Here is a 72,089-nt window from a genome sequence, read left to right as displayed (position 1 = left end):
CTATGGGCCAAAGTTTGCTGATTCCTGCTCTTGATTATTATAGGGATTCTCCTAGTGATATTTAGGAGTAACTGAGAGATAGAAACATCAAGAACTGCTTATTCAAGCAATCTTTTTTACAGAGGTATCATATGTTCCAAGTAGAAAATCTAGCTATGTAAAAGCAAATAAAATAGATATTTTTGGGCTTCCCTGGTGGCGCAGTGGTTGGGAGTCCGCCTGCCAATGCAGGGGACACGGGTTCGTGCCCTGGTCCGGGAGGATCCCACAAGCCGCGGAGCGGCTGGGCCCGTGAGCCATGGCCGCTGAGCCTGCGCATCCGGAGCCTGTGCTCCGCAACGGGAGAGGCCACAACAGTGAGAGGACCGCGTACCACACACACACACAAAAAGATAGTTTTAATCTAACCACTCAGAAAATAAAATATGGCTCAAATTCCAGTCTCTTTTTCTCTATTTTTTAAATAATTGTTATGCATATTGCTTTAGAAGATATCATCCTCACGTAAGAAAAAAAATAGTAAATATTTTCTCCTGTCTTTTAATTTTATACAAATATTATTAATATTAGATGTAAGGCAGTTAAATGCTGGTAGATGTTTATCATCCAGCTCTCTGAAGGATCAAACCAGCCTAGATTTGCACCGTTTTCAGATTTCCTTGGTAAGCACGCACACCATGGTTGATTTCAAGTTACCATCACTTCAACAACTGGCTTCTAAAATTCCTGAAGTCTTAACAGTCTAAACTCATAAGCCAGTATAAGCCCATCTGGAGAGAATCACTGAGAGTATTCTCTGTGTATACCATAAGTTATTCACCGATCCCCTATTTTTGGAGATGTAGACTATTTCCACTTTTTGTTGTTAGTAATAATGATGCAATAAACGTAGGTAAGTCTTTGTCCAGGTTGTTGTTTTCCCTCAGACAGTTTTCTATAACTGGAGTTTCTGGGTCAAACCTATGCAGCATTTAAGGTTTTAAAATGTATTTTTAAAATTCTCATGTAAAAATATCTCTGTAGTAACAAATGAGAATGTTAGTTTTACTGAAATCCTTACCACAAGTGGGTATTCGAAATAATTATTCACCAATGTGATTAGCTTCAAAGGTCATCATATTTTTAACTTTTCATTTATTGATTTTAAAGATTAAATTTTCAATGTCTATTGGCTAATTATATTCTTTGGTGTAAATTTGGCTCAAGTTCTTTGCCATTTCTTTTCCTGGCAGGTTATTTACCTTTATGTTATTGATATTTGAGACATTATTAACTGGGATAGCAATTCTCTTGCCATATATGTTGCAAATGTTGTTTTCCATCTTAGGCATTTTTCTTTTAATTTAAAGATTTTGATTTACAGAAGTTTTACATTTATATGTAGTTGATACGCTCTGTTTTTTCCTTTTGATTTCTGCCTTTGATGTCATACTTAGAAAAGTATTCTTCATTCCCAAGAGTATAAATATATTTATATTTTATAATATATATTGTAGACATATTTATCAATAATTTTCTAGTGCATTTTGTTTCACTTTTTTAGAGTTAAATATGTAATTCTCCTAGAATTTACTTGGTAAGTGAGGTGGAGATCTGATTTTTTTTTTCCAAATTGGTCTCATAAAGTGGACAATTAGGGGTCAGATAACACTAGGCTTTTAATCTTTTAACATTCCCTTTTCAATGTGTTTGAATGTACCATAACTGCAACCTGTTTGCTTCCTCAGGATCCTGTGCTTTTAAAGAAGAATGAGTTCTAATTCATTACTTGTCAGGTAGACTAAACCCTTTGCCAAAGCAACACCTTCTCAGTGAAGAGAATACTTTAGCCAAGCTAAAGCACGGGTGACACACACCAGGGCAACCTGGCTGAAAGGTAGCTGTCACTGGGAAGGTCTCTTCAAGCATGCGCCCTCTGTGAAAAGTTGTCCTTGCCAATTAAGAGAAAAAAGGGAGAGATACCCTCATTTTTGCTATGATACATAAAAAGTATAATACTTTTAGTTTTCAGGTAAATATTTGCTTTTGTGGCCAATATTTTAACCAAATATTTGTGGTTTTTTAAAAGATTTTAGAAGTTTTTAACACAAATATTTGCAAGTTTTTTGGGTGGTGTTTTGTTCTGTATGGTATGTTTAAAAAGATAAGAAATTGTTTGGGGTTCAGTGTAGAGGCAAAGACCTAATTTTAGTGTAAAGTGGTGCCCCCAGAGAGCCTGCACAAATAAGATGACTCAGCAGTAGGCCTGATGGCATGCATCTGTGCCATTCAGGTAGCTTCACTATTTAGATGTTGTTCTTAAACTAGGTGCCTGAAAATGTGCCTCAGGGGGCTTAATATTCTTAACCTTAAACCTAGTCATTTTATTTCTGGGAATCTAGCCTAAAGGGAAAAAATCCTTAATGTGGAAAATGCCAAGGGGGAGGAGGGGTTGGGGGAGGATGGATTGGGAGTTTGGGATTAGCAGATGCAAACTGTGATATATAAGATGGATAAACAACAATGTCTTACAATATAGCACAGGGAACTATATTCAGTATCCTGTGATAAACCATAATGGAAAAGAATATGAAAAAGAATATGTATATATATATATATGTGTATAACTGAGTCCCTTTGCTGTACAGCAGAAATTAATACAACATTGTAAATCAACTATACTTCAATGCAATTTTTTAAAATGAAAAAAAAAAGTGGACAATTAATCATTTACAGAGTATTTGAGAATATCTCTTTAATTATAGATTAATTTCTTATATACTTTAAAGTACTGTCTTTGCTGTGCATTGGAGTATTTATTTTTTTGCTCTTTCGTTGTATGAGTTCATGGTAACTATAGCTAACAACACTGTATTATATATTTGAAAGGTGCTAAGACAGTAGATCTTAAAGTTTTGTCACACAAAAAAATTGTAACTATGTGAGGTGATGGATGTTAACTAAACTTATTGTGGTAATCATTTCACAATATATAACACATATATCAAATCATGTTGGACACCTTAAACTTTACACAATGTTATATGTCAATTATATCTCAATAAAACTGGGGAAAAAAGTATTCTTTGTCCCTTCAGGAATATAACACACAATGTTGTGCTAGGAAGTTCTTTTCATTAAAGGTTGTATGAGGTGGTAAAATATCAGATATATATTAGAATAGCTATCATAAACAGTTTATCATAAAATGGGAAAAATATGAATATGAATGTTATACCTCAGCCCAGTGAAACCAATTTTAATTAACCCTCCCTATTCTGACATTGACCTCTGTCCCCCACTCTTAAGAAAGTGGTACTTTTTTTTCTCTTGTGATTTCTTAATGTTAGTCTAGAATTTTAAGTAAGACATTTCTAAATCCCTGAACATTTACAGGAACAAATCATGAGGGTTGAATTCTGTAACTCTTGTAACTCTTAGTGAAACACTACTTTTAAAATTTATGAATGTTTAAGTGGAAGTTTTAAAAATTTAACCAACAATATTTAATATCAGGTGTAAAGAGCAACATACTACAATAGAATTAGAGGTCCCTATTGCCTACAATCTTCTATTTTAAAAAGTCATTGTGACCCGGTGCAGACTACAGCTACCTGACAAAGGAACAATGACAAGAGATGAGAAAGACCAACATCTGGCTTTCTTCATCTATTTACATGTAGATAGTGGTACCACCTAATGAAAGAAGGACAAGACAGACAAACTTCAGTAGTAACCCAAATTTTGCTTGTTAGTTGCAGAACTTTGAGTAAGTTATTCAATCTCTCAATGCCTTGATTTCTTCCTCTATATAATGGGAATAATAATATCTTGAGGTCACAGTGAGAATATGTTACTCTACGTGAAAAAGTGTCTAGCAAAATGCATGTTATATAAAAATCACTCCATAAATGTTACTTCTTTTCCCTTTCACATCCTCAAACATAACTGCATGTTGCTAGTGGTCTTTGGGGTAAAGACTAAGATAATAGTCTTATTATCAGAAGCATGACAGGGAAGAGTTTATGCCTGCTTCCCTGAAAATTTCACCTAATATCCTACCACTGCGGAAATTTGCTCAGCCTCTCCTGGGTTGTTTGTATCCCCCCATATATTGTCTGTGCACTTACTAGGAGGTTTGTCACAATTCATTTCTTTGGTTTTTTTTAAATTTACACACTAAAATCAACCCTTTGTGGTATATAATTCTACAGGTCTTGACAGATATATCAAGTTGTAGCCACCACCGCAATCATGATACAAAAGGGTTCTTCTACCCCATTTGCTCCCTAGCACTGCCCCTTTGTAGTCAGCCCCACCTCTCACCCTTATCTTTAGAAACCACGGATCTGCTCTCTATCCCTATAGTTCTATTTTTTCCAAAATATCATATAGATCGAATCATACATTACCTAAAATTTAGGTCTAGCTTCTCTTCTAACAAAATTATTTGAGATTTATCAATGCCATTGTGTGTATCAATAACTTATTTCTCTTTATTGGCCACGTAGTATTCCACTGTATGTATGTATCTTCGTTTATCCATTCATCAGCTGAAGGACATTTAAGTTGTTTCCAGTTTTTAGCAATTATTAATAAAGTTGCTATAAGCATATCAATACAGGTTTGTAAGGCCATAAGTTTTCATTCCTTATGGGTAAATACCTAGAAGTGGCATTGCCGCATCATAAGGTAAGTGTATGTATGTTTTATGTGATAAGAAACTACTAAGTTATTTTCCAAAATTACTATGCCACTTTTGCATTCATACCAGCGTTATATGAGAGCTCTCATTGCTCTGATTCTTTGCCAGTACTTTGTATTATATATTGTCAGGTTTCTCTTTTTTTGTTGTTTTTACCATTCTAATAGGTGTTTAGTGGTAGCTAAATGTAGTTTTAATTTTCATTTCCCTAGTACAAAGTCGAGATTTTTTTAGATGTGCTTATTTGCCAGCCATCTATATGTATTTTGGGGGCAAGTTTTCAAATCTTTTGCCCATTTTTATTGGGTTAAGTTTTAAGAATTTTTAAAAATATATTTTGGATACAAGTTTCTTATGAGATACATATTTAGCAAATACAGACATTCCCAATCTCTAGTGTGCATTTTTATTTTCTTAACATGGTCCTTGGTAGAGCAACAATTTAAAACTTGATAAAGTCCAATTTATTAATTTTGATCTTCTGGCTCAGGCTTTTGGCATCTACCTAAGAATTTTTGTCTAATTCAAAGTCACAAAGATTTTCTTATGCTTTATTCCAGAAATTTGAGAGTTTTATATTTTATATTTAGATCTATGATCTATTTTGAGTTAATTTTTGCATAAAGTGTGAGGTATGGGTGGAGCTTCACTTTTTTCGAATATGGACATCCAATTGCTTCAGCACCATTTATTGAAAAGACTATCCTATTTCCATGGAATTGTCTTTACACCTTTGTCAAAAATGAGTTGATTTGAGACCTTGTTTATTTTCTGATGTGGGCATTTAATTCTATAAATTATGCTCTAAAAACTTTAGCTGTATTCCACAAATTTTTCTATGTTACATTTTCATTTTCATTCACTTCAAAATATATTTAAATTTTGCTTTGATCTTTAAGTTACTTTAATGTATGCTGTTTAATTTTGAAACATTTGGGTATTTTTTGATATCTTTCTGTTAATTGATTTCTAGTTTAATTCAGCTATGGTTAAAAAAACACAATCTGTATGATTTATATTCTTTTAAGTATATTAAAATTTGTTTTATGACCTGAAATATAGTTTATATTGATGAATGTTCCATGTACAATTGAAATGAATGTCAACTTTTCTGTTGTTGCTGGAGTGTTCTATATGTCAATTAGGTCAAATTGGTTAATATTGTTCAGGGCTCCTATATTCTTACTCATTTTTAGTCTTTTAAAATCAGTTACTAAGAAAGAAGTCTTGAAGTCTTCAACAACAATTGTGTATTTGTTTCCTTTTCCTTTTTTGATATATCAGTTTTTCTTCATGCATTTTGAAGGTCTGCTGTGAGGCGTGTACACCTTTAGGATTTTATGTGTTCTTGGATAACTTACCTCTTTATTATTTATGTAATGTCCTTCATTTATCCCAAATAATATTTCTTGACTTGAAGTCTATTTTATTTGAAATTAATTAGCAACTACACCTTTCTTTTGATTAGAGTTTACATGATATATTTTTTGAAACTCTTATTTTAACCAATCTGTGTCTTTATAATCAAAGTAGTTTCTTGCATATAGAAGATCCATTGGATTTTCCTTTTTAAACCAGTCTGATAGTCTCTGTCTTTTAGTTGGTGTGTTTAGACTATGAACATTTATGTAATTATTGATATGGTTGGATTAAAAACCACCACCTTGTTATCTGTTTTCTATTTGTTTTATATGGTCATTCATTTTGCATCCTTTTCTACCTTCTTTTGTTTAATTGGGCATTTTTATATGGTTCTATGTTATTTTCATGATTAATTTACTATTTATAATGCTAAAAATGTCTAAAAGTTGCTCTAGGATTTAAAAATTACATATTTAATTAATTTAATTAGAATCTACTTTCAAATATTATAATGCTTCACATGTAGTATATGGATCTTACAACAGTATATTCCCAATTCCTCCTTCCTAATCTTTGTACTATTATTATTATCATATATTTTGCTTTTATATATGCTATAAACACAAACTTCATTGCTATTTTTGTTTTAGACATTCACTTAACTTTTAGAGAAATTAAAAGTAATTAAAATGAACTTATTACTTTCATTTAGTCCATTTCTGGCACTCTTCATTTCTTCGTGTAAATCCAAATTTCTGCCTGCTAATAAATTCCTTTTGACTGAAGAAATTCTTATTAACCTTTCTTGTAGTATAGGTATGCTGAAAATTAATTTCCTAAGCTTTTGTTTTCCTGAGAAAGTCTTTATTTCTGATTGATTTATTTATTTATTTTAAAATATTTATTTATATTTATTTTTGGCTGTGTTGGGTCTTCGTTTCTGTGCGTGGGCTTTCTCCAGTTGCGGTGAGCGGGGGCCACTCTTCATCGCGGTGCGCGGGCCTCTCACTGTCGCGGCCTCTCCTGTTGCAGAGCACAGGCTCCAGTCGCACAGGCTCAGTAGTTCTGGCTCACGGGCTTAGTTGCTCCGCGGCATGTGGGATCTTCCCAGACCAGGACTTGAACCTGTGTCCCCTGCATTGGCAGGTGGATTCTTAGCCACTGCGCCACCAGGGAAGCCCTGATTTATTTTTTATTCTGCTTTTATTTTCTCTGAGTATAGAATTCTAGATTGATAGCTTTTTTTTTTTTTTTTTTTTCCTTTCAGCACTTCAAAGATGTTACTCTACTGTTCGGTGACTTGCATAGTTTCTGACAAGAAGTCTGTTTGCTGTAACTCTTATCTTTAATTCCTCTGCATTTAATGTCTCTTTTTCCTCCTCCCCACCCCCCCAGTTATCTTCAAATTTTTCTTTGTTATTGCTTTCAGAAATTTAAACATGAAATGCCTAGGTGTATCTATATATTTTTAATCTGGCTTGATGTTCTTTGATATTTTTTATCTGTGGTTTATTTTCTGCCAAATCAATTTTGGAAAATTCTCTTTTTGTTTTTTGTCTTTCATTTTGGGTCATCTCTATTGCTTTATCCTGAAGTTCACTGATTCTTTCCTTGGCTACATGAGTTTCCTAATGAGCCCATTGAAGGAATTCTTTATCTCTGTCACTGTGTTTTTTATTTCTAGTGTTTCTATTTGACTCTTATAGTTTCCACCTATCTGCTGAAATTCTCTTTTGATCTTTTCATTTTGGCCACTTTTGTCATTATTGCCTTCAACATGTTAATCAAAGTTATTTTAAATTCCCTGTCTTATAGCTTCAGACGTTATATCATATCTGAACCATGTTCTGTCCATTTCTTTCTGTCTTGGTAATGTGTTTCCCCCCCTCACTTTTTCATATGCAAGGATTTTCATAAGTTTTGTTAAAAGCTTGATATATATATTTTTTTAATTAATTAATTTATTTATTGGCTGTGTTGGGTCTTCGTTGCTGCGCGTGGGCTTTCTCTAGTTGCGGCGAGCGGGGACCACTCTTCATCGCGGTTCGCGGGCCTCTCACTATCACGGTCTCTCTTGTTGCAGAGCACAGGCTCCGGACGCGCAGGCTCAGCGGCCACGGCTCACGGGCCCAGCCGCTCCGCGGCACGTGGGATCTTCCCGGACAGGGGCTCGAACCCGCGTCCCCTGCATCGGTAGGCGGACTCTCAACCACTGAGCCACCAAGGAAGCCCAAAAGCTTGATATCTTGTATAGAGCAGTAAAGACTGAAGTGAAGTGAAATAAATAGTTTTGAGGGGTTTTATTCCTGCTAGAGAGGGGCACACTTTTTTTTTTCTGTGAGGCTTTTTGTGTGGCAGTTTGAGTCAATGTAATTAGGAATTGAGATGGTTTGGGAGTTTGGTGTTGCTTTGATCACCCTCAGTGTAATAGTCTTCATATTCCTCTACTGATAACTTTGAATTTAGGGTGGGGACTGGTTTCTCAGAGATTTTCTGACTTTCTACTCTATCCTCAGCTTTGGGTTTTTTCTTTGTGCTGTGCTTCAGAGAGGCTCTCTTTCCATGATCTTGCAACTATCCCAGGGGTAATCCACTGTGACTGGTACTTAAAGGTTGTTAACCTGATGGTGGGGGGTAAGGCAGGGCTTCTCCGTTGTGATAATTAAGCTGCAGTCTTAGGTAGGCACTGATTCCCTGGGGTTTGGGCTAGGAGCTGTGGGCAGGGAATATGATTTTCTCAGTGCTCCTCCCCTGCCCCCAACAGTATTTCTGTCCCGGCACATAATCCTGTCCCTTTTACAGGGGAAGAGCATAATTTTATGTTTATCTCCTTTGACTACAATGGGTTTTTTCCTGTGTTCTAAGGGTGACAGTGTTTTTGTGTTTCCCCCAGCAGTGTAAGCCTTTTGTTTCATAATAGAGGTGAGGGAAAGGGTATGGGCAGGCTTCTGTGCCCCTCTCATAGTGGCTGCTGCTCTCTCTCTCAGACTTGCACAAGGGATGGTTTGGGGAATGCCTGAAATCTTTTTTTGTGAATGCCCAGGGAGGACCATAGAGAAGAGCCTAAAAGTTGGTGCAAACTGTCCCTATATCTGTGATTCCAACGAGCTGCACAGTCTCTCACCAACCACACTCAGTCTCTACCAATTCATTAACAATTCCTAATGAAATCTTCCTACTAGTGTCTGGCTGAGTCTTCCTCAGGTGAAGTACTCAGTTCCTGTCTTTCCCTAAAGGAAATCTGTATCTCCCTGGGTTTGGGGCTAGTGTTTCGCCATGTGACTTCAGCTCCTTGATGGCTTCCAAAAAAGTTGTGAACTTGAAGTCTGTCCAGGTTTTTTTGTGATGTTTTTGTTTTTAAGAGCATGGGTGATGCTCTTTCGAACTCTCTACCTCCTAAGCAAAAACTGGAAATAGCTAGTTTTTAATTTTCTTTTTCTTTTTCTCAGGGAAAAAATTTTAGTTTAGGCTATGAATATTTTAGAATTCTACTCCTATCTTTTCTAGGAGTGTTATGTTCCTTCATCTCTTACAGCTATATTTTTTTTTCTGTAGGTGGAAATATATGTTTCCATTAATTGGCATTTTCTAGCACTTTGCCCTTATAAAGTACTTTAGGAGCATTTAAGTACTTTTCTGTCTAACAATCATGTGGGGCAAATGAGCAGCATCAGCCCATATTTAGGTGAGGGAATTAAAACATAGAGATATGTAGTCATTTATCTAAGATCAGAGCAAAGCCATCTTAAAATGTCAAAAGTTAATATGTTAGTTATTTTAGGCACCTGCTTTGACATTTCACTGGGGCAAAACTGCCAGAACATTCTTCTCCAGAACGATAGGGAAAAATCAAGCCTCATTAGAATAGTTACAATAGTAAATTTTTATGTACTTTGAACGTTCAATTTAAACTCAGCCTAGTTAAATGACCTTTGTGATTTCCAAAGAACTTTGCCAAGTCTTTATTACACTATTGTCCTGAGTATAGGGTAGGCTGTAGTGGAGAAAAAACAGCTTTAATTCCCTTTTCACTTTAGATCCTAGTAGGAATGGGTCAACAGATAAAGAATGTCAATGCTGTTAGCATGGAAGGAATATATTTCAGTGCTGGGCCATAAACTAACTTCTTCATTTTAATTGGGGGAGTCTCTTGCACCCAAGCATTCCCCTCTCTATAATCAGGGTACTAGTGTTCTCACTTCCCTTTTGTGAACTGCCCTGTAGTTACCAACTCTTGGTCTTACTTTGAGTGTCTATGTCTCCTATTTATTAGTGTCCGCTAATGGCATATTCAGACTAATCAGGTCCACAACAGAAAGATGAATATTGGATCTTAGAGCTTGATAAAAACAGAAGTAGGAAATCATATTTTTCAGCAACCCAAGATCAACCACTGTTTTTTCTTACATTTTTTTTTACAAAGCTTTTGGTTTTAAACAAAAGAAAAATAAAGGCTAAATCACAGAGCTGAGTCTTCACTCCCTTTTTATTAAACTTTTATTGTCTATGCTACAAATCAGTCAATAATGACTGCTGAGTGTATAAATCTGAGCAAAATACACAGTAGGGAAATACAACATCAATGGTCATGAGCAGGGGGGTAAGAGTGACAGAAGTAAATGAATCTGAGCTCAGGTTTTGGAAGCCATGCCAAGCTCTCACTTTCTTATGGCAACCTGAAAGCAAACTGCCTGTCAGAGCAAGGAGGGCAAGAGGGTTATCACAGGACCCTTCCATATGGAACAATCTTTCCTTCAAACAGTGAAATGTGTTTGAGTTGACACAAAGAGGAAAATATCAAAGTGCAAAGAAATGAATATAATTTTTCCATAAAAGTTAATGCTCAGTGGAATGTTAGTACATCCAGGACTTAGACTCTGACTGCATCCTGATTTTGATGAAAGTTGCAGGAAATCGTTTGCTACAGATTTAAGTGCCCCATGCTCACAAGCTGACTGCTGTTTACCTATCAAACATCCTTATTCTGTTCACTAAAGGCTAACATTTGCTGCAAAGCTTACAAATCTAAAATAATGCTTAGGCATTATTTTACAAATGGGTCAAACACCATGAATAAAATAATGGGTCAAAAGACCTAATCTTTTATGAGAAAATATCAACCTATCAGACAAATGAAATAATTAGAACAACCCAACCTGAATTTTAATGACAAATTTTGAGGTGGTGATAAAAAAGGGAGTGGGAGAGGAAGATATAAATGTACTAAAGAGAAGCAATAAAAGAAAGATGAGTAAATTCCAGGTAAGATGGAATGAGCACACTCAGTCCATCTCTCCCACTGAATACAACTATAAAACGGGAACTGAATGCATGGAGCTTACATTTGAGGTCCCTGAGGAGTAAATAGCAGCAGGCTAATCAGAGAAGAACACAGATTTGAAGTACCACTGAACCAGTTGTACTGAGCCATCTATTCCTCTCCAGTATCCCTCAGCCTGAACTAAATGTAGTTTAAACCAGGAGTGAATGTCAGGAGCAAACAGTGAGGTTGAGGAGAAACTCTCTAGCTCTGGTTGGAAGAGTGAAAAAGGAAACTCCCAATGCTCAGAGAGAATGTTGAAATCCTCTGGGTTTTTTGTGGTTATTTTTTCTCTCCTCTTTTCTCCATTCTCGCGTGCACCAGACCCAAAACAACCCACTAAAGCAGTGGTAATGACCAGTAATGACCAGTAATTGCACATCCATATGCAAAAAATAAACCTCAACTTAAACTTCACATCTTATTCAAGAATTACTTTAAAATGGATCACAGATCTAAATGTAAAACAGAAACTATAAATTTCCAAAAGAAAATCTTCCTGATTTGGGTTACGCAAAGAGATCTTTGACATGACACAATCCATAGGAAAAAATCCATTAATTTAAAAACTTTTGATCTTTGAATATCAATGTTAAGAGAATGAAATAGCATGCTAGACTGGGAGAAAATACTTGCGAATCACAGACCTGACAAAGCACTTATACACAGAATCTATAAAGAACTCTCAAAGCAATGAATAAGAAAAAAAAAATACTAAAAAATACGCAAAAGACTTGAACAGAGCCTTTACTCATGAGGCTATAAGGATGGCAAAAAAGCACATGAAAAAAATGTTTCTCATTAGTCACTAGGGAAATGAAAACAAAGTCATGATGAGATACATCTGCACAGTTATCAGAATGGCTAAAATTAAAAATAGTGACCCTGTGATGCAACAGAGTTTTCCTCCACTGCTGCCAGGAGTGCAAAATGATATAGTCACTGTGGAAATGGTTTGGCAGTTTAAACACGCTCTTAACCTGCAATCCAGCAGTTCCATTTCTGGATATTTACCCTAGAAAAATGAACATGTATGTTCTTAAGACTACCTGTTCTTGAATGTTTATAGTAGCTGTTTTCATAATTGCCCAAATCTGGAGCCAACCCAATGTCCTTCAATGGTTGAATAGATAAGCTGTGGTATACTCACATAATAGAATACTACTCGGCAATGAAGAAGAACAAACTTTTGATAGATGTAGTAACTTAGATGAATCTCAAAGCATTATTCTACAGAAGTCAGTTTCAAATGTTCTGTAGTGTGTGATTATATTTATATGGCATTTTCAATAAGATAAAACTGTAGGCATGGAGATTATATCAGTGGTTGCTAGAGAGTGGGGTGAGGGAAGAGGTGACTATAAAGAAATAGCAAAGGAGTGATGGGGGAACGAGGAACTATTCTGTATCCTGATCATAGGGGCGGTGGCATGAATCTATACATGTATTAAAATTCATAAAACTGTATACCTTAAAAAATATCCATTTTAGTCTGGTAATTTATAAAATAATTTTTTCAAAAAGAGATACAAAATTGAACCAGAACAGAATTCTTATCTTCAACTTCATTTTAAAATGTTGGTTTAAGTCCAGGAACCAGAGGCATGTAGTGACTGCAGAGTAATCTCATCCTATCACTGAATCCTGCCACCAGAGTCAGGGTGCCCTGGACCCTCTGGAAGCAGAGTTAAGTGACAGACTGTCAATTCGTTGAATGATTTGACAGCTGTGAATGGACAATCTGTATAATCCTAGTTGACCAGAAATATTTTTCTGTCAATTATTCAAATTGGTTATTCACACTGCCAAATTCCCCAGGGAGTTGCCAACCCATCACATTTCTAAGTATTTTGCAGACTGATTATTGGCCATGAGTCAATTTGTTCCAACATTATTGCTTTCTTTTTTTCTGCCTTCTGAAATCTATGCTTTTCTTGGTCTCCTGACCCAGGTACATGTCCTAAAACTGGAAATCTCCATTTTATGTCAGTTCCATATCATCCCTTATTTCTTTAACTTTCATTTCTCTCCTGAGACCTCCTCATAGTTCCTTCTTTTTGGGTGGGTAAATATACATGAAGACGGCTGGATATCTGGCATTGGGCTAAGCCAGAAGAGGATTGCAGTCTGTTTTCTGTTCAATTTCTCCCTCCTTCACCCCATCACAAAGGTTCAGGGAAGCCCATTCATGGCCAGCATGCTCCAACAACTCTTTCCCTTACCCCTAGCTCTGTAAGGGAAGCTGGGGTCATGCAGACCACCACGTACTGCCCAGTTTGTACCCCTCATTGCTTTCTCCTAACTACCAATAATATGTCTGTCAGTAAGAACTGCCTACAACAAACAAACAACAAAATTTATTGCATGTATTTTAGAGAGCAGCACCACCCTTGTCTCTATCTTGATAGTTGTGCCAGGATTTCTGCACAAAGCCTTCTAGGCTTATGGATTCAGATTCTGATTTAGCTGACGTTGTAAATGTCTTTTATATACCAACTGCTTTCACATACATGAGCTCACTTAATCTCCAAGAATTCTCATCGTCTTGAAAGCATTTATGAAGCACTAATTTGTATTATATGCTGTGTTAAACTCAGGACAATGGCCATTTCAGAGTCTCCTAGGTCTTGCAGCATAGTAGCACACGCATATTGATGTAAGAACACACATTTTTCATAGTATTACCTAAGTGTTTCTATTATGTGTATTTAAGAGAGAACATCTTCATATGTGGACCTCACCACATTAAACATGGAAATGTAACGTGCTCACCTTGGAAAACAGTACAAGTTACAACCCCTTCTTAATCATTGCAAGTGAGGAAGGATGCATAGTAATGTAATATTTGGTGGGTATATGGTGCTTTTCATCCTCAAATATAAGCTAATTAATGATGACAGTGGGTACAGTATTTATTTGTATCATGAGCAAATCTGTCACAATACAGAAGCTTTGGACAAGTTAACTACCATAGCCTTTGACTGAGCAAAGCTTGAGCATCCTGCTGGGTGATCGTGTTACATCTTTGAGTCTTTTTTCCCTTGTCATGGTAAAGCATAACAAAAGCTAAGCAGAGGCAGTTAGAGGAGAGAGTCATCATCGCTTATTCTTTTACTTAGACAGTGCCAAAGTCAGTTTTGAAGCATTATCTCAAAGTTGCTTTCAACTCAATCTGGGTGTTTCTCTTCAGCTAGAATATCACCCCCTACACTGGAATCTTTATTACATCACACTAATCTAATTTAAATGCATTTTTACTGTACTTGGTTTAATGAATGTTAGAATGTGTCACTAGGAAATTGCACCATTAATTTGATAAATAGGACTTGAAGGTATAATTTTTTCCAGCATTGCAGACTAATGAAGCTAAAATACATATATAATAAGAAGTGTAAATAATAAATTATTCTTAGGAGCAAAAAAATTAATTAGATCTTACCACAAATTGCATCTCAATGTCAATTTTTCTTTTTTTTTAAACTACTGACTTTCAAACTACTTGGAACACCATTGTAAACCCTGTAAAGTTTCTCCAGTGATTACCTTCCATCCTGGGAATCTGTTTTAAGAAACTGCTATTGTTCAACAAATCCTTTTAAGATGTCAGTACAGATCCCCTGCTGTCATTTCTACTGGGCATTAAAAGTATCTACATGAATTAATCTTCATCTTTAAGTTGCACAGTTTTATTTATTCATAAAGACTCCTAAAAATCCTTTCAGATAGTATGCTGTGGAGATAGAAAAGAACCAGGAGACCTCACATGCAAATTTACCTCCAAAGGTGACAAAACTCCATTTCCAGTGATTAGGCAAAGTTCCTCCTGCAGCCCTACTTTTCACCAGGAAGTGTGTGTCATCCCTGGGCTAAAGGATGTGATAACAGAGAGTGATGGCTCACACCCCAATTACTGTTCAGATGTAAGAACCAGGTAGTAGATAAGCTGGAAATTAGCTAGGTAATATGCACACTAAAGCCAGAGACCAGATAACGCTCCAAATGATATTCTATTCCTTGGGTGGACAAAAAGGAATTCTGGTTATGACTGGCATAAGTGAGTTTGGTTCAGATTCAGCATAAAAGCAGTGGCTTTAGTGCTTGTACGTATTAATCAGTAATTCCTAGAATTCTGATTAATGAAATCTTTGCTGAAGACGTTAGCTACATGATGTCTGTCTACTTAGAAACATGAATACTAAAGCCAAAATGTAAGGCAATACAAAGTCCATTTGGAGACTTTAGTCCTTATTTTTAGTATCTATATTAATTTGAAAAACAAAGTATCCATCATGCACAATAACTATGTTTTATTTTTTATCAGATATGAGGATTTTTTTAGCTTCATTGTCAAGATGAGACTAAATTTTTCCTTATAGAAAGGAAAAGGGGAAAATAACTTGGGATTAGAATTAACTGTGTGGGTTCCACCCACTCTCTCTTTGTCCCCAGCTGGAGGTCTGCACAGAGACAATTTAATCATGGCCTCTTCCCTGGCCTGATGCAGGACTCTGAGCCAAACCTATCCTTGGCTTTCCTTTCTATTCCTAGTGTGTAGTTTAACAAACAATGTTTCTATTCCTTGTTATTTGATCTGAAGCCAAAATTCTGACGTGGCGTCAGTTTTGCTGCCAGATAATGCATTAAACCTTACTAAGGGGTAAACATAATGATCTTCATTAAACGCTTTAAATGAACCCACCTCCTGCTTCTTCAGGTTGAGAGAAGCATTGACAGGGAATGTTGTAGAAGCATCTTGGAGCTATTTTCTTCTTGTAACAGGGGGAGGGAGAGACGAGTGGCAGCTTTCAGGGGGCTAAAGAAAGTTAGGTAAACATAAAAGGTTTTTTAAGATTTCCTTTCCTAATGGCAAAGTTTTAGAACAATAAATCACAATTCAGTCAATACCATTAGTTTTGGGGCATTATATACCCTCACTAAAGTGCATAAACAATTATATTTATTGAAGGTAATGTACTGTATAGTGCATTATAACGACACTCATTAACATATGTAATCATCATTTGAATGGGCTTTACTACAATGTAAGCTGATAATGGCACGATTACACACTGGGTTATTAACTTTTCAGTCTTAAGACAATGAAAGGTGATGCAAGAAACCAAAAGCACATATGCATGGCCCTCATTTGTGAGTTATTCATTTCCATACCAGATCCTAAACTCAAGGTACCAATGCTCAGGAGCTGTCTCTTTTTTGCCTGTTGTCTTAACAGAATACTAGATTCAAGGTAGTGTTTTGAAGGTGGGTGTAATAAGTGCCAGGAACTATCTCAGACCCAGTTATGAAGATAATTCTGTGGGTGACCCTATTTCTATCTTATAGTGTGACTTGTACTGTTCATGCTCGTTCCACACTAGACTGACAATATCACACCTCTAAGAAAAATGGAAACGTCCTCCAAACTTTTCCTTTGAAAATTTCACCTAAGAGATATTTAGTTGGGCTTCCCTGGTGGCACAGTGGTTGAGAATTCACCTGCTAATGCAGGGGACACGGGTTCAATCCCTGGTCTGGGAAGATCCCACATGCCGCAGAGCAACTAAGCCCCGTGCGCTACAACTACTGAGCGTGTGCTCAAGAGCCCGCGAGCCACAACTACTGAGCGCATGTGCTACAGCTACTGAAGCCTGCACACCTAGAGCCCGTGATCCAAAAGAGAAGCCACCACAGTGAGAAGCCCGCACACCGCAACAAAGAGTAGCCCCAGCTCGCCGCAAGTAGAGTAACCCCACACACAGTAACGAAGACCCAACGCAGCCAAAAATAAATAAATAAAATAAATAAATTTTAAAAAGAGATGTTTGGCTAATGATGGAGAAACACTGGAAAAACCCAGACTGAGGGATATTCTGCAAAACTGGCAAAGTCATAAAAGATGAAGGAAGAGTAGGGAACTGTTCTAGATTAAAAGAGGCTAAAGAGACATGATAACTAAATGTAATGCCTGATCCTAGATTGGATCCTGGACCAGAATTTTTTCTCTCTTTTCCTGTAAAGATATTTTATTAGGACAATTGGAAAAATTTGAATAAGGTCTATAGATTAGATAATAGCATTTTGTCAATGTTAATTTCTTGATTTTGATATTTTTACTGTAATGTAAGAAGATGTTCTTGTTCTTCATGCTCATAAAACTATTTAGGAGTGAAGGCCCTTTATGTTTGCAACTTACTCTCAAATGAATAAAAAAAATCTGTATATACTTAATGATAGCAATAATAATATATATAGAGAGAATCATAAAATAAATACAGTAAAAAGTTAATGTAATTTGAAGGATAGTCATGAATTCTTTGCTCTGGTCTTACAACATTCTCTCAGTCTGAAATTATTTCAGTGAAAGTCCCAGATTTGAGAAGACAGTTCTTATGATATCTATTTCCTGTATTTGAGAGTCAGGAATGACAAAATTTGTGCTATGCAAGGTGAAAGGCATTGTACTCTAATCACCTAAAGAGAGATAGCAGTAGCCACTGAAAATTCCTGCTTAACCATGATTTCACAGCCTTGAATGATTGATTTACATCTCTGCATAAGCCCTAAGGAAAGCACTGATGTTTGCCTCCCAAACAAACCTCTGCTTTCTCACTTTTAAGTAGCACCCAAACTTGAACCAATGGACCATGCAGACTAGGCAAAAATTTACCAACCATACTTACTACACGGAGAATGAAGAAACAGCAACTTAGTAAATTACCCAAGACACTAAAGGAAGCACAAAGAAAATTAATCTCAAAAGTTTCTGGCATTAGTCCTCTTGTGTCCCTTTAGACACAACCCTATGAAAGCAGTAATATTAATGTATCTTAAAATTTGCTTTAGAATATATTTTCTTTGGTTGTCTGATTTTGACAGACACTTTCACAGAAATTGGGGACTTCTATAGCTAAGAGCTACCCATTTCAAAGTACAGTTATAGAGGCAGAATGGACTGTCTTCAAGAACTGCAGAGCAAAATTAATAACTCTCCACAAATAAGAGGAAATGCATACTACATATGCATTTATATGTGGAGGACTAGACCTAAAGACTACATCTACTGGGTTAATGTTTTTATTAAAACGTATTAGTGTTGGCACAATAATCTTTCCTCATTATAAACACTGAGCCCTTTTATTTGCTACGGGGTATAGCTTTAAGAAAGTTCCAGTTGACTGACAGCTGCCTGTCAACTGCTAACTCTGGAGAGATCCAGGAACTCAGCTTGTAAAGCTCCAGGGAATTCTAGGGAGCTCCAAGATGGTTAATGGCTGTCCATTAGCGTGAGGCCCAGCGGAGCCCTAGAATCTGTTAAGTGGGAAGTTCTTGCTGTAGAAGGTCATATAATTCCCTATTGCCATCTGAGAGAACTGGGAAAATTCAACTTGAAGCAAAGACTGGGGTGCTATAAGTTTATGTACTAAGGGAAATCATTTCATGCAGTTTGGTATTAACGTACACCATGTTTTATTTATACTCTATACTGGATGAGAAATTGAATACTATGCTCTTTTCTGGCAATGGAAACCTGCCTTATTTTCCTGAACTGGGCACGGCATCAATACAGCAGCTTGCAGCCTTTTTGACTATGTATTACAGAGTGGCTTCTGTGCATTTTATATTAAATCTGATATGCACTGTGAGTTTATATGCCACACACACTACATTTTTCTATATTACGTCCTGCAATCTATCATATTAAGTGAAAGGGGTGATGGAGTGGGCCTCAGGTAATGTAAAGAAGATTGCTAACAGCTTGCATGCTGCGCTGAGAGTAGGTACGTATTTCTGCAGTGTGCTCTGTGTATATACACCGAGTGAACACACAGCAAACTGACCGTGTAGAGAGTTCAACATCCCTGGCAATGGAATTAACCACCTCTAGACTACTAAAATTACCTACCAGTCCCAAACTACATGCCTGCCCCATTAACAGAGCCCAGCAAAGTTTCATGTGAGCCAAATGGTCCTTCCCAGAAGTGGGAATAAAAACGAGGGCTGGTCCATTAAAAGGAAATCACCCCCTCCACCTCACTCCAAATAGTGAAGCCAGGTTAACAATGGCCTCAGCACAGGGAACGTGGAGGAGCATTTAGCAATCACAGCCTCTAAGCTGTTAATACATGTCTCATATTCTTCAGTCTGGTATGTGAAAGGGACCTGGAAGTCCTATCTCTAAACCTCACGTAAAATAACACAAAAGCAACGATTAACAATTGTTGAAGGAAGAAGTGTTGCCTATCCTTTTTGAAATAAAAGTACATTTTATTTTCCCATGATGTTATCTGCTCGTGTATCAGAATTCCTAAATCTGGGAATACTAAGAATTGTGTTCCCTGCTTCATCACTGCCTCTCAATTTGGTCTTCTGGAACTTTCTAGATGGGGAGCTAAATACATGTAAACTGGTATAACTGGTATAAATACATGTAAACTGGTCTGTCATTTTAGCATAACTTTTATGGATTATTAGGAACTCTGATGGCAAATTTTTATTTTTCTGTGAAAATTTCTTCGCTCTGCTCACCTATTGATTTAAAGGTAAATGTTTTCTTGTTACCTGGGACCTAGGTATTGTGAGTGCCCATCAAGTCTTTGACCTTGTGTTTAGCCACTGTGAGCTCCCCTCGTCTTCACTGTCTGAGATCCTGTAGTTACTTTAATCTGTAGCGACTCATCTTGGAATTACACTTAAAAAAGAAAAGAACTCCACTATTAGACACTCATGACTGACCACGCAATAGCCCTGCCTTCTTATTGTTGCTGCAAAATCTTTTTCTAAAGAGCAGTGAAAGTGGGCACAAGAATGAAGAATCTTTTCTATCAAAATTAGTGAAAAAGAACCATCATTTAAGGTGCTGTATAATCACTCATTATTCTATTCTTCCAGCACTGATAAACTTCATGTGGTGAGGGGATTGTAGCTTTTGTAGAGACACTCGGCCTTGAGTATCAGGCTTTACAATACATCGCTGATGCAATATTATCAGGTGACACCAATTCATCCCACAGCATTTTACAGCTTAACAGAAGGTTTTGATTTCCTGGTGGAGTCTTAATTGATTCTGAATTCTTTAGCATTCAACCTTCCTTGTGATGATTGTTATAAGACTTAATACAGGAAATATTAAGTTTAGACAAAGAAGGCCCAGAAGGGACACTTTTGTGGACTGTCAAAGATATATTTCACTATTAAGTGGAAGTGCTGAGCTAGCTGAGGAACCCTGGGTTTAAGCTTTAGGCCACCTTATGTATTTCTCCAGCTGTCCCAGAGGTGGAGGTTGGGGGTATCCATATGATCCATGATTTCAACTGCTAGGTGATATACAGAGTGACACTGAAAAGCTAAGGAAAATGAGCAAGAGTTACTTCCAGCTTTCTTCCATCAAATGGAAGGCTGCCAAAATTCAAAACTCGAAGGATGCAAGGGAGCAGTAAATATAGCATCAGGAAAATGACTCTACCAGGGGAACTCCTGGGCTGTTCATGGAGGACTGCCTAGAACCTGCTTTACCTCAAAATTTGCTCTATGTTTCTTTCCTGCTATATTTAGAAGCCTGTGGCAAATCTTCCCTCATAACTTTTAGAAGAATCACGTCTAATCAGAGAAACCATGAGGATGTGATATTAATAAAATAACACCAATGATGGCAAAAGTTTGCTTTCATAGATGGGAGGAACTCCTTGGGTTGCTCATAATATCTAGGGTGTCACCTTGTGCCTTTCCCCAGATTTTAAGGATGCTGTGTGCCCTGCCTCCTTCTCTTGATCAGGCGCTTCTTCATTGCTCCTCACCAAAGCAAGTGGGTAGGTGGAAAGGTGCAACCCCAATCACCTGAAGGACAAAATTACCTAAACTGAACATTCTTTCATTTATCAAAATAAATGTACCTACTAAGTGCCCCACACTCTAACACGTTTCCAGAAAATATTGATGGGGAAGACTTTCCTCCCACTTCTGAAGTGATGAAGTTATGTCATGAGGCCATGTTACCACAACCAAGCATTACTCAGCTAGACTGTCTTCCATGTGGACTCTACAAACCAAACCACAAGGTTTACTTTATTGTCATTTTTCATTCCCCACACTACATGCATATGCAAGATTTCTCAGTATGCCACCTTATACCAATTTATATAAAAAATGTACATAATCATTCCGCAGCTGTCAGTAGCGCCTGGAAAAGCCCAAGAGTTCAGTATGAAAGGTGCTATTAGGTTGGGAAAAACACCACAGCTGCCACAGATGGCTCATTTTCACAATAGACCTGAGGTTTAAAAAAAAAAAAAAAACACTAGTTGTTTTGCCTGCAGCATAAACAAGGAATATTCTCCTCGAGCAAGTGGAACTAGCTTTGCAGAGATGAGGCACCAATCTGTCTTGCAAAATTCTGACATTAAAAAGAAACACATATAGCTACATAGACAATTGCTCACATGACAAAGGTGCAAGTCTGGGGTAGTTGCATCCAAAGTTTTACTTTATAATATTGTTTTTTATGGTGGTGTCAGTAGTGACTTAAAAGTTAATCATAATTTTATTGTAAAAATAAACATGCTCATTTTTAAAAATTTGGAACATGAAGAAAAATCCACCTATAATTTCACCATCCATATACCACAAGACCTCTTTGGTATATTTCCTTCAAATTTTTTTCCTGTAGATATATATATATGTGTATATATATATATATATATACACACACACATATATATATGGAGAGAGAGAGAGAGATACAGAAACACACATGTATATATGTGTATATAAACACACATGTATTCTGTGAATATATATAAAATATACATATATTATATAAATTATAGACATAGGCATATTATCTATATATATGTATTATAAACATATCACATTTTACATATTTGAGCAATATATTTATATGTATGCACAATTTCAGAACTTTTTTTTATTACTTAATACTATAATTTTAGAGGACCTTCAAGATGGCAGAGGAGTAAGACATGGAGATCACCTTTCTCCCCACAAATACATCAAAAATACATCTAAATGTGGAACAACTCCTACAGAACACCTACTGAATGCTGGCAGAAGACCTCAGACTTCCCCAAAGGCAAGAAACTCCCCACGTACCTGGGTAGGGCAAAAGAGAAAAGATAAAACACAGATAAAAGAATAGGGACGGGGGCTTCCCTGGTGGCGCAGTGGTTGAGAGTCTGCCTGCTAATTCAGGGGACACAGGTTCGTGCCCCGGTCCGGGAAGATCCCACATGTTGCGGAGCGGCTGGGCTCGTGAGCCATGGCCGCTGAGCCTGCGCGTCCGGAGCCTGTGCTCCGCAATGGGAGCACAACAGTGAGAGGCCCACGTACCGCAAAAAAATAAAGAAAGAAAGAAAGAATAGGGATGAGACCTGCACCTCTTGGAGGGAGCTGTGAAGAAGGAAAGGTTTCCACACACTAGAAGCCCCTTCACTGGTGGAGACAGGGGTGGTGGGGGGGAAGCTTCAGAACCACGGAGGAGAGCACAGCAACAGGGGTGTAGAGGGCAAAGCGGAGAGATTCCCTCAGAGGATCGGTGCCGACCAGTACTCACCAGCCTGAGAGGCTTGTCTGCTCACCCACCGGGGCGGGTGGGGGCTGGGAGCTGAGGCTCCAGCTTCGGAGGTCAGATCCCAGGGAGAGGACTGGTGTTGGCTGTGTGAACACAGCCTGAAGGGGGCTAGTGCGCCAGAGCTAGCCAGGAGGGACTCTGGGAAAATGTTTGGAACTGCCTAAGAGTCAAGAGACCACTGTTTCAGGGTGCACGAGGAGAGGGGATTCAGAGCACTGCCTAAACAAGCTCCAGAGACGGGTGCGAGCTATAGCTGTCAGCGCAAACACCAGAGACAGGCACGAAATGCTAAGGCTGCTGCTGCGGCCACCAAGAAGCCTGTGTGCAAGCACAGGTCACTATTCACACCTCCCCTCCTGGGAGCCTGTGCAGCCCGCCACTGGCAGGGTCCCGTGATCCAGGGACAACTTCCCTGGGAGAACATGCGACGTGCCTCAGGCTGCTGCAACGTCACGCTGGCCTCTGCCACCACAGGCTCACCCCGCATTTCATACCCCTCCCTCCCCCTGGCCTGAGTGGGCCAGAGCCCCCGAATCAGCCACTCCTTTAACCCCATACTGTCTGGGTGAAGAACAGACACCAGAGGGCGATCTACATGCAGAGGCGGGCCAAATCCAAAGCTGAACCCCCAGGAGCTGTCCAAGCAACGGAGAGAAAGAGAAATCTCTCCGTGCAGCCCCAGGAGCAGTGGATTAAATCTCCACAATCAACTTGATGTACCCTGCATCTGTGGAATACATGAATAGACAACAAATCATCCCAAAACTGAGGTGGTGGACTTTGGGAGCAACTGCAGATTTGGGGTTTGCTTTCTGCATCTAATTTGTTTATAGTTTTAGGTTTATCTTAGTTTAGTATTTAGAGCTTATTATCATTGGTAGAGTTACATATTGATTTGGTTGCTCTCTTCCTTTTATATATGTATATATATATATATATTTCCTTTATCTCTTTTTGTGAGTGTGTATGTGCATGCTTCTTTGTGTGAATCTCTCTGTATAGGTTTGCTTTTACCATTTGTCCTACGGTTCTGTCTGACCATTTTTTTTAGTATAGTTTTTAGCACTAGTTATCACTGGTGGATTTGTTTATTGGTTTGGTTGTGCCCTTTTTTAAAAAATTACTTTTTTATTTTAATATTATTTTCTAATTTTGTATTTTAATTATTTTATTTTATTTGTCTTTCTTTCTTTTTCTTCTTCGCCTTTTTCTTCTGAGTCGTGTGGCTGACAGGGTTTTGGTACTCTGGCCAGGTGTCATGCCTGAGCCTCTGAGGTGGGATAGCCAAGTTCAGGACATTGGTCCACAAGAGACCCCCACGGCCCCTCATAATATCAATCAGCGAGAGCTCTCCCAGAGTCCTCCATCTCAGTGCTAAGACCCAGCTCCACTCAATGACCAGCAAGCACCAGTGCTGGACACCCCATGCCAAACAACTAGCAAGAAGGAAAACAACCCCTCCCATTAGCAGAGAGGCTGCCTAAAAATCAAAATAAGTTCACAGACACACCAAAACACACCATCGGACGTGTCCTGCCCAACAGAAAGACAAGATCTAACCTCATCCACCAGAACACAGGCACCAGTCCCCTTTACCAGGAAGCCTACACAACCCACTGAACCAACCTTACCCCCTGGGGGCATATACCAAAAACAACAGGAGATACAAACCTGCAGCCTGGGAAAAGGAGACCGAAACACAGTAAGTTAAGCAAAATGAGAAGACAAAGAAACACACAGCAGATGAAGGAGCAAGGTAAAAACTCACCAGACCAAACAAATGAAAAGGAAATAGGCAGTCTACCTGAAAAAGAATTCAGAGTAATGACAGTAAAGATATCTAAAATCTTGGAAAGAGAATGGAGAAAATACAAGAAACATTTAACAAGAACCTAGAAGAACTAAAGTGCAAACAATGATGAACAACACAATAAATGAAGTTAAAAATTCTCTAGAAGGAATCAATAGCAGAATAAGTGAGGCAGAAGAACAGATAAGTGACCCGAAAGATAAAAGAGTGGAAATAACTACTGCAGAGCAGAATAAAGAAATAAGAATGAAAAGAATTGAGGACAGTCTCAGAGACCTCTGGGCTAACATTAAACACACCAACATTAGAGTTATAGGGATCCCAGAAGAAGAAGAGAAAAAGAAAGGGACTGAGAAAATATTTGAAGAGATTATAGTTGAAAACTTTCCTAATATGGGAAAGGAAATAGTCAAGTCCAGGAAGCACAGAGAGTTCCATACAGGATAAATCCAGGGAGAAACATGCAGAGACACATATTAATCAAACTATCAAAAATTAAACAAAAAGAAAAAATATTAAAAGCAGCAAGAGAAAAGCAACAAATAACATACAAGAGAATCCCTATAAGGTTAACAGCTGATCTTTCAGCAGAAACTCTGCAAGCCAGAAGGGTGTGGCAGGACATATTTAAAGTGATAAAAGAGAAAAACCTACAACCAAGATTACTCTATCCAGCAAGGATCTCATTCAGATTCAGTGGAGAAATTAAAACCTTTACAGACAAACAGAACTAAGAGAATTCAGCACCACAAAACCAGCTTTAATACAAATGTTAAAGGAACTTTTCTAAGCAAGAAACACAAGAGAATGAAAAGACCTAAAATAACAAACCTCAAACAATTAATAAAATGGTAATAGGAACATACATATCGATAATTACCTTAAATGTAAATGGATTAAATGCTCCAACCAAAAGACACAGACTGGCTGAATGGATACAAAAACAAGACTGTATATATGCTGTCTACAAGAGACCAACGTCAGACTGGGGGACACATACGGACTGAAATTTAGAAGATGGAAAAAGATATTCCATGCAAATGGAAATCAAAAGAAAGCTGGAGTAGCAATTCTCGTATCAGACAGAATAGACTTTAAAATAAAGACTATTACAAGAGACAAAGAAGGACCTTACATAATGATCAAGGGATCAATCCAAGAAGATATAACAATTGTAAATATTTATGCTCCCAACATAGGAGCACCTCAATACATAAGGCAAATGCTAACAGCCATAAAAGGGGAAATCGACAATAACATGGTCATAGTAGGGGAATTTTACACCCCACTTTCATCAATGGACAGATCAGCCAAAGTGAAAATAAATAAGGAAGCACAAGATTTAAATGACACATTAAACAAGATGGACTTAACATATTTATATGACATTCCATCCAAAAACAACAGAATACACTTTCTTCTCAAGTGCTCATGGAACATTCTCCAGGATAGATCATATCTTGGGTCACAAATCAAGCCTTGGTAAATTTAAGAAAACTGAAATCATATCAAGTACCTTTTCTGACCACAATACTATGAGACTACATATCAATTACAGGAAAAAAACTCTAAAAAATACAAACACATGGAGGCTAAACAATACACTACTAAATAACCAAGAGATCACTGAAGAAATCAAAGAGGAAATCAAAAAATACCTTGAAACAAATGACAATGAAAACACAATGACCCAAAACCAATAGGATCCAGCAAAAGCAGTTGTAGAGGGAAGTTTAGAGCAACACAATCCCACCTCAAGAAACAAGAAACATCTCAAATAAACAATCTAACCTTACACCTAAAGCAATTAAAGAAAGAAGAACAAAAAAACCCCCAAAGTTAGCAGAAGGAAAGAAATCATAAAGATCAGAAATAAATGAAAAAGAAATGAAGGAAACAATAGCACTGATCAATAAAATGAAAAGCTGTTTCTTTGAGAAGGTAAACAAAATTGATAAACCATTAGCCAGACTCATCAAGAAAAAAGAGAGAAGACTCAAATCAATAGAATTAGAAATGAAAAAGGAGAAGTAACAACCGACACTGCATAAATACAAAGGATCAAGAGGGATTATGAGAAGCAACTGTATGCCAATAAAATGGACAACCTGGAAGAAATGGACAAATTCTTAGAAAAGCACAAGCTTCCAAGAGTGAATCAGAAAGAAATAGAAAATATAAACAGACCAATCATAAGCACTGAAATTGAGACTGTGATTAAAAATCTTCCAACAAACAGAAGCCCAGGACCAGACGGCTTCACAGGTGAATTCTATCAAACATTTAAAGAGCTAACACCTATCCTTCTCAAACTCTTCCAAAATACACCAGAGGGAGGAACACTCCCAAACTCATTCTATGAGGCCACAATCACCCTGATACGAAAACCAAACAAAGATGGCACAAAAAAAGAAAACTACAGGCCAATATCACTGATGAACATAGATGCCAAAATCCTCAACAAAATAGTAGCAAACAGAATCCAACAGCACATTAAAAGGATCATACACCATGATCAGGTGGGGGTTATCCCAGGAATGCAAGGATTCTTCAATATATGCAAAGTAATCAATGTGATAAACCATATTAACAAACTGAAGGGGAAAAACCATATGATCATCTCAACAGATGCAGAAAAAGCTTTTGACAAAATTCAACACCCATTTATGATAAAAACCCTCCAGAAATAGGCATAGAGGGAATTTACCTCAACATAATAAAGGCCATATATGACAAAACCACACCCAACATCGTTCTTAATGGAGAAAAACTGAAACCATTTTCACTAAGATCAGGAACAAGACAAGATTGCTCACTCTCACCACTATTATTCAACATAGTTTTGGAAGCTTTAGCCATGGCAATCAGAGAAGAAAAAGAAATAAATGGAATCCAAATAGGAAAAGAAGAAGTAAAGCTGTCACTGTTTGCAGATGACAGGAGACTATACATAGAGAATCCTAAAGATGCTACCAGAAAGCTACTAGAGCTAATCAATGCATTTGGTAGAGTAGGAGGATATAAAATTAATGCACAGAAATCTCTTGCATTCCTATACACTAATGATGAAAAATCTGAAAGAGAAATTAAGGAAACACTCCCATTTATGATTGCAACAAAAAGAATAAAATACCTAGGAATAAACCTACCTAAGGAGACAAAAGACCTGTACTCAGCAAACTATAAGACATGGATGAAAGAAATTAAAGATGATATAACCAGATGGAGACACATACCATGTTCTTGGATTGGAAGAATCAATATTGTGAAAATGACTATATCACCCAAAGCAATCTACAGATTCAATGCAATCCCTATCAAATTACCAATGGCATTTTTTACAGAAGTAGAATAAAAAATCTTAAAATTTGTATGGAGATACAAAAGACCCCGAATATCCAATGCAATCTTGAGGCAAAGAAACGGAGCTGGAGGAATCAGACTCCCTGACTTCAGACTATACTACAAAGCTACAGTAATCAAGACAATATCATACTGGCACAAAAACAGAAATACAGATCAGTGGAACAAGATAGAAAGCCCAGACATAAACCCATGCACCTATGGTCAACTAATCTATGACAAAGGAGGCAAGAATATACAATGGAGAAAAGACAGTCTCTTCAGTAAGTGGTGCTGGGAAAACTGGACAGCTACATGTAAAAGAATGAAATTAGAACACTCCCTAACACCATACAGAAAGATAAATTCAAAATGGATTAAAGACCTAAGTGTAATGCCAGACACTATAAAACTCTTAGAGGAAAACACAAGCAGAACACTCTATGACAAAAATCACAGCAAGATCCTTTTTGACCCACCTCCTAGAGAAAGGGAAATAAAAACAAAAATAAACAAATGGGACCTGATGAAACTTAAAAGCTCTTGCACAGCAAAAGAAACCATAAACAAGACGAAAAGACAACCCTCAGAATGGGAGAGAATATTTGCAAACAAAGAAACTGACAAAGGATTAAAATCCAAAATATACAAGCAGCTCATGCAGCTCAATATCAAAAAAACAACCCAATCCAAAAATGGGCAGAAGACCTAAATAGACATTTCTCCGAAGAAGATATACAGACTGTCAACAAGCACATGAAAGGATGCTCAACATCACCAATCATTAGAGAAATGCAAATCAAAACTACAATGAGGTATCACCTCACACTGGTCAGAATGGCCATCATCAAAAAGTTTACAAAGTATAAATGCTGGAGAGGGTGTGGAGAAAAGGGAACCCTTTTGCACTGTTGGTGGCAATGCAAATTGATACAGCCACTATGGAGAACAGCATGCAGGTTCCTTAAAAAACTAAAAATAGAACTACCATACGACCCAGCAATCCCATTACTGGGCATATAACTGGAGAAAACCATAATTCAAAAAGAGTCATGTACCACTATGTTCATTGCAGCACTATTTACAATAGCCAGGACATGGAAGCAACATAAGTGTCCATCGACAGATGAATGGATAAAGATGTGGCACATATATACAATGGAATATTAGCCATAAAAAGAAACGAAATTGAGTTATTTGTAGTGTGGTGGATGGACCTAGAGTCTGTCACACAGAGTGAAGTAAGTCAGAAAGAGAGAAACAAATACTGTATGCTAACACATATATATGGAATCTAAAAAAAAAAATAAAAGTTCTGAAGAACCTAGGGACAGGACAGGAATAAAGATGCAGACGTAGAGAATGGACTTGAGGACACGGGGAAAGGGAAGGGTAAGCTGGGACGAAGTGCCTTAAGGAGTAGCATGGACACATATACACTACCAAATGTAAAATAGGTAGCTAGTGGGAGGCAGCTGCATAGCACAGGGAGATCAGCTCCATGCTTTGTGACCACCTAGAGGGGTGGGATAAGGAGGGGGGGAGGGAGACACAAGAGGGAGGGGATATGAGGATATATGTATAGCTGATTCACTTTGTGATACAGCAGAAACTAACACACCATTGTAAAGCCATTATACTCCAATAAAGATGTTAAAAAAAACTATAACAGGAACAATTTCCCACGTCATTAATTGTACTCAATGTACATTTTTAATGACTGTGTACTATTCCATTGTGTGTACAAACCATAACTTGTTCAACAAGTCATCCACTATTAGAAATCTAAAAAAAAAATTTGCCAGTTCTTTTTCCATAAACGATATTCCATTAACTATCCTTATGTTTAAATCTCCATCTGTGTCTCTCTAAATACTTGAATCAAAGAATGATCCAGTATTAAAACATTTTTTAAGATTCTTAATAGGTATTGCCAAATACTTTACCCCAAACAAGCTTTGTTCACCAAGGATAGATGTACCTGGTTCAATTATCAAGGCCTAATGTACCGGGCCAATTTGGTACGAAGGATATGGCCGTAATTTCGCATAACTTCATGAGGTGTGTCTAGTGTACTAGAAGTAAACCAAAATTAAACAGTTTTGCAGCTGACAGTGATAACTCTCCACTGCTCACCCACATCTTAGATGGAGTGTTTTAATCACAACCTCAACCTCTCAAAAATGGTGTTAATATTTTACATTGCATTTTTAATCACTATCTTTCATTTAGAGATATCTCTCCACTAATTACCTCTTAGTGTTATAATTTTCTGAATCTCCTCACCGTCAAGACCTTTCACAAGAGCAAACAGTTTTATTAGAAGAAAGACTTGGGAAATTTCCTTGTTCATACTAATGCACACAGCATTCTGGACCCACCTGAGGAATTGTTAATGTCTTTCAGGAGACAGTATATTCTCTCAGCCCTCATCCACCCATCCTAACATCCCCCTTCAGCTACAAAGCAATCTGAAAATCAGGAAGAACATTTTATTGTGTATGTGGTCTTTTTTTAAATGCTAGCAGTGGGTGTCATTTTGTCCCTTGATTTTGTGACTTAAAATCCATCTTTTGTGTAAAAGATGAGGCAATTAGTGATCAATATTATTTTTTTCAGGGACACTAAAGCACCAGACAGACTGCTACTCCGGGTTCCAGGTGGATCGGCATGGAATGTGGATTTGAACCTACAGTCTCCACATTTCCAACTCCAGTCCTGGCAGTCCAGCTACCCTCCCCTCTCCAAGATGATCTATGCCATTATGTGGAAACTTTGATGGATAGAGACAGCTCAAGCACTAAACAGGAACCTCAAATCAATAAACGTATTAGGACAGGGTACTCACAAATTGGTAGCCATTTAATTCCCCTGCTATTAATTTTCTCTCTTCCAGACATGAGCTGGGGTGCAGCGTGTGAACGTGTTAAACCACAGCAGCAGTTTGCCCTTGAAAGTACCTCAGTGGGCCAAGGAGGGACTTTTTCATCTAGTACTTCAAGCCATCTACTCAGTGGGTTTTTATTACAAAAATCAGGAAAAAACTCATTTCTCTAATTGGTATTTATTGGCTGAAAGGAAGACTTTGTCATTCTATTTTGTAAAAAACCTTTTTATTATAGATATTTTCAAATATTCACAAATATTGAGATAATATAATAAACCTCTATATGACTATCGCTCATTTTAAACCTCTTTTTCCTACTTATGCCTTCAGTTTAAAGGATCCTGGTTGATTTTCTGGGAACAATGAGCCCTTCTTGGTAGTGGCAGTACAAAGATCACAATAAGAGCATTAGTCATGGGGTTGTATCCTGAGATACAACCATCCAATCAATTTGCTAAAATGAAACACTGGAGGCTCCTTATTGACTTCTGACATCCAATCCTTCAGCCAGTGCTGTTGGCTCTTCCTCCAAAGTAAATCTCCTATTGGCCCACTTGCCTCACCTCTGTTGCGCCTTTGCCAGTATAAATTCTCATCGTCTTTCCTACCCTGATTACTGCAATATAATGTCCTCCCTGCTTCTATTCTTGTCTACTAGCTCCACCGTAATCCATGCCCCACTAGGCAATTCAAGCAATCATGTCATCCTCCTGCTTACAACCCACCAATGGCTTCTACTTTTGTCACTAACCCTTCCACTAATCTAGGTGGCCAGTATTATCTTTTACAAACATAAATAGACCAAGTCATTTCATTTCTAAAAACCTTCCAGTGGCTTCCTATTGCACTTAAAGTTCAGACTCCTTGGCTTGCAGTTTCAACATAACCTGGCCATACTTACCTCTCAGAAGTAAATTTCCTATCTATTTTCATTTTGCTTACTATGCTCCAGCTACACTAGCTTTCCTTCAGCTCCTTGAGCATGCCAAGCTTTGCACTTGTTTCCCATTCCCCAGTCCTACCCGAGATCTTTACTGTTAACTCCTTCCTGTCACCCAAGAATAAAACCAAATACCACTTCCTTCAGAAGGCTGTCTTTGTCATCTGAATTAAACTAGTTCCCCAGCCCCAAGACCTTATTACCTACGAAACTATCTTATATAGTATGCTTATTAGCTTTCCATCCACTATAGTAACAGCTCTGAAAAAGAAGAAAGCTTTTTCACCACTGTATCTTGAATTTATGGAACAGAGTATGTCATGGGAACTCTATAAAAATTTGTTGAAAGAAAGAATGGATGAATGAATGCATATAATAAAAGGGAACTTTAGAATCTTATTGTAAGAATAGTATAGGGTCACATTTACTTTTCTGAATGAGAAAGGTAAACTTAATAACAGAGAAAGCAGAATTACAAAAACTCCTTGAGGGCTTTGGTAGGTTGTGATGGACCACTGGAAATGCAAGGGAAGAATTGCCTCATCAGAGACAAAGCCAATAGTATGAGTTAGCAAAGACTGAAAGGCTCATTTACTCCTTAGATAATAACCTCTCCCTGCCTCCGTCTCTGCCTAAAATCCCTGCCATCAGATTAGTGACTTTGGGTGAAACGTGCCCAGTGGTCCCTTGAGTCCAGAGGCCGTATTTACTACATCCTAGTAACTCCCCAAGCTCTTAATGCAGTTCTATTTTAAGATCACTTTCTCACTCCCTAACTCCTAACAGTATTTCTTCTACTCCCCATCATTCTAATGAAATTGATCTCTCCATATTTTTATTGGTATTCTAATTCTCAACTCCAATTCTCAGTCTTTATTCTCTTTGGCCCTATCCTCATTCCCCACTGCTGACAGCTTCCTTCTGTGGAAACTCTTTATTCCTGTGACTTTCATGGCACTAAACTTCTGGTTCTCTTTCTGCTGCTATAGATTCCTTGTTCCTATGGACTGAATCTGTGTCCTTCACATTCTCCAAGGTTTACATCTTAGCCTTCTGCTTTACTCTACTCTATATTAGAGAATATATAATTACAGTGTGAAGTCACCTATTTGGATAGCCTAACACTGAGTCCAAATCTTCAAATTGAGCTAATCTTTTCTCCAGAACCAGCTTTCCTTCCACATGTCCCTATTTGCAATGTTATATGTATTCATTCACTTAAAAAAAAAAAAAAAGCTGAAAAAAATCCTGAAATTCTCCCTCTTCTCCCAACCTCTCCCACCAGAAACACTCAATTTTTAAAAATTGTATTGATTTTTCATGTAAGTCCCTTTCTATTATCATTAGTATCAGTGAAACCTCCCATTTCCATTCTCTTACCTGCTCTGGAAAATCCAGTCAAATTCATCTTGAAACATGCTTTGTCCACACCACTGTATGGCTCAAAAGCCATCTCTGACTCCCACTGACTATTCAATAAACTCTGAACTCCTTGGTTTAGGATAATGCCGACCTAAATTTTGGTTTTTTCCTTTTACTAATGTCACTTTCCACTGCTCCTGACATAAAACTTCTGCTCCTACTGAACACTTTGCTCTCTGACCGCTATCCTCCCTTGATCTATACTAAAGTCTTGACATAATAAGGAGGAAAGGACCTTGACTACTAATTATTAACTGTCTAAATCTGTGCTGTCCAATATGGTAGCCACCAGCCAGCCATATGTAGCTTCTCAGCTACTGTGGCTATTGGGAATGAAGAACTGAATTATTGATTTTAATTTAATTTAAAGCCAATACAGTTATTGGGAAACTCTTAAGCATATTTGGGACAACTTGGGTATGCAAATCCACTTTTTTCAACTGCAAATTTTATGAAATCTAAATACAGATCGAGTATTTGTGATGAAATTTTAGAGGCCAAATTAAGATGTGCTGTAAGTGTAAAGTACACACCAGAGTTTGAAAACTTAATTTGAAAATGGGAATGCAAAATATCTTCTGAAAATATTTTGTATTGATTACATGTTGAAATCATACCCTTTTGAATATTCGGGGTTAAATAAAATATAATATTAATTTACTTCTTTTGTTTTACTTTTTGCAATATCACAACTAGAAAATTTTAAAGTACACATGTGGCTCATATAATACATCTTCAGGATGGTGCTCTTTTAGGTATCATCTTTGTAAAAAATGTCCTCATAGCCAAGGCCCAGCCCCGACTGAATGAATAATAATCTCTAGGAGAAGGTCCTGGAGTTGGTATCTTTAATAAATGCTCCAGGAGATTCTATTCATGAGACAAATTTGGGAAACCATAACTAAGTGATGGCCTCTATCTCTACCATAGCTTGTATTGTCTTCATCACTCAGTAGATTCCTTTAACACATGCTGTCTCTTGCTATCATTCTGTGTTGCACATGTATATTCCCAACTAGACAGATAGTGCTCAGAAAAAAAAAAATCAATGTAATTATTGTAACTAACATGTATTAAGTGCTAATAAGATGCCAAGCACGCTGTCAGGGGCTCTATGTTTATTTTCTCATTTAATTTAATAATAGCACCTATAGTGCAGTGAGGTGGTTGTTAGTCTATCCTCACCGCACAGAGGAGACAGGGTTTTAGGTCACACAGCTACTTCCTGATAGAGCCAAGATCTGGACTTGTTCTGTCCAACTTGAAGGCCTGCCTTCTACATGATACAACCCAGGTACCTAGCGTGGGATGCTTGACAAATGCGACTGATGGTAACACTCAGCACCCCCAAAAGAAAGATGGGGGTACTCTGTAAGAGCTGGAGGTGCCTTTCGTATACAGGAAGCGTGTGAAGTGGCAGGAATGTGCTTGCCTCGTTCGTTCTCAAGTGAAACGCATGTCCCTTGTCAATGGAGCCACTGCTGTGATTTAGAAGGCACTGGTTTCTGATGAGGTGCTCCCTGTCTCCAGAACTCAGTAACAGGAGCACCTGTTCCAGAGCCCCAGAGGTCCGGGGCTGTGCGACATTAGAGAGAGCCGTGCTGCCGTTGTCAGCGGGCCAAGAAGTAGACCAGCTGAAGCCACAATGCCAAGGAACATTCTGTTCAGGCTGTGTGGATGTTAAGATTCCCAGAAAGAGAAAGAAACATTGGGTTGGAAGCTGAAGCAAGAGTCACCAGGTTTGTACAAGGCATTTAGCTTTTAGTTGTTATAAAAAAGAAAGTAATTGTGAAAGCAGAGAGAAATCTGCTGCTGCTCGGGGCTATTCATACGGTAAGAGATCCCACCAGGCCCTCTTTATTGTTGCAGTTTTGGCAAATTATTTTCTTATCACACACCACCTCCTCACTTCTGTTCCTGGATAAGCACTTAGGCTCATAAAGCTGTGGGTCAGCCACAGTTGAGCAGCCAGCCCACGGAACAGCCGGCTGTGGGGAGCTCTGGGGCCCGCCCCTCTGAAAAGCAGAAACTGGGGTCCATAAAAAGCTGGCCTGGCTGGTCCATTAGTGGCCCCAGGTCTGGGCCTCTGGCCTGGATCACCCATCCCCCTTGGGAGAGCCTCACCTGCAGGGATGGCCAAGCTGCGATGGCCAAACCAGGGGCCACCTTCTGGGGTGCTGAGCCCCTGGCGGCTTCAAGGGCAAGGAAGGGGCAGGTGCACGAGCTGGCGCTCAGCTGAGAGTGGCTGGCTAGCCACGGACAGAGGGGCCTGACGCCCACCGCACATGTGCACTGGACAAATGCTCTGGCATCTCCGGCGTGGGCAGAGAGCATGCCGCTCCCATTATCCCGGCCCATTAGGGAAGCAACTAGAAAAAAGCACTTAGCAATTTGGACAGGAGTGAGGCTGCAGAATGGCTCGTGTCTCTGACAGCCTGCCATGTACAGATGAAAGGGAAGGCTTATAACCAATTTTCATTACCCCCAAATAAAAAAGCAACAGCAGGCAAAGCAAGGGCTTTGAGGCTAAGAGGTGGGGCTGGAAATCCACCCAGAAGACCACAAAGGAGCCTTAGCAAAACAAATCAGTCACTCTCTCAGTCACTTCCACTTGCCCAGCGCAGCGCATGCAAATGACAACCAGACCTGTCAGCCTGTCAGGCTTTGGCCTTGAGCTCCTTGCCTCGCACTATTCATTGCGTGCACCAAAATACAACCCGCTGGGCTCTCCTCCTGCCCAATGCCCTTCCTCACCTGCCCTCAACAGCCTATGCTTGGCAGGAAAACCCACCCCCAAGCTGGGAGGCAGTAACAGCAGGATTTGGTAAAGGGAAGTGACCAGGGGTTTGCAAACGGCACCAGGGTCTTTGCATTTTGCTTTGCTTCCAGCTTTAGTTAACACAGGGGAGAAATCCAACCTCAGATTCAGAAAGGCAAAGGGTTCCGGGACTCCCAGGTGCTCAGGTTCTTCGGTGCTCCTCCTCCCCAGTTCAGGCTCTACGGAGAGAATCCTGGACACCCACTAAGCACAGACCCCAGATCAAACCTCCACCTCTGAATATCCAACACAGACCCCATGGCCCACTCCTTCTCTAATGAGTCTGGACGCCCACAGAGCTGTAAAATACTTTGAGCCTTTGACCTTATGAGAAGACAACCACACAAATACTGTCTTTTCCTGGCCTAGGTGTGTGTTCACAGGTATCCTCAGCACATTTACCATGGCAGATAAAAATGAAGTGTTGTGGGGAGTTGCAGGCAGGATGCTGAATAAGACCAGGGCTGGAAGAGAGAGTCTTGTCATTCCATGATTTCTTGAACCCCCCGTCTTCCATTATCAACAGCTTCAAAAACACATGTTATTAAACATCTGGGTTTTTGTGACATCCAAGGCTGCCCAGAGAATGGAATAAATGGGATTCGGGGGGTGGGGGTGTCTAACGATGGTTCCCCTTGGGGATGGCTAGTGTTGACAGCTAAAGGACAGAGTCCAGTCACAGACTCAAGGATACCGAGGCAGGGCCCCACTCTTACCATTTCTATTTGTATGAGATTAATAAACAAACTAGTTTGCAAAGAAATAGCACATATGTGAAAATGTATAAAAGTTGTTTTAGTCTCCCTAATGTGACATATATTATGTCAAGGATTTGTGATGTTTGTGGTGCACGCACACAGGTAACTCAGAGTTCAGAGGAGGACTACCCCTTAACAGCCAAGTGGCCAGAAAATGATTCACTAAGGACAGGAATAGAGATTTGATGAGCATTTACTGTGCACCAAGCCCCTTAGACAAGTTTTTCTTTTGAATGGTAAACTGAGGCCCCAAAAGTTTTCCTCACATGCTGAAGGCCCTGAAATCAGAGAGGGACAGAGACAGGAGGAAGAGTGCAGTTTGTGTAGGAGGGTTGGCAGGAGACAACCACAGGGCCAAGGCACAGAGACAGAAAATCCAGTTCTGCACCTGAGCTTCTCCTCTGTCCCATGCACTGGCCCAGATGCCAGAGGAAACAAGGATGCAGAAGACATGGGATTCTCCTTTAAGGAGCTTGAGACCAAGAGCTATCAGGGGCACCACCATCATAAAACTCTAGGATGAAGAGTAGAGGGTTATCACAGAAGGATGCTATGATAGCTGGGATGGGGAAAAATCGATTTGAGAGGCAGCAGCAGGCTGGCTTGACTAAGGCACCAGCCAGAAATTTCTCTCTCTGTGCCCAAGGGTCCCAAGCCAGTGTTAAGGGGACTGAATATTGGCCTTTTCAATTTCCCCCCGTTTTTTCAGTTCCATAGTCTATAGTCACGGGAGAAAGGAATGGGAGGTAGGATTAAAGTTAAGAATTCTTGAAACAACCCAAGTGTCCTCTGGCAAATGAAAATGTGAGTATTTATATTCAATGGGATGTTATGCAGCTCTAAAAAAGAAAGAAATCCTGCCAATTGCAACAACATGGATGGACCTTGAGAGCATCACACTAAGTGAAATAGGTCAGACAGAGAAAAACAAACACCAAACGATCTCACATATATGTGGAATCTAAAAAAAGCATAAAAGTAAAAACAGAACTCATAGATACAGAAAACAGATTGGTAGTCACCAGAGGTGGAGGTTGTGTGGGGCAGGATAGGTGAAATGGGTAAAGGTGGTCAAAATATGCAAACGTCCAGTTATAAGGTAAATAAGTCCTGGTGATGTCATGTACAGCAAGGTGACTACAGTTAACAATACTGTATTACATATTTGAAACTTGCTAAGAGAGTAGATCTTAAAAGTTCTCATCACAGAGAAAAACAAATTGTAATTTTGTGTGGTGATAGATATTTACTAGACTTGTGGTGATCATTTCACAATATATACAAATATTGAATCATTATGTTGTACACCTGAAACTAATATAACTATATGTCAATTATATTTCAATTAAAAATAAATAAATAAATATGGAGGAAAAAATAATTCTTTTCAGGCATGTGCTATGTCTTCACTAGGAAAATCATACCATTCCCTGTTCTTCCTGAGGTTTACCTTCTCCCTGGACAGATGAGAAAAGTACTAGGAAGTAAGTTGACGTGAGTTAAAAGGTAAGACTTTGTACTTTTACAAGGCATAGATTGCTTTATGGAGAATTTCAGACCTAAAGACATCCTTGTTACTTTCATCTTGACCTGGTCTTCTTTGTTCATGGGCACTGGTTTTAGTCCAGGGTAGAGGGAGAGGGCCTGACATTGGTGATACACTGGTCACCCAGAGAATATACACTGACGTTTTTACAAATAATCTGCAGGCCTTGGATTTTTAGAATAAACCATTCATTTGCACAGTCATTGTTTTTATGACACCTCTCTCCCTATTCTGAGCAATACTAAATAAAAAGATGAATGACGTAAAACTTACAGAACATCTTGAATTTCAGAGCCCAAGAGTGCTCTATGGCTAAAACTACATAGAAAAGAGCAAAGACTCTGTAATCCAGTATTCAATGTCTTGGAGAAGTTCATAAATAATTATAAGGTATGGGTGGTAGCATTCTTCCACAAAGTGCCCTGACATGTATTATTAGTTCATTCACGCTTTTTTACCACCTAAACTAGGTGTGCAGTGTTCTCCCCACTTTGGGTCCAGGATGACAGCATGACTTGCCCATTGCCATATAGTTGATAAATGTCAATATATGAACCTAGGGGTTTTTTGTTTTCAAATAAAATAATTATTCTATTTTCTGAGTTTCAATATTCACCAAGCATTGAATACCTAGTTTCTTTTATCCTTACAATCACCTACACAGTAGATTATCATCATCCTTGATTTACAGCTGAGAAATGGAAGCCCTGAGAGGGAACATGACTTGCCCAAAGTTGAGAAGCTCATGTGGGACCTAGGATATGATAGGATATGCATGTTCTCCCCGGAGTAAGAGTCCTTAAGGACATAAAAGGCCGACTGCCTTTTATAAACATATAAACCTGGGGCTTCAGTTTCTAAGTCCAAGGCTCTTTCCACCAAAACCTGTTGAATCACAAATACTCCAGTGTCAATGTAGAAATCTCTTTCTACACTAAAATGTTTGCAAGCGTCTGATTTACTTTGCCATTGTGTAACTCTCCATTAAACAAAACTCTAATCAATGAAACAAAAGGGACAAGAGTATTCCTTGGGTTATTTGGACAAAAAAGAAAATTCTACATCAAGTAATTCAGGGGCAAAAATTCTGAACTTTTCAAGAAATCACTCCACATTTCCACCTCCCATTGTTAAGAGACCCCATACTTGAAAGAATGTCCCATGGCCAGGACACACCTGTGTCTAAAGCTGAAGTCTTTAATGGCCAGGCAAATGCTGAAGCCCTGGAACACCCTGAATTCAGGAGGAAGAGGAGGAAAGGGATGCCCAAACTCAACACTTACTTGTTTTCAATGCAATAATGTGAAGCAGTTTGTTGTGACATCTCTCGATAAGGGCTGTACTGAGATCACTGTTCTGCCAGACTTAGGCTGGGAAGTAGCTAGAAAAATCTAACTGTGTAAATGGATTTTCGGTGAGATGTCAGAAGAGACTTTTTTCTTTCATGAGATAATCCTGATTTAAAATTCACAAACCAATGTTTCTCAAAGTGTGGTCTGCACACCATTTTGACAAGCATCCCTTAAGGTCCTAGTTAAAAATGCAGATCCCTCAGTCCCACTATAGTCTCACTGAATCAGAATCCCTAGGGTGGAGCCCCAGAACCTGCATTTAACAAGCTCTCCAGGTGATCTGTACGCACACTGAAGTCTGTGAACCGCCATTCTAAACAAAACAAACCACTCCCATATCCACCACTGCTCCTTTTAAACAGGGACTCTGCCCAGCTAAAATAATAAAATAAAATTTGTACTTTCCCCAGGACACAGACCTGCTCCCCAAGGAAAGCAGTTGGCAGATATTCCTGCTGACGGGTGCCGGCCCTGGCTACAGCAGTTATTTCCAGGCAATGGACAATTCTTCCAGCCCAAATGAAACTTAAGCTTAAAATAACAATGATGGTTTTGTGCAACAGCAGTGAACCTTTTAATTTATCATTCCCCCAAATCATATGGACTGCTTAATGCCATCAGACCCAACAGTGCCATCTCTAAGCAAGTGGGCCTTTGATTTAACCTCAAACACCATGTTGGAGAGATTCAAAATAATATCATAAGGCTGACTTCCATTTTGCTTTTTCTGAACTATTTCCGACTCACTTCACCACTAAGTCTAGGTGCTCTAATGCTGACCCCTATCCTTTCCTATTCACTTCTTTTAGATTCTTCTTCTTCAAGTACTTTTCCAAACTCAGCCCCAGTGAGCACTCCAGGATCTTAGAAAACATGCAGACCTTCAGAGCCTAATGGGAGATGCCTAAAGCAACTAAGGAAAACAGTTATTCATGTCTCCAAATCCCAGAAGGAAAAAAAAAAATCACAGCAAAGTAAACAGATATGTAAATAACATAAAGAATGTATCAACATTTATCAGTCTGATGTAGAACAAAACACAGTTAAATATTTATTATAGACACTGGTGAATTCTGGCTTCTCCTTAGTTAGCGGCTATGGTCAAGAACACCTGGGAGTCCCTTTTCCCTCAGCTCACCCCACCACCGCTTTCTGTCTGGCCCACAAAAGGCCAGAAGCACACTTTCTCTGCAGAGAAGGAAAACCCACTGGGGCATTTCTTCTTTACAACCAAATGCAAAGCTGCCTGCTGTGTAAATAGATGGAACTAAGAGCCTAAGTGACACCATTCTCAACGCTGGAGACATTAACCTTAAGTTTTCCCAGCAATGCACTGGAATTCTCGGAGGCAAATAGAACCCCTCAAGGCCCTCTGCAAAAGTAGAGCAACCATGTTCTACCAGTGAGCTCAGATCCGTACACTCCAGTTCAACCACTGACCAGAGACGGCGTGCAGTGTCAGCAGTAAAGCAAGGATCCAGGTGGAAGGCAAACGGTGTTGGGTTGAGTGAATTCAACTGACCAAGAGAAATTGGCTTGTGGCTTTTCTCATTTGAACGCTCTTCCTTGCCTACTGTTAATAGCAGGAGACCCCTCTTACTTCCAAGGTAATCGCTACGTTTTGTCACTTGTTCACGAGGCTTGCAGTTTGACATTTCTGACTCTCCCATTTTCCATACAAATGGAGGCCCTCATGGCTTCTCATATCAGGCTTTCCTGTTTCTTCACCTGTCTCCTTCCTCTGTGGCCACTTGACTCCTTTTGTGGTACTCATAGTACTATAAATGGTCTCTGTTACCTAGAAAAGACCAAACTGGAACCTGCTCTTTCTCAGTTTTCCTGACTCCTTTGCCCCCACCACCATCTTTTGCAGTGTTTCTGCTGGAAAAAAAAAAAAAAAAAATCCTGCCAAATTGCAAGGGGACAAGTAAAATAATGGGTCTAATCCTCCTGGCTAAGGGAGGCGCATCCTAGCAAAGCATGAGGAAGAGAGAGGATAAGTAACAATTCTGTACTGTATACTTGAAAGTTGCTAGGAGAGTAGATCTTACATGTTCTCATCATAACAACAACACCAACAAAAGGTTAACAAAAGGTGGATGAGGTATTAACTAACTTTATTGTGGTGAGCAATTCGCAATATATATGTGCATCATTAAATTATATACCCTAAACGTATGCAGTGTTATATGTCAGTTATATCTTAATAAAGCTGGGGGATAAAATAAAGAGAGGGACCATGAGGGTAATTCATTTTCACCTCCATTTTTGCCCCCCAATAAAGCTGCCCAAGGTGAGCTTACATAGGTTTTCTTCTGACAGCCTTCTTACCACATAGACTGGGAAGAGCTGGGTTCAGTGTAAATAAATGATAATGGGTCAGTTGAAGCATTATATTGTACAAAATGGTCCTCTAGTGGCAGGAAAGCATGAGTGTCCCTCCAAAGCGCTAACTTACAATTGGGGTGGGACTTCACTCTGAGAACACTGGGCTCCAAAAACCTAAACCTTGATAAAAGACATCAGCAAGACAAGAAGTTAGAAAAAGAAGGGTAATTATTGCGTTTTAGTCATGCAGGAGTACTTCATTCTGGTGGACATTAACTCAGTCAGTTCTAGCGGGCCAGAGGATGAAAAAGGCAAGGATGAAAGGAAGAGAGAGCCAAAGAAAAGAAAAACGACACAGAGGAAGAGGCACGAAAAGAAGAAAGAGCAAGTGACATGTATAGTATTTTTTATTTGTCCTGACTGCATTTGAAATTTCTGAGTTGCAAAAATTGAATTCCCCATGTCTCAAAGCCCCTCCAGGTGGTTGAAAACAGTCACCATCTGCCTCCCAGAGGAAGATGATCCTTGGCTTTTATCAGCTACAGTAAACTCTATTTTAGAATATATTTGTTACAAGTATCAGAATTCTCTCCCTGGAATTCTATTTTCAAGATCTATGTATCTCTATCTTTTGCAAAGGTACAATAAAAGACCATGTTAAAAAAATAAACATTTGTGTGCTTAAACTTTATTTTTTATCTCCTAAATTTAACTGCCTAGATCCACATAAGAATGCTAAAATCTTGAAGCTCTTTGAGGGCAATAGTTTTAAGCAGCAGTAGCAGTAGCCTTCCTCTCAGAACTTTATCAAAGTATTTGCTTGATAATAGAAATGACATTTTACAATATGATGATACAAAGAATTAAATGTTGCTTGATAATAAAACATTAAGTAAATGTCCATATTCTTTTATATTTTCATACATATTTAAACTATCATATCTATTCTAAAAATTTAGAATATATAGATATATACAAAAAAGAAGAAAATTCTCACATAATTCCACCAGACATAGCTATTCTTAACATGTTGGGGTCCATATATATGTATATACACATATATACAATTTCTTGTATTAAAATGAATCATTGCCCACATACTATTTGTCACGATTTTTTTTCAATTTAACAAAATAGTTTTCCATGGATCTCGTTCCATTTCATTATGTAAAATCCTAAAACTTATTTTTAATAAGTGTATATGTTCCATTATGTGGGATATCAAATTTACCCAATTTGTCCAATTTATGATCAGGTATTTTTATTGGTTCCAATTACCTGTATTTGAAACAATGCTAAGATGAACATTTTCAGAGCTAAATCTTTGTGTACATTCATGATTATTTTCTAATTCTATTAAATGGAATTATGAGATCAAAGGAGTCAGCCTTTTAAAGTTGTCTCATGTCTCATGTTGCCAACCTAATTTCCTGAAAGCGTCTATCAATTTACTCTACTACCAGCAGTGCGCATACACATATCTTCAAAGTAAGTGGTCAAATGGCAGATCCCACCCAAAGACAGGTAATTTTATCTTTCTGACCCCAATACACATTTGTGATAGATAGTAACAATCTCAGTAATATGATCATAAAGATTTTTATTGGTTAGGTTGCAATGATAATGAAGATTGCAAAGATAATGAAGATTAATCTTCATTATCATTATAATAATAATAAATGAAAGATCATTTATTAATCAGTGATCTTTCTGTAAATACAAAGTTGATATCTGAGGATTGTTATAATCACAAACAATAAACATAAGAATGAAGATTACATAATTTTATGATCAACTTTTGTAGGCATAGAATAGAGAGGTCTTACGTACAGGTGGCCTAAGGAGAAGACCAAGAACAGAAAAACATACTCAATCCTCAGTCATTCATTCATTGGTTCTTTCTTTCAGCATTTATTGACTATCCCTGTTTTCACCATACATGCTAGTTTCCACTGAAGCTCAAAACAGAGAGAAATTCAAAAATCTAGTTCTTATAATAGGCCACATATTTCCCAGAAATCTCCTCAAAAATTCAGAAGTTTCTAATAGTTGTCCAAAATGGCAACTGACCATTTTACAGAACCAAATTAGCAAAGCACATAATTAATTAATCAACTGATTTATACACCTATACACCAGTGCCTAAGTGTATAAGCAGTTCTCATCCTCAAGGCACAGCAAATATTTATTATGAGATGGTCTCTGCTCTTAGTAGCTTCAGAGCTAATGTAAAAGACTTGGCAATAAACACATAAAACTTTACATAGCAATCCATGGTATAGAAAGAAAAGGCCACTGAAGAGAGATGCAGCTGAGTGAAAGGACTGGTTTTGCTCGACTGCTGTGGTTGCAAATAGAACTTGGGCTGTGTCTTAATGGATGGTGGAATGCAGATGATGAAGGAGAGCACACAGGTAGGAAATCAGCCTCAGAAGCCCGGCAGCAAGACGCACTGGGGAGGAGGAGAATAAGAACTCCAGAACAACCTTGCTTGAGTGGAGAGTTCAGTGCTAGGAAGAGAAAAAACATGCTGGAAAACAGCTGAAGCCAGATTGTTGCACATGATGAAAGCAAGGCTAAGGCTCTCGGACTCCGTCCTAAGGCAATGGGTAACTAAAGAAGATCTTAGAGGAAGAAGGTGCAGGTGGGGACAGGACTGTAGGAAGACCAGTCACTACAGAGAGCAAGTTGAGATGCGGGTGGAGAGGGAGAGAGACTAACATTAAGAGGCCAGTTTGGAGATTGTGGCAATGATCCAGGTGTGAAGTAATTAGGTGATGGAAACCAGGTAGATACAATGACATGGAAACGTTGGAGGAATTTCAAATATCAGAACAGCTGAGTTTTAGGGGGTGTGGAGGCTTTTGTCCTTGGTCACCCTTCCTTCATATGATCAGTTGAAAAACACAAGGGATGGCAGCAGATTGCTTCTCTGTCCCTGCCAGCGTTTATTCTCCTCTCTCCCCTGACTTGGAGACAATACTTACATTAGACAACTATAAAGCCAAATGTGGATTATAGTAACCCTTGTTGGGGATATTTTCAACATAATTATTAAAAGCTACCTTATGTATTAAAAAGGGGCAATTCTCCTTCATGAACACATGCATTACATATAAATTTACATACTATGGTGTATTTTGATATTGTGATTCACATATTGTACCTCCTAACTTTGTAGGAAGTAAAGCTCTTATTAAATATCCTATGCCTAGAAAATGTTAGGATAATTCGCAGAAAATATTTCAAAGTCTCTAAATGGCTCAGAAGCTTTTACAACTTAGGAAAGACTACATCTTGCTGAAAAGCATTAATTGTCTACTCTTTTTAATGAGAATTTAAGACTGTTTATTAAAAAAGAAATAAATATTCCATTTCAGCTCATTTGGCTTCATCTGCTATTAACTCCTACATATACCCAAGGGTTACACTGATGTACTTAAATATTGTTTCTGCATTGAGACTGCCTAATGAGGCCATCAGTGGAACTCCTTAGATAGCTGGACCAAACACTTTTTGGCAGAAAAGGCCTACTCAAACAACAATGCAAAGTGCTTACCCTCCTTGCCCACTTCTATTTGACAGTGTGTCTCAGACAAGGCGAGTGGCGATTTTGGAAGGCAGACAAAAACCATGCACTTTGCACAGATGGATAAAGAGATAGCTTGAGGCCAGTGTGTACGGAAACCATGTAAAAAAAGCAGAGTGTCGAAGAATAGAACCTTCTCCTTTCTCGTTGAATTACCAGCTTTGTGTTGTTGCTCTAATCCAAACCTTCCCAAACTGTAGTCTTTAAGAAACCCCTTCTTTTTGTTGTTGTTGTTGCTATTTACTTTCTTTAAATATAAATTATTGCCTTTATTTAAATTGATTCAAAACTTTTACTGAATTTTATTTTAAAGTAAACTATATATAACTACCATAAATGGAAAATCAGAATCACTTGACACAAACAGAAGATAACAATAAAAAGAAGTTCCATGACACTAAAACCATGTTATTGTGCTGTTGCAGTACTATTTTCTGGCAAAGCTTGGAGGCTGAGATGTTTTCTTTTTGTTGCAAGGTGAGATTAGCAAAGGCTAGGGAAGTTTTAAAGTCATTTCAGCACCAGATAGAGAACTTCTCCTTGACTCCATCACAAGCACCGAAAGAGAATTGAAAATAAAATAGCTTCTGCCCAGCGTGATTTTATTGATTGATGTATTCATTGATTTGTATTTAACAAACATACATAGCACTCACCAGGTGCCAGGCTTGTTTCTAACTAATTTATAGCCATGAACTCGTCTAGTCCTCATAATGACCCTGTGAGGTAGTACTATCATTATTCCCAGTTTACAGAGGAGGAAACTGAGGTGCAAAGAGGTTAAGTGATTTGCTCAAAGTCACACGGTTAAAAATTAGCAAAGCCAGTATGCAAACCCAGGCATTTTCACTGGTTGTCTCAGCACCACTGCACACTGCCTGTGTGGGAGTGGGACTCAGTGCTGTGAAGTCATGGTCACACGCTACCTAATATCACAGCGTGTGCCACATAAACCATCAGCCCATACTATTGCTCTTCTTGGATGATTAGCATTGATGTACTTGAATGGTTACTTGAAGTTTTAATATTAACATATCATTATTTTTTAATTACATTAACTTAATATTTACTAACATATTAGTGAATAATAGTAATATATTTTTCTCCCCTGGAAGGAAATGTTTTGTATCCCTTTGAATCAAACATTCAACCTAATCGGTGCTCTATTAATGATTTAATGACACTCATTGTACTCATATGTAGACCAGTGTTTCCAGAAAAGTAACGATATATATATATATATATATATATATCAATAAAATTTCATGCACACAAAAAAGGAGTTTCCAGAGAAGATGAAGGTAAAGACAGAGGATCAAGCCATACATGTAATAAAATGTTGCCTCTCAAATATTTTGTATGTGATTTGGTAACAAGACAACGTAATGAACCAGTTGTTACTTAGAACTAATTACATTGGCAAATACCATTATGTGACTTTACAAAGGAGAAAATTAAGCATCAGAAAGGGTAATTTGTCCAAGGTTGTATAATCCCTATTTGCGATTGGAACTCAGGGCTGCCTGAATACAAGGACTGCACTTCATAAGATCGCCACCTCAAAGGTACAGAAGGGTTAAATGTGAATTTATCTATGAGAAAATCTAAATGTAGCATCATATATGCTTTTTAAAATTGTGGTGAAAACATAGCAAGATATCTAATCTCTTTACACAATTTTCAGTGCACAATACAGTACTGTTAACTATAAGCACAATGTCATATAACTGATCTCTAGAACTTTTTCATCTTGCATGACTGAAACTTTATACCCATTAAACAGCAACTCCCCAATCCCCCCTCCCTCCAACGCCTGGCAATCATCATTTTACTCTCGACTCTATGAATTTAACTACCTTATACATGTGGAATCATGCAATTTTTTTGGATAAATATCCTGAAATAGGATTGATGGATCATATGGAGTTCTATTTCTAATTTTTTGAGGAACCTCCATACTGATTTCCATAGTGGCTGTACCAATTTACATTCCCACCAACAGTGCACAAATGTTCCCTTTTCTCCATATCCTAGCCAACATTTGTTTCACAATGATTGATTCTCATATTTCAGGCCATCCTTGCATCCTAGAGATAAACACAAACCCTTAGTTTTGTTGATTTTTTTCTATTCTCCATTTATTTCTGCTCTAATCTTAATCATTTCTTTTTTAAATCTGAACTTAGTTTATCCTTTTTTTTTCTAATGGTGTACTGCTAGGTTGTTTTTTGAGTTCTTTCTTTTTTTAAAAATGTAGGCATTGGGTGCTATAAACTTCACTCTTAGGACTGCTTTTGCTGCATCCCATGTTTTGATATGTTGTATTTTCAATTTTCTTTGTTTCAAGATATTTTATAATTTTCCTTTTGGTTATTTCTTTGAACATTTAGTTATTAAAGAGTGTTGTTTAATTTCCACATTTGTGAATTTTCCACTTTTCTTTCTGCTATTAATTTCTAGCTTCATTTCATTGTGGTTGGGAATATACTCGGTATAATTTTAATCTTAAATTTGTCAAGACTTATTTTGTGACCTAATATGTGATGTGCCCTGGAGAATGGTCTGTGTGCACTTGAGAAGAATGTGTATTCTTCTGCTGTTGGGTGTAATGGTCTATATACGCCTGTTAGATCCATTTGGTTTATAATGTTGTTCAAGTCTGCTGTTTCTTTATTGATTTTCTGTCTGGATATTCTATCCATTATTGAAAGTGGAGTACTGAAATCTCCCACACCATTGTATTGCTGTCTATTTCTCCCTTCAGTTCTTTATATATGTGGGTACACTGATGTGGGGTGCAAATATATTTATAATAATTATGTCTTCCTAGTGAACTAACCCTTTTATTCTTAAAGTTCTTCTTTGTCTTTTTTGACAGTTTTTGACTTAAAGTCCATTTTGTATGATATGAGTATGGGCACCCTCTTCTCTCTTTTGATTATCATTTGCATGGAATATCTTTTTTCCATCCATTCCCTTTCAGCCTAAGTATGTCTTTAATCTACAAGATCTCTCGTAGACAGCATACAGTTGGATCTTTTTTTTTTTTTTTTTTGCAGTACACGGGCCTCTCACTGCTGTGGCCTCTCCCATTGCAGAGCACAGGCTCTGGACGTGCAGGCTCAGCGGCCATGGCTCACAGGCCCAGCCACTCCGCGGCATGTGGGATCTTCCCAGACCGGGGCACGAACCTGTATCCCCTGCATCGGCAGGCGGACTCTTAACCACTGCGCCACTAGGGAAGCCCCTGGATCATTTTTTATCCATTAAGTTATTCTCTGTCTTTTGATGGAAAGTTTAATCCATTTACATTAAAAGTAGTTGTTGATAGGGTAGGACTTACTTTGCCATTTTGTTACTTGTTTTCTTTCTGTCTTATATCTTTTTTTGTTACTCTTTTCCTCTCTTGATGTCTTCCTCTGTGTTTTGTTGATTTATTTTTGTAGTGACATGCTTTGATTCCTTTCTCACTTTCTTTTGTATATCTTCTATAGGTATTTTCTTTGTAGTTACCATCAGTGTTACATGAAACATCTTATAGTAATAACAATCTGTTTAAAGCTGATGACAAATTGACTTCAAATGAACACAAATACTCTACATTTTTACTCCTCTACACACACACACACACACACACACACACACACACACACACACACACACTTCATGTTACTGGTGTCACAAATTACTTCTTTTTATTTTGGCATCCATTAACATTTTTATAGTTATAGTCACTTTTCATATATTTGTCTTTTAACTTCTATACAAGAATTAAAAGTGATTTACACACCATCAAAACAGTGTTACAATATTCTGTATTCTTCTGTATATTTACCTTTACCTGCAAACAACTTTCATTTGTTTCTGTGTTGCTGTTTAGTGCCCTTTCCCTTCAACTTGAGGCATTTTATCATTTCTTGTGAGGTAGATCTAATGGTGATGAACTCCCTAAGCTTTTGTTTATTTGAAAATTTTTTATTTCTCCTTCATTTTGGAAGGATAACTTTGCCAGAGATAGTGTTCTTGGTTTGTAGGGCTTTTTGCTTCCAGTACTTTGAATATATCATCACACTCCCTTCTGGCTTGCAAATCTTCTGCTGAGAAATCCACACATAGTCTTATGTTGATTCTCCTTGGATGTGGTAAACACTTTTCTCTTGCTTTCAAAATTCTTTTTGCCCTTCACTTTTGACAATTTGATTGTATCATGTCTCACTGTGGATTTCTTTGGGTGTATCTTAGTTATAGACCATTAAGTTTCTTAAATATGAATGTCCATTCTTTCCCCAGATTTTGGTACTTTCCAGCCATTGTATCTTTAAATGAGCTTTCTGTCCCTTTCTCTCTCTCTCTTCTCTTTCTAGGACTCCCAAAATGTGCATATCAGTCCTTTTGATGGTGCACCATAAGTCCTTATAGGCTTTTTTCATTTTGTTTTCTTTTTGTTCCTCTGACTGGATAATTTCAAATGATGTGTCTTTGAGTTTGCTGATTCTTTCTTCTGCTTGATCAAGTCTGCTGTTGAACCCCTCTAGTGAATTTTTCACCTGAGTTATTGTATTCTTAAGCTCCAAATTTTCTGTTTCATTCTTTTTTATACTGTCTCTTTGCTAATATTCTCATTTTGTTCATGAATCATTTTCTTAAGCTCATAGGACATTTTTGTGTTTAATTCTTTGTCAAGTAATTCATATATATCCATTTCTTTAGGATCAGTTTCTGGAGGTGTAGTTTGTCCCTTTTGGGGGGCCATTTATCCCTGCTTCTTCATGTGTCTCAAAACTTGGTGTTGGCATCTGCACATTTGAAAAAACAGCCACTTTTCCCAGTCTTTATGGACTGGTTTCCTACGTGGCAAGACCCTCAACAATCAGCCTGGCCAGTGATTCTGGGGGCCTGTAAAACCTTTTGGGGAGTGATGCATCTTCTCTGGGCTTTTGCCTATAATTTCTCAATTAGAAAGGCTTGCCAATTTCTTATTCATGTGCTTCCAATGCCTTGCTCCCTCTGGTGTCTATCTGTGGCACTGCAAATTATCTGGTTCTACAGCAGTAAGGCACCCCACTCTCCCTTGTTCTTAGAAGCCACCAGGCATTCAAAGTATGCAACTCTGTGTCAGCACCCCACGTCAGGTAATACAGATACCAGTCACTCAGGCAGCTCTCTGAAAAGCCAGAACATTGAATGTACATTCCACTTGTCTCTTCCCCCCACAAGGAAGAAGTCACTAGATGGCGTGTTCCCTTCTGGCACTGAGCTGTGCTGGCTTGGGGGAGGGGTTGACATGGGTAAGTGAAATTACTCTTTTTACTGTTTCACTGTAGCTATTCTACTTTGTATTCACCTGGGGTACTATAACCTCTTAACTGGATTCTAGAAAACTCATAACTATATTTTGGTCCATATATAGTTTTTAAAGTGGTGTTTCTAAGGGAGAGTGAGGGCTGGGACTTCCACAATCTTGCTGACATCACTCCTGTGTGTGTGTGTCTGTGTATGTAGTACTTTGACTGGAATTATTTAAAACTAAATTGTGTATTGCAATAACACCAAGAAAATATTATAGGTTGAACTTATTCTAAATGGAGCAAGAAAGTTTGGATGGACTCCAAAATGGATGTCTCCTTCCCCAGTCTCCTCCAGATCCACATTTACAGTTGGTTATCTAGATCTTCTGTGACTCAGATGACTATCACTGGTTGAGTAAAATAACCTGACTCACTAAAATGCAAACAAAACTCAATTTTATACTTTCATTACACCACCCCTGCAAATCCATTCAACCAACCCCTCTAACTTGTTGAAATCTTGGGTAAGTCATAAAGCTTTTCCCATCACTTTCAAATATTATCAAATAATCTCAATTTTCAAATAATAAAATAGCCAATCCAGCCTAATTTTAAAACTTCAAACTCCAACTCAATTTATAACATCACTCCTCCTCCATCTGAGGTCTGATACAGGTCAAGGAACCTGAACTGGGAGAGGGACATGGATGATTTCACCCTGTCCCCATTTTCCCACCTTACTTTATCACTGGTTCCCCTTTCATTATGCACCTCTGACTCCACAGAAATGGAGCAATGGACAGTAAAGAGATAAGGGGCAAAACTGTGTTACCTTTGGAATCTGGTTTTGGGGGGTGCTTTTTGGATTCTGTTGGAGACCCTCCACCATCACTGGGGACCTACTACCTCAGTTCTCTTGACATGGGCAATATCTCTTTCTGTGGGCTGTTTACGATTTCCCCTCCACCTCTGACTTCTAGTGGTTGCGCACATATACCACACTTCCACTGAGGAGTCCCCTTGCCCATTCTGACAATCCTCAACTTTCTTCCGACCTACAGAAAACATCATAGAGCTCTGAAATGTCAGAAGCCATATTTCTTGGCTTTGCCACCAGCAGACCCCCTGAACTTTGAAATTTTTAGACATTCCAGATCCTGCATCTCTCAAATTCCATGGTGACACACTTACCATGCTCTCTAAATCGTTCTCTTGAAGTCCTCCTCATTGGCTTGAGGTGAGGACAGGGCAGCTTCCCCCCTCCCTTACTGGGGTTGGGGGAACTGATCACTGTCTTTTAAAAAATTCTCACCACCAGCCTTTTCAAACTCTGGATAAATTCATGGTTTTGAAAAATCCAAATATAAAATTCATTATAAAACTCCCTCAGCAAACTAGGAATATAAGGGAACATCCTCAAACTGATAAAGAACATCTACCAAAAAATCATACTTAATGGAAAATAACATAATGTTTTTCCTTAAGATTGGGAATAAGGCACAATGTCTGTTCTCACCACTCCTATCTGACATAGTACTAGAAGTCTTAGCCAGTGTAATAAGGCAAGAAATGGAAATAAAAATCATATAGATTAGAAAGTAAAACTGAAACGGTTGCAATTGCATACAATATAAAAAATCCTGAGGAATCTACAAACAAACAAACAAAAACTCCTAGGACTGATGAGTAAGTTTAACAAGGATGCATAAAAAGTCAATCACATTTCCATATGGTAGAAACAAACAATTAGAAACTGAAATTGAAAACACAATGTAATTTGCAATCACTCCAAGAAAAATAAAACACTTAGGTATAGAACTAATTAAATGTGCACATGATCTGTATATTGAAACTATAAAATGCTAATGAAAACAATAAAAGAAGGTCTCAGTAGGTGGGTAGAATCACTGTGTTCATGAATTGGAAAACTCAATGAATTGCCATAACATTTCTAGGAAGATTCTTTTTAGACACAGACAAAATAATTCTAAAATTTATGTGGAAAAGTAAGGAACTAGAATACTCAACACAATTTTGAAAAAGAAGAATAAAGTTAGAGGAATCTCACTACCTCCATACTACCTCTATAGTACCTTGAGATGTACTATATAGCAACAGTATGTAAGACAGTGTAGTATTAGGAGAAGGATGGAAACATAGATCCGTAGAACAGAATAGAGAATCAAGAAATAGACCCAAACAAGTATAGCCAACTGAATTTTGACAAAGATGCAAAAGCAACTCAATGGATGAAGGATAACCTTTTCAACAAATGATTCTGGACTATTTGGACAATGATAGGCAGAAAAGAAAAAAAGAAAGAAAAAATAACTTGACCCGAGCCTCACATCTTATATAAAAATTCATTCAAAATGTTTTACAGATCTTAATGTAAACCATACGATTATAAAACTTTAGAAGAAAACAAAGGAAAAAATCTTTGTGACCTAGGATTAGGCAAACAGTTCTTGGACATGACACCAAAGGCAAAATTCATAATAGCTAAAGTAATAAATTGGACTTTGTGAAATTAAAAATGTTTGCTCTGTAAAATACTCTGTTAAGAGGATGAAAAGACAAGCCACAAATTAGGAGAAACTATTTGCAAATTACATATCTGAAAAAGGACTCATACCCAGAATATATAAAGAACTCTATAAATTCAAATGTAAGTGAGCAAACTATTCATTTGGGCAAAACAGGCAAAATATTTACTTAAACAGACACTTTGTCAAAGAAGACATACAGATGGCAAATAAACATATGAAAACATTTCATCATTAGCCATTAGGTAGTTGCAAATTAAAATGACAATGAGATACTGCTACACACCTATTAGAACAGCCAAAATAAAAAATTCTGTCAGTACCAAATGGTGGCAATGATGTACAGAAACTATATCTCTCATATATTGTCGGTTGGAATATAAAATGGTACAGCCACTCTGGAAAGAGTGTGGCAGTTTCTATCAGGTTAAATGTAAATTTACCATATGACCCAGAAATCACACTTCTGGATACTTATCCTAGTAAATTAAAATGTATATTTATGCAAAAACCTGTATACAAATATTCATAGTGCCTTTATTTGTAATAGACAAAAAGTAGAAATGAGTCAACTGTCCTTTAGTGGGTGAATGAATAAATATTGTTCACCCATACAATGGAACACTAATCAAGATATAAAGAAATAGACTATTGATTCATGTAACCACCTAGACGTATCTCAAGGTAGATATGTTAAGTAAAAAAAAAAAAAAATCTAATCTCAAGGGGTTGCATATTGTATGATTCCACTTACATAGCAATCTCAAAGAAACAAAGTCATAATGATGGAGAAGATACTAGTGGTTGCTGGAGTTTAAGTTTGGTGGAGAGTATGACTATTAAGAGGTAACACAAAGGAATTTCTCTGTCCTGATGGAACACTTCTTTATCCTGATTCTGATATTGGTAACTTGAATCTACATACATAATAAAATTTCAAAGAAGTATACATTCAAAAAAGAGTTCATGTAAAAACTTGTGAAATCTGAATAACTCAGGTCTATACCTAAATTAATAATATTGTACCAATGACAATTTACTAGTTTTGACAGTGTACTATGGTTATGTAAGCTATTACCACTGGGGGAATCTGGGTAAAGTGTGCATGGGAACTCTTTACACTATTTTTGCAATTTCTTGTGGGTCTTTAGTTCAAAATAAAAAGTTATTAAACGCAAACACATGCAGACACACACACACTCAAATATGGAGATGTCCCTTCCAGTTGTAATGACTTCATTTTGCCAATAGAATTAAGCCACACTATTTGGCATAATATCCAAATTCTTCAAAATGTTTTCCAAACCTGCATTCCCTGTCCTATCTTCTACAATTTCCCTTCCACTCCACTCACATACCAAAGATGGCTCTTTCTCAAACATCCTGTGTTTTTCATGCACCTGTGTCATTGCAGATTATTCCTCCCCTTCTACTTCTGACAAACACTTATCCATCTTTTATGTATATAGGTGAGAATCCTCCTCCTCCTCTCCCCACTTTCCTGTATCATCCAATAGAAAAGGAAAATGCCCATGACACTCTGGCAGACATCTTTGGGATGGCACTGCACCATTCTCATCATTCCTGACTTTTTTCTCCTTAAAAACAGAAGGGGCAGCAACAGCTGATCTGACCATGATGAGTGTCATGTCCACTGGGCCTCATTTTTTTTTTTAGTAGATGGGATTATTTGTCTCAAAAGAGACATTTTTAATGTCTCTCAAAACAGAACCATCTCTCTTTTCTTTCCCTCCCTTCCTTTATTACACATTTTGTATTAAGAGGAATTTTGCACCACTTGGCTCAAATTTTTGCGTGCAAACCCTAACAGTCAGAACCCTAGAAAGAAAGAAAGATGAGTGGTGGCATTTGGTCAACAAACTAGACCTTGAAACTCTAGTAGAAACCCAACTAAAGTGCTTTCTCCTCTGTGAAGCCTTCTCAACCTTCCCAGGCACGCGGCCACCCTGTCCCTCATGTCCCCAGAGCACTTTGGTTATAGCACGTGGTGTAATAATATGCTGTGTGAGGAAGCCTTCTGCTGAACTGTGAACTCAGCTGGATCCCCTGGGTTTCTTTCAGCTTTGTATTTATAGCAAACAAAAGAGAGTATGGCATATAGATATCGAAAAAGACATCCATCTAATTATCAGAAGAGCAAACACAGGGCATTATAAAGAGCCCTGGGGCCAAAAATCACTTGCTGCAAAATTACCTCCAAGACAATCGCATATGTAAGAAGGAAGGAGAAAAGAACTCCTGAGGGTATCCAAGATGGTGGGTCTATCTTACAGGAGCTGAACTCAGTATTAATCAAACATGAAGTCAGGAGAAAAAAGGCAGGAAAGAGGTTCTATAACAGATAGCTGGTGAACACAGCCAGAGGCAGTTGAATTGGGCCTGAAAGCAGGAGCATTTTTGCCTGGAAAACTCCTTCCTTCCGTGAGCATGCAGAAGAGAGTTTTCAGCCCTATTTTCCAGCAAGGTCTTTGCTTTTTCTCCCCAACCATCTCTATTTCTTTGTGTCCAGGATACCCTTTTTCATTGTATTCCATAGTCGTGCCCTGTCCACTACAGACGTATACACAAAAAACTATAAAGCAATAGATAAGGCATCACCAATGACGCAGAGACTGAATTCAAGTCTAGCTGCTTCTGTTTCCACCATCAGCAAACAGATCTGCCTTCAGTAGGCAGACAAATGTATCCACTTTCCAACATGCCACTAAGATTTCTTTGGAATCAAGCAGTTTCACTATGTTAAAGTTGGGGGGGGGGGGGTTGTTTTGCTTTTTTCCTAGAAACACTCTAGCCAGTTCACATTGAATTTATGGCTTTGCAGAATTCCCTGAGAATAGGTGGAGTGAAAAATTGTACCCATGTTGTCTACAAATTCCAAGAATAACGTTCCTGTCTATCCATCCATACGGGGAAGTTTACATGCCATAAACATATGGATGAAAACAGTAATTCACTAGCATCATAAGGTGTTTTTTTCTTTAAGTGGGGGAAAAATACTGTAAATTTCAAAACCTACTAAAAAGAAGGTAGAATCTTTCTGCCCCATAATTTTGCATCTTATTCCTCATTTATTGTAAAATATATTTGGAATAACTAATTTAAAATGTATGTTATCTGGGCTTGTACACAGGCAAAAACTGTTAGTCTCATAAGAAGAGAGTAAAACTTACCAAAGTATTCATTTTAGGAGAAGGAACATATTACCTATGTATAAATTTCAGTATTTTCTCATACTCCCATGCCTGTTTAGTTTTCTCATACTGATCGCTTATCCTTGTGCATGCCTTTATACACAAATTTTTCAAAGAGAAATTTTTTTAAAGAGAAAGCTTTCAACCAACTTCTTTACCTTTTAGCTAGTACATGTGTTTGACAAGCGATTATAACTGGAGAGACCATCACATAATCAGATATTATCTCCTCTAACTGAAACTTTTCACATAATATTCACCCCGAAGAGTCTTGTTCTAAGACTCTCATAGATTTTCATGCTAATAATTTTCTGTGCCTGCACAGTTGCAAAATTGGACTTCAGTCAAAATTGTTCTTGAAAATATAACCCAGAGATTGGCAAACACCTTAAAAATTAATCATGCGTTCTTTATATTCTAAAAAAAATCCAATTTTTCCTAAATCAGAACCATTAAAACAGTGGGCAGCCAATAAATATCATTTGTGGTTAATAACCATATGCATATTCAATGACCCCTGCTGTGCTGAGCTTTGAAAGGTGGGTGTAGCAATTATTTTTTGACCTCATTCCAGAGAGGAGAAACTGAAGAGGAGGAACATTTATTGAAGTTATCACCTTAAGAGTCTCAGATAGATTCTGGGATGAGATGGGGGACTCATCATTCCCCAGACACACCACACCCCAGGTCTTTCCTGCTCCTGCGCTGGCTGGGGAGATAACAGCTATTTAGCGACATTAAGTAAAATAATAATAATGCACTTTATTTACAAGGCACTTATCCTCCATTGGCATGCAAGGTGTCGCCTGGAAGCACAGCAGTGAAACAATTAAACTTTATTGAGCTGTCTAATGTCATCCCCGTGTGGATGTTGGCATATTGTTAAGACCTCGGTCGGTGTTCTTTGTATAAGACTTGCGTTTTCACTATAACTACCGTTGATTCTTTGTGTATCTTTAATTTCTTTCTATAACATCAATAAAAGAGAATATTGAGGGGAGAAAGGTCTCTTCCAAACAGGGGGTCTGACTCTCAGCTGTGATTTGCTTGGCAATTGGAGATTTTGTGTACAGTCTCGTACAGCAAAAGGTGAGAAATGCAGAAGCAATGGCTTTTAAAAAAACACGGAGAGCAGCAGGAAGCCCTCTCTGCCCAATTACAAGGTGATCCCAGTTCATTTTTACGGTTTGTTTCTTTCTTTCTTTTTTCTTTTTTTTTATCACACATGTTTCCAAACACAGTCTTGATGTCCTGTGGGGCTGCTTTTGTAAAAAGCCATAGCTTCTGATTTAAGGAGCTTCAAAAATAGCTCTCTGCTTCTTCAGTCTGAAAGAGAGCAGTCAAGTAACAACACATTTATTCTCTCTGAAAAATAGAAAGATGTCAAAAGCAAAGTTCACAGCAAAATTAGGCTGATTTGTTTTGTGCTTCTGTGATTCTGGCTGTTGAACTAAACAGGAATACAAAAAAAAAAAAAAAAAACAGTGGTTTGTTTAATAAGCAAAAACTGCTATTAAAATGAATTTTGTGCTCAAAAACTTATCCTGGCAGGAAGAATCATCAATTATACAAGCTCTGGAGAGGGGCAAGGGAAGTAAGGCTTGATAGCCACAGTCAGACATTTTCCCCTAGTCAGCATACAATTCGGGCATCACGTTCAGAAAAAGGACAACCTCATTACTTTAATACAAATGGCCAATGGTTCTCAGAGAGTCTCTGTGTTGGTTGTGACAGACACTAAGCAATAATCCTGCTGCCATGAAAATTTCCACCATAAAAGCAGCTTTGGCTGGTAGTGACAAAAGTGTGGCCCCAATATGGAAAACTTGCAGGAAATGCTCAGGTGAGATTCTCCAGGAAGTGCCACCCAGGAAAAAAACCACTGAGGTTCTAATTGAGAGCATCCATAGCACTGACTCCCATTCTTGTGCAGGAAGATTTGACACTCTGCAGTCCAGCGGTGACACTTCTGCTGCCCCAACCTCACTATTTCTCAGGATGGAGCATCAGATTTTTTACAGGGTCCTGTACCATCCTGTGTTTGTTTTTTTCTTTTTTTTGATTTGTATACATAAGGTCAAGAGTGAAAACTGGATCTAGCTCTCATCCACAAGAAAGTAACTGTATGATTTCTTCTTCCAGAGTTGCAACTAATGGAAAGTTTCCTGATTTTTGAAGTGATAGGGTTCGAAATCAGTTCTGGGAATTGGTAGGGAAACATCAGTCCCATTTGCAACTGAAAAGGACTATTTATTTTTTTTTAGCTGGACTTGTATACTGACACTCTGAGGGTTTGGTGTCTGTGGGTTTTTTTGTGACCATTCCTAATGAGAACGAATGGGAAGGGAGGCCTACACTGAGAATACTGAATTTTCCAGGTTAGGTCTTTGTTCTAACATGATGGTAGTATTAATTATGTGAACCAAACAACCTTTGTGAACTTCTTTCTATCCCTGTTTTTTTCCATGAATATTAAGTTGACCAAAATATCGAGGGAAAAAATGTGCACTCTGCATCAATACAATGATTTTCCAGGAGCATAAATACTTCTGGAAGTACTGATTATATCTTCAATTTTCTCAAGTGCACCAGGCTCCAGCATACCGTAAGGCCATAGCACATGCTACTTCTTCTGCCTGCAACATTCTTCTATCCTTAGCTTTATCCAGTTAGCTTCTGCTCTCTCTGCAGATTCCAGCCCAGTAATCACTTCTTTAGGATTGTCTTATCTGATGGTTCCTTATCATATGTTCTCTAAGCATGACATCACCTTGTTACCACTTACCACAGGTATAATTTTACACCATTTGAGTAAGTCATCCTTTGATTAATGTCTTACACAATAAACAGAGACTAGAATATAACAAATGCATGTATGCTGTACACATGGCCAATTTTCAATCAGTTGTGTAGAGAAACACAATTCAATAAATCCACAGATAATTTAAAGACCACTTTTTGAGAGTTTCATTCCTCTCCCTATCTTATCTCTCATCAATGTACAAGTTAAAGAAAGGAACAAAATTAATTCACCTGTGTTTCCTTTCTCTCTTTATTCCCAATTCATAATGTCAATTCTCCAAACAAAACTGAAATGGTCACTAGGAACAAATGGTGGAAAAATAGGATCTTCAGACAGAGGGATGAAAAGTGAATACCAATAGTTAAATCAATGCAATATAATCAAAGAAATGCAATGCAATGTAATCAAAGAAAACTCCCAAGATTTGAGAACTTGGCTTTTGATAGCTTGGAGTGGAAGGAAATTTAGGGCTTTTTTTCCCTATCTCTAGGTCTCCTCTTTAGATAAAAGCATATATAATCCAGAGCCCTTTCATAGATAGGTAGACAAATAAGAAGATACAAAGTAAAAAGGTAGTCTGAAAGGTAAGTTGTCAGTATTGTTACATACTTCATGTACTTTTGTCCAAGTATAGCAGATGTTGCGTGGATTTCCAAATATTATGGCCATAGCCTCTAATAGCTGCCACTTTCTTTTTCTTAGCTTGAATGATCCATTTTATTTTACCATAAGATCCATCTTTAGACACACTGATGTCTGATATTCCAACCATCTACTCATCTGGGGCCAACAAATTGCTCTCCTGAGTATGATTCTTGGTCCTACTGTTACAAAGCTGGAAACTGATGGAGAAGCATTAGCCTGCCAGTGAGATGGACAGTATCCCATAGACCACTCTGGTGGTCTACATGGAACTTGTGCAGCTTCTCAAGGAGCTAAGATGATAATAGACCTGTTCTGATATTGGAGCTACAAACCACAAAGTACTGTAGAGGCTTACCAGGGCTCCAGGATGCAAAAGGTTTTCCATGAGAAGCAAACCCAATCCATTTGTGGCTTTTGTTAGTTTTGCACTATCAAGAAATGTATTTTTAAGAAAACCTTTTCTGCAAAGCTTGCAAAAGCCACAAATTCGATACCTTTGGTTTACATGCAAAACATGATGCCCAATTCAGGTTAGATTTTGTACTGCATTAGCTAATGTAATAGAACTTTTTCCAAGAAGTTCCCAGGTCAACAAGTTTAAGCTTCACATTTCAAACACACTTTTGTTTGAGACCTCAGCAAAACATTCACAAAGGGCTGAATGGCCATGTAATTTTTGAATTTAAACTTTAAAGTATTTAAATGTTGCATTGCCCCCATCCTAACACTCTTGATAAACTCTCATGAAACTTATGAGCTGAAATTGACAGTTGGTTCCGTTAGTGCCATAGAGACAAGTTCATATCATAGGGACAGGAAATAATTTAGGTTAGAATCATTCACTCAGCTGTGACATGATAAAAGGCAAATAGAACAAAGGATCTCCAAGAAGAAAATTTATTCCTGGAAATGGTTGAAGGGCTTTAAATTAGGGTGAGGGGGGCAAGCTGTAAATCTCACTTATACGAAAACCTCCAACAGGCCCCGTAGGCTGTTCTATGACCCATATTAGATTCTGAAATCTCCATGAGTATTGATCCTCACTATTGTCTCCTATAATCAGTTTTACTGTCTACAAATTAGGTTCAGTTGGGTTTGCCAGGCTCTTCTTGCCTTCTTCTTCATGGAGACTGATGCCGAGATGGGTCAAGTGATCATAGTGTTCCACTCCGCAGCACTTGGGGTGAATACACTTGTTGGGTAAGTAGAAATATTCCCATTATCTTATAGATTATCTGTGATGTCAAAGTTGGATTATCTGGTGTGAAGGTTTAAGGTATTATTTTTAGTAACACACATAACTGAGGAATGTATAAGAAACATTTGAGAATCTACTGGTTTTTCCCTATTAACTCTGTTACTTGTGATCCTATGATTTTTTTTGTAATCTGAGAAAGAGGAATAGTAGAAGACTTTTAAAAATATCTCTCCTTTATCTCCCAACGTATCATTAAGCTTTGGATTCGCAGAAGCAAAATGGCCTTAGATGATGAAGATATAGATTATGGACTGAAGGCTACATAATTAAACATGTAAGATATCAAGGTAAAGTACCAGAATACATAAAGAGGATAATTTCTTTAGTCAGCAAATGGGCAATAACAGGAAAATAATTTTTGTCTTGGGATAGTGAGCAGTTGTATAAACATATGATGCAAAGGCTTTTTCAAATAGACATAACATTGCCATATGTTCCCTCCTAAAACTGCAGAGGGACTTGGGAAAATCAGAATGATTTAAGATCGCCTATACACATCTCTGACACCATTTGGTTAGCTGAGCCCAAGCAGCTAAAAGTAAGGAGTGTAGTTAAATAGGGACACGTTGAGAGACCACAGTGTGCCCCAGAGATTTTGGTGTTAAGATAAAGAAAGCCATCAAACATCACCGACAAACTGCTGCTTCCCTTAAGATATGATAAAACGTGCGCACTACCTCTGGTGGCTCAGCTCTACAGAGCTCATGGAATGCCTTCCTCCAGATTCAGGCAGGAGCTGCTAAACATGGCAAGACGGGCTTAGACTATGGGGAACATATGGATTTGCCCTTCTTCGGTACTTCGCTATGAGAAAGAGACAATTCTGCCAGGGTATCAAAAGACCAGTACAGTAAATAGATCATTCTACACAAAGAGAAAGCAGCCTACCAAGCAGGCACAATGGAAATAGCAGCATCTTAATGCCAAGTACAGGCTGTGTCTACACAATATCAAATCAATCAATCGAAGGGTGAAAAATTCAACATGCACAAATGTTTTGTCTACACTACCTAACTGGTGTGTTTGCTTTCGCTTTGTAACTGGAGTGAACAATTGTTTTGGTATCATGTAGGCACAGCCACCATGTCAATAATTGGCACCCAAAGACAAGTCATTGTATGCCAGTGGTATAGACCGCCACTCTCCATTTCGTAAACTGAGGGGGAAAATCAGATTATGTAGGAAGTAAATAATATTACCAGCAGTGTAGATTCCAATGTCCAGTCTGCTCCATAGAGCTGGATGCATTAATCTTGACATGATCCAATTTAATCAGTAAGATGACCAGCAGTGATCCTTCTGAAAGCTGCTTTTCATCTACTCAGAGGATCAGATCCTTTAATATACAGATATTCTTATTGTCCAATTCTTTAATAAAGAGGATAAAATGGGGACTTTTCCTGGCCAGAATTAATCAGATTGCCCTTAAACGTCAATTAACCTGGTGATTACTTAAACATGCAGCTCAATTTGCCTCTATTGCTATCTACAGAATCTCTTCTCAAGGATAAAAACAAAGTCTGTATCATTTGAAACTACCCAACCATAAGAACATAAATAATATTATAGTGAATCAAACCAAGCTGCTCAAAATTATGTTCCTGATATATTCATTCATACGTGCATGCAGTTTCTTCTTTAGTTTTTCACTCTGCATGGCACTTGATGAACTCTGTTTGAAGTCTTTCTTCAGTTATGGAAATCCTTAGAACTATTTCTTCCTGTATTGACTCCCCTCCACAATTCTAGTTTTCCTTAATGTCCTACCCAATGAATGGTCAAACCCCAATGAATGGTCAAACTCTCCCCCCCCACATCCCTGAAATTTTATACCTTCCATCTTTTAATGTCATTGGGCTAGATTCAGAGAGAATACCTCCCCTCACTGAAACTCACTGATTCATCATCTGGTGTATCCAGTATTGCTACTCAACCCACTTAATGAATTTTTTATTTCAACAATCACGTTTTTCATTTCTAAGAAGCTGTAACTGCCAGATCTTGTTTCCTAAGTACCTCTTGTAGTTTAATAATCTCCTGTTCATGTATCATGTTTGCAAAAAGCTCCTTTACCTCTCTGGTGATATTAAATATTCTTTAAACGATTTTTGGATTGTTTATATTCACATTCTTTGGGTCTAAAAATTTTCTGTTTGTGCTAATAGTATTCTCTCTTCCATTGTGTTGTCCATCCTCAGATTTTGGGTAATTCTTGGTCATCTACTGTCTTAGTTCCTCAAAACAGAGCCTGAGAAAGTGGTGTAAGTAGTTTATTTAAAAGGAATCCTAAGAAGCATGAGCCCAGGAGCTGTGAGAGTAAGCTAGGTGAGCAGGAAAAGCCAAATATAAGGGAGCAATTAGAGATTTCTCAGTTCAGGCAAGACCTCTGAGAAGCACAGACAGCCGTCTCAGAACTGTTTGCCAAAGGACTCTCATCCCCCATTAGTTGAGGGCTGCCCCTAAGAGTGCTGACTCCCTCCTACTTTTGGACAGTGTTTGCCTATGGGCCAAAGGAGTTCCCTTAGTTTTGGAGACAGCCCTGGAGCATAGAGAAGACATGCCCTTAAGATTGGACCTGCTCAGTGTGTGTCCAGATATGCATGAAACTCTGCAAGGCTGATGCAGCTGAAATTAGAGGTGGCATCAAGGATCTGCTGCATGTACTCATATGTGGAAGAATTCTCCAGTATGTATCCTGGGTTGTCACAGTTCCTGACAAAGTAACCTTTCCGCAGGAGTGGACTCTGAGCAGTGACATCAACCCCAGAATTTTAGCAGCAGTATCTGACTGGGCCGGGAAGTGAGAGCTGCCCATCTACTGCCATCTTTTTGGAGTGCCTCTTTTTTTCTAGTCCACAGAGAGTTCTCACTCTTGTTTTTAGGAATGGCTATGGATACTTTATTTTAACATTTTTTTAAATAACATCTTACAAGAGAGAAAGGCATACACCGGTGCTCACCTGTCTGCCTAATGTGTAAACTACTGTCTTCTGTTACCTGTCTTAAAACATCGCTTGCAAGATCACACAGATTCCCCCATTTTCCAGCAATCCTGGTTTTAGATGCTATCATCTCACTCGAATTCAAAATGTTAATTATGGAGGTTACCCCCTTATCCTCTGAAAAAGATCACAAGGACTGGTTAGGGTCAGTCCATTTGAAACAGTCCAAACCCAGTACCTTAGAAAACTTCATCTAATAAATACTTTATGTCAGTGCCTTTTTCCCATTACATACATTACTTTGAATTATCATCAGGTATTAGTTTACTTGGGCTGTCATAACAAACTACCACAGACTGGGTAGTTTAAACATCAGAAATTTATTTTGTCACAATTCTGGAGGTTGGAAGTCCAAGATGAGGTGTCAGCAGGCTTGGTTTCCTCTGAGACCACTCCCCTTGGCTTGCAGGTGGCCATCTTCTTGCTGTGTGCTCACATGATCTTCCCTCTGTACTTGTCTGTGTCCTAATCTCCTCTTCTTACAAAGACACCAGTCAAAGTGCATTAAGGCCCACCCTAATGACCATATTTTAACTCAATTACCTCCTTAAAACCCCTGTCTTAAAATATAGTCAAATTCTGATGTTTTAGGGGATAGGACTTCAACATTTGAATTTGGGGGGATGCAATTCAGCCCCACAACTTATCTATTAAGAATTCTCCAGATTTTACTTCAGTGTTATTTATTCAAATGCAATGAAACACTTCAGGCCCTCACATCTTAAGTAGGACGAGTTACCATTGCTACAGACTTTAAAATCATGCTATTTTTTCTCCAATTTTTACTAGAAAAACATTTCTTCTAATAATAATAATTGAGTGTGCAGAAAGGAACACAAGACCATGTAATAAACTGAGAAGATACAACCTTTAGGTCAAAATCTAAATACAGAAAAACCTCCTTAATATAGGATAATATCCTACAACTTATGTGAGAAGATAAACCAAGTTGTAGATTAGTTTTAATTAATTTATTTTAAAAACTAATATGTAGGGCTTCCCTGGTGGCGCAGTGGTTGGGAGTCCGCCTGCCGATGCAGGGGACACGGGTTCGAGCCCTGGCCTGGGAGGATCCCGCGTGCCGCGGAGCGACTGGGCCCGTGAGCCACAACTACTGAGCCTGCGCGTCTGGAGCCTGTGCTCCGCGACAGGAGAGGCCGCGACAGTGAGAGGCCCGCGCACCGCGATGAAGAGTGTCCCCCGCTTGCCACAACTGGAGAAAGCCCTCGCACAGAAACTAAGACTCAACACAGTCATAAATAAATAAAATTTAAAAAAACAAAAACAAAACAAAACAAAAAAACTAATATGTATACATCATTAAGAAACTAATCAAACAGTTTAAAGGGATCTAGAATGTAAGGAAAGTCTTCCTCCCACCTCAATCCTCAGTTCCCAGCTGTCCTTTCCAGAGGCAACCACTATTATCTGTTTCTTAATTATCACTCTAGAGATATTCTATGGGAATGCAAACATGTATATTAATGCACCTTTTTGCTTTGTACAGTTGAGATATACTTTGTATACATTTTGCACTGTGCATTTTCCACTTAAAAGTCTTCACAATTATTCCATATCACAGGAAAAATATACACCTAATTATTTTCAAAGGCTGAATAATTTTTTGTTGAATGGATGTACAAATAATTTTTAGCCATATCTACTGATGAGCATTTAGTTTGTTCCAGCCTTTCACTACATCAATAATGCTGTAATGAATAGCCTTTTTTATACAACTTTGCACAGATATATAAATACACTTGAAGGACAAATTTCTACCAATAGAACTGCAAGTTCAAATGTTATGTGTATTTTTAATTTTGAAATACACTGAGAAATTTCCCTTCAAAGAGTCTGCATCAGTCTGGAATCCTACCAACAATCCATGTAGATACTTGCTTCCTCACACCATGTTAGTAACAGATTACTATCAAACTTGAAACTTGCCAGTATGGTGGGTAAAGTAGTGCTATATCGTTATTTTTCTTATTTGCATTTTTCCAATTATGGGTGAGATTGAGCACCTTTTCTAATTTAAGAATATTTTTATCTGTTTTTGAAAAGCCATTTTCTCACAGTCTTTTTCCATTAATTGTTTTTCTTTTCTTAACTACAGAATAGGTCTTAACCATAGGAGAGTATTTATTTATTTATTATTTCTAGAACAAGTATTAGATGAACAATGTAGGTTTCTAAGTCTGCTTATATCTCCTAAGTCTGCCTTGATAAGCAAATAACAGGGAATAATGGAAGCACCACAAGATAAGGAGTCTCAGTTCAACCAGAATTGAAAAGTAGTTTAATAATCTAAATAAATGATGTTATACCATGTTCACCGATGGAACAATTTAACAGTAAAGATGTCAATCCTCCCTAATTAACCTCCATGTGCACTGCAATTCCAAATAAAAATTTGCAGGAGAAATTTTTTGGAACACTACAAATTTATCCAAAAATGTTGTGGATACAACAAATAGCCAAGTCAATCTTGAAAAAGAGGATCGAGGTAAAAGGAGCATGTTCTATCTTAAAGTAATTTATCTAAAAAGCTTTCATAAGAAAAAACAATATAACAGTAAAAGAAAATTGATCAGTAGAACATAAAGGTCTCAAAAAATGGGAAAAATACGTATTGCTTAGAAAATAATATAGGAAAAACACATGCACAATAATCTTGAATTTCTGCAAACACCATACTCAAAGTGGATGCCAAATGGAATAAAGACCTAAAGAAGCAAGGTAGAACTATAAAGATAATAGAAGAAAATGTACAGAACATGCTTGGAATTTAGGGGTAGTGAAACACTTCTTAAAATACATGACCAAAGCATAAAAAATATCTAGATGTCTAACAAATAAAGAACACTGTAAACAAAGTTAACGGATATACCACTGGATGCCTGAAATTTTGCTTATGTGGCTAGTCTTTGAATCTTCAGAGTGTTTATCTCATACTCTCTTAAGTACATGTCTTACCATGGCTTTCAACATAGAGTCAAGTTAGCATAATATCAATGTATTCTGTAGGACATCCAGACGGTTCAGGTCTGTACAAACTATGACAAAGGGATGGACTATTAACATTTGTCATTTACAGACTGTAGACTGTAAACAAATATTGTTTTCTGCTCCAAGTAAACGCAAATGGTTTCTGATCCTCCTTTCTGATTGAGGTGAAAAGGAGTGTATCACCAGATCAAAGGCTGCATCCTACACTCCTGAGGTCATCTTAATCTGCTCTAGAAAAGACACCAGATGTGGCACTGCAGATGCAATCAGGCCACACTTGGTTGCACATGCAGTAGTCTATTGTCATCCTTCAGGTTCCATCTGGCTTTTGTAGGTGCCAGACTTGTGAATTAAATGGAGATATGACAGGGACCACCCCTGAATTGTTTAGGTCTTTAATCAAGACATGAATTTCTGCCATCCCCTAACCCCCGGGGTTGCATTTTTTATTTAATTATTATTTAAATGGGGTGGGAGCAGTTTCAGAGCTTGGCTTTCTCCACTATGACAGTTCTTACCACACCAAAGAGGGAACCAATACCGGGTTCTGCCAACTCTCTGACTGCCACTATGGTCTGTCAATCATTACAGTAATCATGTCTGACTTGCTTCTGATGGTTAAATACAACCATGTCAGTATCTCTGACCCAGGCATCTCATGCCTTTATTATTTTGAGATCCTATCACCCTTATTACTCTCCATGAGCCCAGTTCCTGTTATCTATTTTGCCAGTTAAACAGAGTACTAGCCGAAAACCTCAAAGAGTGGGCCACTTCAAGATTCTCAAGTTCATCAACCGAGATTTCAGGGTCTCACTCTTTCCCAATTTGTGCCCTGGTCTTGGCACAGTAGGCCTGTCTAGGTTGAGGATTAAAACTTTGGGGTTTTCCTACTCTTGTGTTTGAAATCTGGGTCTAGACTTTGGCTTTTTTCTGCTCTCCAGCAGCCAAAAATGCCTTCTTGATTTCATACCTAGCCTTCAGTTGTTGACTAATAAGTCTCAACCATTCATTATTTTTTTCTAAAGCACCGATTTCCCCTAGCAATAGCCATCTAATTTCATTGTTCATATTATCATTTGCCCCATATTTATGAAATGGGGAATACGTTGCACCCACTAGTGCATTTCTTTTCATTAGTACACCATCTTAGTTGGTGACTAATGACATTTTTAACAATTTCACTGCTACCTTTTGCAGAATCAGGCTAGCCCTGATCAACCTACCACTAGGGTGGGGTCCACACTGCCAGTTGGCCGGAGGGTGATCCATCCCTAGATTCCTCTCTTAGCCTGTACTCTCTCAAACCACACCATACTCGGCACCAACTATAGCAGATTGTGTTCCCAAGAAGACAGATTCCAAGATGGAGATTCGAATGAAGAAAGATTATTAGAGAATGTTCTCAAGATCAACACATGTGAAGGAAAAGAAGGAAACAGGATTGTACAAATGGAGAAAATGGGCTGCAATGCAGCCTCAACAAAGGCTTCATCTGAGCCCACAGAGAACTCTGTAGGTTGGCTGTCCTTCTGAATTGCCCCATGTTAGGGTGAGGCAGCTAGGCCTATATCCTCAAATAAACCGGTTATTAGATATAGACTACTTCTGGAAAAGGCACATAAACTTGGACAAGGCAGCTCTCTTCTCCCAAGGGTAATTCCTGGGGAAGGTTGACAGCTGAGAACCATCAGTTAGATTTCCCAGATGGAGGAATAAGTCCATTCCTGAAGGAGGATCTGGGCAATACCATCACGGCATCCATTATGCAAGTGCAGAAAAAGATATACAGATTCACTAATAATCGAATAAATACAAACTTAAACAATTAGTTACCTCTTACACATCAGGTTGTCAGAGATGTGGGGAAACAGGAACCACTGTATACTACTGATAGGAATAAAAATAAGAACAGATTTTCTTCAAACAATTCATCGTACTTAACAAAATTAAGTAAACACATACCCCATGACACAGCAATCCAATAGGCCTATGGAGTTACATGAACAAGGATACTCATCACAGTGTTGTTTATGGTAGTACAGACTAGCAGTAAACCAGGTCTATATTAGAGAAAAACATAAGCAAAACATGGTGGTTGCAACTATAGAATTCTTTGAAACATTCAGAGGCAACAAAAGAGATATATATATAGAAACATGAAAAGATGTAAAAAAGGAGCAACAACAAAGGACTGAGTGAAAAATATTTAAAAGAGCAAAGTCTACAGTATAATACCATTTATGTAAATGAAAAACATGAGCCACACCTCATATTTTACAATATGCATATTCACACATTCATATTAGAGTAAGTTCACACAGCAAAGAGGAGCAGGGGAATGGGAATCAAATAAAGAAATAAAGGTGAAAAATAAGTAAAACAAAGAGCAGTCCTGCATGAACCTTTTGCACCTGAGGTCCAAAATGAGAACAATAATAGTAAATATAGTAAACAATTTGGTGCAAATTTGTTTTTATGTAAGTTTTAAATTCAAAATCTAATAAGAAGAAAATTAAGTTGATTAGTAGGGTGTTCCTAGAAAAATCCTCTCTAGTTGGAAAGACACCTCACAAGGCTTTATACTTAGAATGACATAGCTTCCTTCCTACGTAGACACTCATGGATAGCCCCAGTTCCTAGAATATAGTAAGTATTCTTTAGATGCTGAGTGAAAGAATAAAGTGAATAAATATGTAAATAAATGAATGGAGTGAACAAGCATATACTTGAACAAAAAATTAGGTGAAGACAAGAGAGTGGCAAAGGGTGCGAGATTAGACCACATTCTGGAAAAAAAACTAACCAGCAATCCTGGAGCTGAAAGTAGTCTTTTCTTTGAAAAGGACATAGTAGAGATACATTAGGACTCTAAAGGAGGAAAACTTCTATCTGGTCATCCTAGCTCCTCTATTTATGAGATGGCCACAGCCTGGATCTCAGACAGACACCAATGAAAGCTGGTTACAAAAGGTTATTATTTGCCTTTTCAACAGACTTTAATAGATTCCTTCTTTATCTTTAATTATTTTCTAGAAGAATAAAAAGAACATGAGCGGGCTTCCCTGGTGGCGCAGTGGTTGAGAATCCGCCTGCCGATGCAGGGGACACGGGTTCGTGGCCCGGTCCGGGAAGATCCCACATGCCGCGGAGCGACTGGGCCCGTGAGCCATGGCCGCTGAGCCTGCGCGTCCGGAGCCTGTGCTCCGCAACGGGAGAGGCCACGACAGTGAGAGGCCCGCGTACCACAAAAAAAAAAAAAAAAAAGAACATGAGCAGCCCATTCTTCTTAATCCCCACAGCAACAAGAAGAGGAAGAGACTTTGCTAGTTCATGACACACTCTCTCATGAGAACACAAGGCTCCATTAGATTCTTTTCTGGCCTATGAATCATCTTTAATTCACTCACACCAAATCCCTCCCACTTCCATGCTTATCCCAACACACACCACTTACAGTGTTGCCCTCCCTATTAACTAGCCCACCCTTCATATCATAGCTCCCAAAGACTGTCAACTGGAAAGAGCATATTAAAATCAGTCAACCAACCTAATAAGAAACCAGCAGGAATTGGAAATAGAAATTATTGTTCTCTTTTCAAGGACCAAGCCCAACAGGGATTCTCCTGAAAATTCCCAAGAGTTGCCTTAGGGCAGTAGTATCCTGGCACCTCTTCTGATCTAGTCTCTCTGCCCCTCCTAGGATACTGGTTGGTCTACAAGATAATCCACTGGGATACAAGAGGAAAATATTAGAACTTCTTTTTACATTTAGTTTATCTTTTTTTTAAGTCTATATTTGTGTATGTTTTTTTATTTTATATGCTATATTATTATTGTGGTACAGATAACTTATAAACAATTAAATAACCATATATGTATTTGAGCGTATGTGATTGAGCATATATGATATCAAACAATTGTACTGATGGGACAAGATCCTAAAGATCTGAAACCTGTGCCCTTGGTCTCCCAGTGTTGGATGGAGCCTAGTCCTGTTCCTCCATCCAGTTGGCCAGGGACCATCAGACTTGCCCCTGCCAGCTCCATTCTTTAGCCTTTTATTGTTCGTCTTTGCCTTGGTTCTAGACCAAATTCCTGTAAAGTCCTTCCTTATTGGGCCCATGGCCAACTCTCTCTGTTATTAAAATTCTTGTCTCTTCCCGAGACTAAAAGGCTTTTGCATCTCAGTGTTCCTTCTGTGCCTGCAGTAGACCTGCCAGGCCTCCCTTGGGACTTGGCCTCTGATCACCAGCTGTGGCTGGGTGGACAGGGAGGGGAAGGCTGTTGGGGAACAGATCTGCCCTCACTTTCCTGTGCTCCTACTAGCTTCCCCTAACTCCTCCACCCACTTTATCGATCCATTCGTTGCTTCCAATATGCTGAGGGGAATGTCTCTTCTTCTATTCTAGAAGCTCTCTCCTTCCTAGATTTTATAGATGTAAACATCTTTAGCATGATGCATCACAGACTAGACATTAAATTGCCTTCTGCTAGGTAGCATAAGTAGAATCTAAGTAGAGCACTGATGTTCATATATAACAAGGCAGATTCTATTTCTAATAATTAAAGGAGGAAAGGGAA

Source organism: Kogia breviceps, chromosome 15 (assembly GCF_026419965.1).
Source record: "Kogia breviceps isolate mKogBre1 chromosome 15, mKogBre1 haplotype 1, whole genome shotgun sequence".
Lineage (NCBI taxonomy): Eukaryota > Metazoa > Chordata > Mammalia > Artiodactyla > Physeteridae > Kogia > Kogia breviceps.
Note: the sequence above shows the minus strand (reverse complement) of the source record.